The sequence below is a fragment of the Primulina eburnea genome, chromosome 16 (assembly GCF_022965805.1).
Source record: "Primulina eburnea isolate SZY01 chromosome 16, ASM2296580v1, whole genome shotgun sequence".
Taxonomy (NCBI): domain Eukaryota; kingdom Viridiplantae; phylum Streptophyta; class Magnoliopsida; order Lamiales; family Gesneriaceae; genus Primulina; species Primulina eburnea.
This window is the reverse complement of record NC_133116.1, coordinates 25,476,759-25,548,847: the sequence shown is the minus strand read 5'-3', so window position 1 is coordinate 25,548,847 and position 72,089 is coordinate 25,476,759.

The window sequence follows — 72,089 nt, the reverse complement described above, 5'->3', positions numbered from 1 at the left end:
ACTCTCGTCCTTCCTCTTCCAGCAAGCCTCGCTCGGGCGGTCAAAAACATCCGCCCGGGCGAGTGACTTTCGGCCCTCTTCTCCGAGGCACTCTCGCTCGGGCGGTCAAAAACGTCCGCCCGGGCGAGTCACTTTCGCCCAACACTATTATATCTCAATTTAATCTCACAATGATCTGGTTGCAACTCAACATCGATAATCTCAAACTAACGTGTTATAAAATTTCGGGCATTACATTTCTCCCCCTCTAAGAAATGATTTCGTCCTCGAAATCGCACCTTATTCTATCTATGGAAGTATAAACAATATTAACATTAAAGTTAAATCAATACTTACATCATCGAAATAGTTCGGGGTGTTTCTGTCTCATTTTTGCTTCGGTCTCCCATGTCGCTTCTTCGATGCCATGACGACTCCACTGAACTTTCACAAGTGGAATAATCTTCGTTCTGAGCTTCTTTTCTTTCCGATCAAGAATCTGTATCGGTTGTTCCACATAGCTCAACGTCTGATCAAGTTCAGCTTCGTCAGGTTGAATAACATGAGAAACATCTAGCATATATTTTCGTAACATTGATACATGAAACACGTCATGTATTCCGGATAGAGAAGGAGGAAGGGCAAGTCGATAAGCTCGATCGCCAATCTTTTCAAGAATTTCGTAAGGACCAATGTATCGAGGAGATAGTTTCCCGCGTTTGCCAAATCTAACAACGCCTCTGAATGGAGAAATCTTCAAGAATACTCTATCTCCTGCCTCAAATACTAACGGTCTACGTCGAATATTGGCGTACTTTGCTGTCGATCTTGTGCTGTCTTCATTCTCTTCTGAATGAGTTTCACCTTCTCTGTCATGTCACGAATCATATCTGGCCCAAGTTCTGGCACTTCTGAGATATCATCCCAATATAGCGGAGATCTGCACTTCTGGCCATATAACGCTTCAAACGGTGCCATCTCAATGCTCGTCTGATAGCTGTTATTATAGGAGAATTCACAAAGAGGTAGGGATTCTTGCCAACTAGTACCAAAGTCTAGTACTACGGCTCTCAACATATCCTCTAATGTCTGGATAGTCCGCTCTGACTGTCCGTCTGTCTGAGGATGATAAGCAGTACTCAGGTGTAAAGTCGTACCTAAGGCCTGCTGTAAACTGTGCCAAAAGTGTGAAGTGAATCGTGGATCACGATCTGATACGATAGACTTCGGCACACCATGTAATTTGACTACCTCTCGAACATATATCTCCGCCATTTGATCATGTCTGTAAGTCATTCTATACGGAATAAAACAAGCTGATTTGGTCAGTCGGTCGATAACGACCCAAATCGCATCGCAGCCTCGAGAAGATCGGGGGTAACTTCGTCACAAAATCCATGGAGATGTGGTCCCATTTCCATTCAGGAATAGACAAACTCTGAAGTAACCCTCCGGGCTTCTTCCTCTCGGCCTTCACTTGTTGGCAATTCAAGCATTTAGATACAAATTCCGCAATGTCTGACTTCATCTGCTTCCACCAGAACTGTGTCTTCAGATCATTGTACATCTTTCGGCCACCAGGATGAATACTAAACCGACTACAATGTGCTTCAGACATAATCTGATGTCTCAACTCGGAAACATCCGGCACAACCAGACGGTTATTTACGTACAACACATTCTCACGCACCCGATATTCTGATACGTGTCCTGTTCTGACCATCTGAATCGATCTCTGCACATTCTGATCTGTTCTTTGTGCTTCTTTTATTCTTCTGATCAAGTTTGGCTCGACTTGAATAGTAGCAAGTCGTAGTGGCTTCCTATCTGTATCAAATTCTAATCCAGAAAAACAGCAATTTTCAACGAGTTTCGTAACACCTATCGTCGACAAGGATAAGGCACATACCTTTCGACTTAAGGCATCAGCTGCTGCATTCGACTTTCCTGGATAATATTTGATTTCACAATCAAAATCTTTTAACAGATCAAGCCATCTACGCTGTCGCATATTCAACTCCGACTGAGAAAACAAGTACTTTAAGCTTTTGTGGTCTGAATAGATCTCGAATTTCTCGCCATAAAGATAATGGCGCCAGATCTTCAGCGCAAATACAATAGCCGCCAATTCAAGATCATGAATGGGGTATCGCGTCTCGTGAGTCTTCAATTGTCTCGAGGCATATGCAACCACATGCCCTCGCTGCATAAGAATACATCCCAAACCTCTGTGAGAAGCATCACAATATACAACAAAATTACCCGTACCTGAAGGAATCATCAGGACAGGTGCGCTGGTCAGCCTCTTCTTCAATTCCAAAAAGCTAGACTCACACTCCTCAGACCATAAGAACGGCACATTCTTCTGTGTCAATTGTGTGATGGGCTTGGCAATACGGGAGAAGTCTTGGATGAATCGTCTATAGTATCCCGCTAGACCCATGAAACTGCGTATTTCGGGTACAGAAGTCGGTCTCGGCCAACTGATTACAGCTTCCACTTTACTCGGATCTACAGAAATACCATCTCCCGATATGATATGTCCCAAAAAGACAACACGATTCAACCAGAATTCACACTTTGACAATTTGGCATACAATCTCTCATTTCTCAGTGTCTGCAACACAATTCTGAGATGTTCTGTATGCTCATTTCTGTTCTTAGAATACACCAGAATATCATCGATAAAGACAATAACAAAATCATCCAAATACCTCTGAAAGATTTGATTCATCAAGCCCATGAATACCGCCGGAGCATTTGTCAAACCAAAAGGCATAACAATGAATTCGTAATGCCCATACCTGGTTCGAAATGCTGTCTTCGGTATGTCTACATCTCGAACTCGAAGCTGATGATATCCGGATCGTAAATCAATCTTGGAATATACAGACGATCCTTGTAATTGATCAAATAAATCATCGATCCTAGGCAATGGATATTTATTCTTTATCGTGGCCTTATTCAGTTGCCTATAATCGATACACAGCCGCATTGTAGTGACCCGTTCCAGAATCACCTACTAGGCAAGAACTAAGCATGCAATTAACCTAATTAACAATAATCAGAGATAACAGCGGAAATAGTCAACAACAATAGTTATACAACCCAATCGAAATCGAAGTCTAGACTAACTCAAAATGAAATATCCAGTACAACCATATCGAATCAAAACAATACCGATAAACTAAACCAACCAGCTACTCAACGTCCTCCTCCTGCTCCTCCTGAGCTGTCCAACCTGAGGCCTGCCCCGTGGGAATGGGGTGTCCAAGAATAAACAAAACCGAGGACGTGAGCGATAAGAACGCCCAGTACAAAAGTATGAGTATACAGACCTATATGAAATGCACATGCTATGATCATGATACCGGGGTAGTCAAGAAACAGGAGTCCACAAAAGGATCTCAACAATGCTCAGTCTAGAGGCGCCAAGTGGATAGTGCCGCGCGGTACACCTCTGGGTCACTGCATCCACTACAAGACAGACGTGGACCTAAAAATGTCCCGGACCACCGAAGCCCTCCCGACCCGTCGGCCACTGTGTACTCTCGGTGGTCCATGCGTCCACAAGACAGGGCTGAGCGGCCCCAAGATATAGCTATCTCGAAAGAGATACAGCTCAACAGCAAAGGCTATCTCGAAGGAGGTACGGCTCAACATGAAATGCAACGTGCAGTAATAAACGTGACATAATAGCATGCATCATATGACATATAACAATGCAGCAAATACTCATGCAACACATATATGAATGTATACTCAACCAGGATATCTCGGATAGTACTTTCGTACCTCTATCACAGCAAGCCTAGCCTTACGCAACACCGCTAATCAGGTCTAGCACAAGCCTACGCATCAAAAGCATACTCAATCAATACTACCATGCTCGACTAGCAAAACCAGTACTCCCTAGTACTACCAAAGGTTTAGGGTTTACCTTCGTCCGTCGACAGCCCTTTGATGTCGATTGCCTCGTAACTCAGGCGCCGCTACGCTACTACTCCTGGCAGCTCTTGGCTATTGCTCGACCAAACACTAACCCTAGAAACCTTCCAAACTCTCCAAAATGAGAGAAAACTCAAGAAATTGGCAAGTCAAAAATGAGAAATCCGAGCACTATTTATAGGCCATGTTCGGATCCTCCGAACAACACTTCGGACGTCCGAACGCTACGTGTCCATTGGCTCTTGACAGCTCATGATCGGATCCTCCGATCATACACTTCGGACCTGTCGAACATGCATGGAAAATGACGTGTCGATCAACACTTGACACCTATGATCGGATTCACCGAACTATACTTCGGATCGTCCGAACTCTTCGGTGCTTCCGAACCCTCTTCGGTCCGTCCGATCATGACCATAGCCAAATTACACCTTAAACCTTCTTAATCATCATTACTCCGTTAATTACCCAATTTGGAATGCGGCTACTACATTCTCCCCCTTAAAAAGATTTCGTCCTCGAAATCTAGGCAAGAGAATAAAACACCATTGTAATACACTGCAAATATTCTCATTACAACTGTTAACAATTACAATCCCAGGCTGATCCTGGTTCAGCGCAAAAACTGACCTTGGGCACGAGGTCGAAGATCGAACTACCCACTGCCTGACCCTGTCTCTCTGCTGAACAGTCGTCTGGGATCCAGAACCAGATCCTGCTCCACTCGCAGCTGAGGACAATTCTTCTTGAGATGACCCATCTCTCCGCACTGAAAACAAGCTCCTGCTGCTAATCGGCATTGCTCCGATGGATGGTTCTTCCCACAATGTGCACAAGAATCCTTCTTCTCACCAAAGCGAACAACACCGCTAGACCTTGATCCAGATCCAGAAGAAGAAGAACCAGATTTCTTGAAAGACTGAGGTCGAGGGCTCAAAACACTCGGAGGTCTAGAAGAAAGAATAGCCCTACCACGCTGGAGACTGATCTCTGCTTGACGACACCGGTTCACCAACCCATCGTACGAAGTAGGATTATCACAGACAGTGACTCGATCAAAGATCTCTGGTTAAGGCCCTGAAGGAAATGATCGTACTTGGCTTCAGAACTGCCACTGATATGAGGAGCGAAGGGTAACAACTCGAAGAATTTCTGCTGATACTCATCAAAGACATACTCCCCTGCTTAAGGTTCAGGAGCTCAATCTCTTGGCCTGGCGAAGGGCTGGAGGAAAGTACAGCTGCATGAACGCTGCAGGAAATCGACCAAGTCGCTCTACCCTGGGACTGGACTATCGGCGCAGAAGTCGATCGCCACCACCTGCGAGCACGGCCCTCGGAGAAGAAAACTAAGGGTCTCCATCTTCTGCTCATCGGTGCACTGGAATGGCGGAGGAAACAACTCTCCATGCGCTCTAACCAATCCTCCGCATCATCGGGAGTCTCACCGCCAACTAAAGGCTTAGGCCCCATCTGCATGAAACGATGCATATCGAAACGCCTAGGACCATCCCGACGATGACGATGCTCACGATGACGTCTATGATCGTCCTGATCACCCCATCGACCTACACCCCTGACTTTCCCGTCACCAAAGTGGTCAGCCATCGCTACAAAATAGAATGAGGAACTAGTAAATTGGTCAACGGAAATCCCAAAACAGAATCTATATCCCAAAATCATACGCATGCTCTGATACCATAAATGTAGTGACCGTTCCAGAATCACCTACTAGGCAAGAACTAAGCATGCAATTAACCTAATTAACAATAATCAGAGATAACAGCGGAAATAGTCAACAACAATAGTTATACAACCCAATCGAAATCGAAGTCTAGACTAACTCAAAATGAAATATCCAGTACAACCATATCGAATCAAAACAATACCGATAAACTAAACCAACAGCTACTCAACGTCCTCCTCTGCTCTCCTGAGCTGTCCAACCTGAGGCCTGCCCCGTGGGTGGGGTGTCCAAGAATAAACAAAACCGAGGACGTGAGCGATAAGAACGCCCAGTACAAAAGTATGAGGATACAGACCTATATGAAATGCACATGCTATGATCATGATACCGGGGTAGGTCAAGAACAGGAGTCACAAAGGATCTCAACAATGCTCAGTCTAGAGCGCGCAAGTGGATAGTGCCGCGCGGTACACTCTGGGTCACTGCATCCACTACAAGACAGACGTGGACCTAAAATGTTCCCGGACCAAGCACGAAGCCCTCCCGACCCGTCGGCCACTGTGTACTCTCGTGTCCATGCGTCCACAAGAACAGGGCTGAGCGGACCCAAGATATAGCTTATCTCGAAAGAGATACAGCTCAACAGCAAAGGCTCTCGAAGGAGGTACGGCTCAACATGAAATGCACGTGCAGTAATAACGTGACATAATAGCATGCATCATATACATATAACAATGCAGCAAATACTCATGCAACACATATTTGAATGTATACTCAACCAGGATATCTCGGATAGTACTTTCGTACCTCTATCACAGCAAGCCTAGCCTTACGCAACACCGCTAATCAGGTCTAGCACAAAGCCTACGCACTCAAAAGCATACTCATCATACTACCATGCCGACTAGCAAAACCAGTACTCCTAGTACTACCAAAGGTTTAGGGTTACCTTCGTCCGTCGACAGCCCTTTGATGTCGATTGCCTCGTAACTCAGGCGCCGCTACGCTACTACTCCTGGCAGCTCTTGGCATTGCTCGACCAACAAATAACCCTAGAAACCTTCCAAACTCTCCAAAATGAGGAAAACTCAAGAAATTGGCAAGTCAAAAATGAGAAATCCGAGCACTATTATAGGCCATGTTCGGATCCTCCGAACAACACTTCGGAACGTCCGAAGCTACGTGTCCATTGGCTCTTGACAGCTCATGATCGGATCCTCCGATCATACACTTCGGACCGTCAACATGCATGGAAAATGACGTGTCGATCAACACTTGCACCTATGATCGGATTCACCGAACTATACTTCGGATCGTCCGAACTCTTCGGTGCTTCCGAACCCTCTTCGGTCCGTCCGATCAGACCATAGCCAAAATTACACCTTAAACCTTCTTAATCATCATTACTCCGTTAATTACCCATTTGGAATTCGGGCTACTACACGCATGGATCCATCTTTCTTTCGCACGAATAGCACCGGAGCACCCCAAGGAGATACACTAGGTCTGTATACCCTTGGCTAGCAGATCTTCCAACTGTGCCTTTAATTCTTTCAACTCTATCGGTGCCATCCTATACGGAGCTCTCGAAATAGGAGTGGTACCTGGAATCAAATCAATACTAAAATCTACTTCTCGCACGGAGGTAATCCTGGGATCTCATCTGGAAAGATATCTGCAAATTCTCGTACTACTGGTATATCTGCCAATGTCGGGCTAGATTTCTGAACATCTACAGCATACACAAGGAACCCATCTGCTCCTTTCTGCACAGCAACTTATTCATAGACAAAGCCGAAATCAAGGGAATCCGAGATCTGGAACCCTTCCCGTAGAATTTCCACTCATCTGTCATCTCGGGTCTGAATCTGACAATCTTGTGGAAAAATCCACGGTGGTCTGTACTTTGTTAGCATGTCAATACCAACAATGCAATCAAAATCATCTAACCCGAGTACTATGCAATCTAGATCAATTTCATGACCCTCAAACTTAGAATGCAATGTCTAACCGTAGTTACAGATATCAATCCACTTCCTTGAAAGCGGACCGGTTACGGAGGCGGAACGCAACGGAAGCGAAAACAAACAAAAATTTTTGAGACAAATTTCGGCCCCCCCATTGGTTTTGTGCAATATTTACAAAAACAAAACCATCATAGGATGTTTGGATTTTTACCTATCAACTTCAAGAAGTTGATGATGGCTCCAACTTAGTTGCAGCAACTAAGCTCTTCTTGGCAAGATAAGTCACAAGCTTCCCTCCTCCTCCAAAATAGCCCACCACATTGAAAATCCCCTCAAGTTTTGCACTAGAAAATTGAAGATTTTCAAAGAGAAGAATTTTTCTCAAGAAAATGAAGAACAAAAAAGAAAAAGAAAAATTGAGAGAAGAAACCTGAATTCGGCCAAGTGAGGTGGAAGAGTGAGGAGTGAAGCTAGTCTTGGGGTGAAAGTTGGAAAAGTTGCATGCCTTTGGAATTTTTAATAAAAAGTATCCAACACCCTCTTCACCTCCCAACATGCAAACCCTAGCATGTCTCACATATATTATATGGTTTTAACACATTAAAAACCATAGACTAAATTTTATTATCTCAAAACATTTGAGATTAATTAAATATACTTGATTTTACTCAAGTCCCACTAGTTAAATAATTATTTAAATTGAGCTCTACAAGACTCAATATTATTTAATTAATTCAACACTTGAATTAATTTAATTATTTAGACTCTACTAGGTCCACTAGTGTTTAATTAATTCAACACTTGAATTAATTTAATTTAGTCCACAACAATGTTTATGAAAATCACAATTTTCAACTACATTATTTACTTGGCCAAATTTTAATCTTAGGAACACTTCCATAAATTAAAATTTATTTCTCCATAGAAGTCATACTTCTAATTTTCTTACACGTTATAAACACTTATAAGCGTTCAACACATTGAACTATTTTACTTCTCTTCGGGATTTACTAAGCAAGTATTGTGTGGCCCTCAATGGTTCATTGATACAACTAGCCGTGGGTTCACATCTCATGTGATTCGGACTAAACATGTCCTTATTCGAGCATACCCCAATGCTCCATTCTTACTTATCAACTCCTTGATAGTAAGAACGTCAGAACTCAAGTCGATAGTACCCAACCAATCACGTTAAACGCCTAGCAGCATCGCTTACGGTGATTCCCTAGGTATCACATGATAGTGCCTGCAAGAACCATTCAATTATGGTTGCGTACAGTACGGTCCCTTCAGCTCATATATCCCGACGATTCGACAACTATTGGTATATCGAGAGTTGTCAATGAATCGATACTATGTGTCTATGTCGTGGTTGCATCGATGGTGTAATCTATGAAACCCCTTTCATAATTACCACCATACTCTGATCAGAGATTTCAACCCACACATACATGAAAAACACATAGGATATCCATACCCGTAGGTAAGCGGTGAATCCCCGACTACAATGCATCGACTCCATATGTTTCGCCGTAACACCCAATCTTGCCACCTAATGACCCCAAAAGGTCGGTAAACAAGTCAAAGTGAAACGCTAGCACATAGAGTCTCAATGTTGTCCCGGGTCATAAGGACTATGGTGTACAACCAAACAGGACTTTCCACTCGATAAGTGAGAACCATTGGAAAGTCCTTTATAGGAGGGTTGTTCAGTGCACTCTACAAGAGCACCTATCGCATGCTCGGACATCAATGTCCCCTACCATGAAACATGGCACTCAAATCGCAGATACTAGTCTCTAACTCGAGCGGCCTTTATCCTTCTTAGTGGCGGCTGAATCGACTAGGAACGTTTAGAATATAACAGTATTCAAATATGAGTTTCATGATACTCATCATATGAGCATCTCATATTCTTTCTACTATTTGTATATTCAAGGCTTTATCTATGCAACTAGCATGGTATAAAGATAAAGATGCGCCAAATTAATAAATTCAAATATTATTAAAATAAAGATGTTTATACAAAGAGTTTCATCGTGAACAGTCGGCCAACACTTGGCTCGACGTGCACCTACTCTAAAATCTCCCACCTGCACAGAGCCAACTACCCATGTACTTTAGACCCATTGATTCGCGATGCTTCTCGAATGATGGTCCTGGTAAAGGCTTGGTTAGTGGATCAGCAACATTATCTGCGGAGCCGACTTTGTCGATCGACACTTCTCTCGTTCCACGATCTCTCTGAGGATGTTGGTACTTCTAATACATGTTTGGACTTCTGATGAGACCTTGGCTCCTTCGCCTGAGCTATGGCTCCCGTGTTGTCGCACATCACCGGGATAGGAGCAACTCCATTTGGAATGACGCCCAACTCTTGGACGAAATTCCTAATCCAAACAGCCTCCTTGCTGCAGCCGATGCAGCAATGTATTCTGCCTCAGTGGTGGAATCCGCAGTACTGTCTTGCTTGGAACTCTTCCCAAGAGACAGCACCACCATTGAGCATGAATATGGAATCCGGAGGTTGACTTCGAGTCATCAAACACGCTTGGAAGCTAGAGTCGGTATAGCCTTCCAATTTTAAGTTCTCCCACCCCCTAGACCAAGAACAACTTATTGGTCCTTCTCAAATACTTGAGGATGTCTTTCACAAGCTTTCCAGTGTGGAAAGACCAGGGTTGGATTGATATCTACTCAACTACACCTTAGTGCAAATGCCACGTCAGGACGTGTAGATATCATCCCATACATGATACTACCAATAGCCGAAGCATACGGAATCGTGTCATCGCCGCTATCTCTGCATCAGTCTTGGGAGACATAGACCTTGGATAGGGACACGCCATGACACATGGTAGATGTCCTCTCTTGGACTCATCCATCGAGAACCGCTCACGATGGTATCAAGTTATGTGGACTGGGTGAGACCAAGCAATCTTTTTGATCTATCTCTATAGATCTGTATTCCCCCAATACAAAGATGCTTCACCCAAGTCTGCATTGAGAACTACTGCTAACCATATCTTTGTTGATTGCAACATTCCTACATCATTCCCAATGAGTAGAATGTCATCAACATAAAGAACAAGAATGTCACAGCACTCCCACTGATTCTTATTACACACAGGGTTCCTCAGGATTCTTGTAAAAACCAAACTCTTTGATTGTACTATCGAATCTGAGGTTCCAGCTCCTAGATGCCTGCTTAAGACCATAAATAGATCTTTGAAGTTGCATACCATATGCTCACTTCCGATAGATGTAAACCCTTCAGGTTGAGACATGTAAATCTCTTCCTTAATATCCCCATTAAGGAAGGCAGTCTTGACATCCATCTGCCATATCTCATAGTCATACCATGCAGCTATGGCTAGCAAAAATCCTAATGGACTTGAACATCGCAACTGGAGAAAAGGTTCCTCTAGTCAACACCTTGCCTTGAGTATACCCTTTTGCTACCAGTCGCGCCTTGAAGGTCAATACTTCCATCCGCCCCAAGTTTCCTCTTGTAAATCCATTTACACCCTATGGGAACAATTCCCTCAGGTGGATCCACGAGATTCCCACACTTGGTTCGAATGCATGGAATTCATCTCAGATTCCATTGCTTCAAGCATTTGGATGAATCGGCATCAGATAACGCTTCCTTGAAGTCCTTGGATCACATCCAAGATTAGGCTCATCATGGCCCTCTTCAAGAAGCAGACATACCTCACAGGTTGGTCTCGAGACTCTTCGGGTTTTCTAGGAGCTTGTATCTACTCACTTGGATTCTCGGGTGTGGGTTCTACAACTGTGGGTGTCTCTCGAACCTCTTCGAGTTCTATCATCTCGCCTTTTCTATCCAATAGAAATTCCTTTCCAAAAAGGTTGCGTTCCTAGAAACAAACACCTTTGTTTCTTGGGGATGATAGAAGTAATATCCAATTGAATTCTTTGGATCCCACAAAGTAGCAAAAATGGTCGACTATCCAATTTATTCTCCACTGTCTGCTTCACATAAGCAGGACACCCCCATATTCTAGATAAGAATATTGGGAGGCTTACCCATCCATATCTCATTGGAGTCTTGTTCAACTGCCTTTGTATGGACATTGTTCAACAAAGTGCCGCTGTTCAAGCGCATATCCCCAAAGGATGGCGGCAACTCCGTGACCCCATCATAGACCGAACCAGTCCATAAAGTCCGGTTACGACGCTCCGAAACACCATTTAACTGTGGTGTAGCGGCGGCGGAGTCCACTGCGAGGAATCCCATTCTCTCTAAGATACTCTTGGAACTCGGCACTCAAGTATCACCACCTGATCGATCGAAGTGTCTTGATGCTTCGTCCCAATTGCTTCTCTACTTCACTTCTGAATTCTTTGAACCTTTCAAAGGCTTCAGACTTGTATTTCATCAAAAATACACATACCCATAACTCGAATGGTCACGGTAAAGGTGATGAGAGTGAAGTAGCATGTCCAGTGCTTAGTGGTGATGCTAAGCGGACCGCACACATCGGTATGGATACAATCAAAACCCTTTGGCTCGCTCCGCAGGCCCTTAAAGGGAATTTGGGTCATCTTTCCTTTCAGACAGGATTCACAAGTGTGAGGGTTAATATCAGACTATCAAACATGCCAACTCCCACTAGCTTGTTCATCCTTATTGGGATATTGACCTAATCGAGCATGCCATAATTGTGCCGAATTAAGAGTATCTTTGTTTGCGCTTATTTGTTGTTGTTATCGTTTGGACATTGTTAAGTGGAATATCTTTTAATTTTAAGGTGTAGAGATTGTTTTCAAGGCACCGGTACCAACTAAACATTCATTCTTGTAAATATTGCAAACACCTTTGCCAAATAAACAAGAATATCCCACATATCAGCATAGGAATGGAAAATAATGTTTTTAATCAAGTGGTACAAATAAAACATCTCTTAATACAAACTTAAAATCATTGTTCAAATTAAACAAACATCTCCTATGGCCTTGGCAGCAAACTTTGCTCCATTGCCCATCCTAAGAAGGTCTCACCCTCTCGGAGCCTTCACTTCTTCCCATCACCTGCAAATCGTTACAGAGATGTGGCCACAGCCGGTATCCAATACCCAAGAAGTAGAGTTAATCGAGATATTTACTTCAATAAAAGAACATACCTTGGCAGAACCCTTCTGCGCAAGATATTCCCTGCAATTACGCCTCCAATGTCAGGCTTCTTGCAGTGGTGACAGATGTCAACGTCTTTTCAGCCTCACATGGCGCGGTTGCCACGACGGGACTTGAAGTCTGCCTCTTCAAGGGCTCGCTCTTCTTGGTACGCTGGAAAGAACGCTTCTTTCCCTTCCCAGGTGGACCGGTCTTCGTGCCAGATGAAGAGCCCACAAAAAAGAACCTGCTTCTCCTCTTGATCGTGGAATCAAAGGTCAAAGCATGTTCACCAAATCTTCAAGGGCTGGGCTCAAGCTTGTCATATTGAAGTTCACGACAAAAGGATCGAAAGAGCTGGGCAGTGACAACAGCAAAACACATCCGTGGTCAAACGATGGCAAGATCAAATCATGCCTACGAGCTTGTCCACGAGCCCAATCAACTTGAGGCCATGCTCATGGACCGAAGTCCCATCTCGCATGCGTAAAGTGATGAGCTCCTTCACTGTGGCATGCCTAAAGGCGAGTTGCTCAACGAAGAGCTCCTTGGGTGCATATGAATGTCAGCAGCATTCTTAGCATCCTCGAATCGCCTTTGCAGCTCATCGTTATCGAAGCCTGCATATAACACTTCGCCTTCAATCATGGTCGCACCAATCCTTGTAGGTCTGCAATTCCTCAGGAGTGCAGCCTATAGGAGCCTCAGCAGGGGGCGCCTCAGTAAGTGTATATGCGATCTTCTCCGAGTTTAGGACAATCTTTAAATTTCTTAGCCAAGTGATATAGTTTGGTCCGGTTAGAATGTGTTTTTCGAGAATGACCGAAAACGGGTTGCGAATTGATGACATGTCAAAGATTGTTCTGAAAAGTAAAACAGTAAATGTTAATGACTATTTTAAAGATATTTAATAAGATAAAAGTTTGGACTTTTACTTTATAAATAATCGCTCCCACTGTTTTGACATTTTCAACTACCCTCTAGTGGAACAACGGGAAACACTTTTCACTCAGAAGGACGAGGTCCAAATTAGCGATTGTGATCCCGATAAAGATCGGCCATCACAATTCCTAAAAGGTAGTTTCCAATTGCATCGCCATGAACCCTTACGTATACTTTTGTCGTCACGTTTGATAGGACCCAATAATATGAGTCGTTCATCTGTACGTGTCAAGGCCTAACCCATCGATATGAACCTTAATGGACGGTCGCCATGAGTTCCTCCAATATATGAGCGAAATCATGGGAGTTCCACGTAGTTCACATCACACATGTCAATGGAGTCAAGCTTTCCGGCACCCAAGGTTCCCCAATAATATGAGCCGAGCCCCGAGTACGGGTTAGCGTTCATCATGCATCCATTGTCGATGGAAGACAAGGAAATTATAAAACAAATTTATAATTCCCCTTTTCGGACTTGATATTAATTTGAAATCTTATTTCAAAAGAGGGTTTTTAATTGAAAAGGTCTCATCATTAAGTTTTATTTAAAAGCTCGCCATTGTTGATCGTATGTTTGCCGGATTCATGCAACTTTGTTGTTATAATAATAATAACGCACATAACTCATTATTTATAACAATCATGCATATATTATAAATAGAAAAACAGTACAAGGATGATCAATCGCCCCAAAACTAAAGGCCGTGTGAGCCAAACACGGGGCCTAGGTCCAATCTAGGGTAAATGCAGGGATTGCAATGCAACTAAATTATACATTGCATCCAATATTACATGTCTTCGATCTCTTCAATCACCAAGGCCACCATCTCCAATCTTGATCTTCCCCTATTCAATATTACAATTAAATATCCATGGACATAGGGATACATCTCATGGGGTGGAACGGGCCCTAAACCAAGCAGCACTTTATAAATTGATAATATTACAATCATACAACACAAATATCCTAGCATACACCTAGTCAAATTGGGCTTGGGCTTTTGATCATCCTTCATGCAAATATCAACATATCATACACCATCAATCAATTATCACTATAATTCGATTGATCCAATATTATATATCTTGATCCAATCACTAACCGCCCCAATTATAAAGCTTAATCAACAAAGTAAGGATAACAACACCTTTGTGTACTTTCAAATTAATTTATTATTAATCACAATTTTTGGCGTAAATCACAATTTACTATAATGATTAAAGTCCTTCTTCAAGTTATTTATTTATGAGAAAAATATGTGCAAACAATTGTAAATTTAAAACTTAAGGCCCAAAAACCTTTTCAACCAAAAATATATTTAGGCCCATTTTAAATTTCACAAATTATGTTGGCACATCCAATGGCCCACATCTCAAGGCCCATGCACTAAGATGTACAAACACTTTTGGAAACCCTAGCCGTATCGCAGTCGCCGGAGCTCTCCGTCGCCGGATTCGGCAACAACAAAAAAATTTTTTTATTTGAAAGCGTAGGACTTATTCGGGCAGCCCCTCGGGCTTGTGCCCTTTGACTGCCCGACATTTCAGGGCAGCTCGAAGCAGCCCTCGGGCAGCAACATGCTGCCCGGAAAATCATTTTTTTTTTTTTTGTTTCTTCAAAATTTTGGCCCTTGAGGTTTTCTTGCACAAAAAAATCTCAAACGGTTAGAAATCGATCTCAACATAATATTATGCAAATATTACACAACAAAACCGTAACATAGCTCGGATACCACTTAGAAAGCGGACGGTTACGGGGCCGGAAACACAACGGAAGCAAAAATTTTCGAAAAAAAACAAATTTCGGCCCCTTGGTTTTTTGCAATATTTACAAAAACAAAACATGCAAGGATGTTTAGGATTTTTACCTATCAACTTCAAAGAAGTTGATGATGGCTCCAACTTAGTTGCAAGCAACTAAGCTCTTCTTGGCAAGATAAGTCTACAAGCTTCCCCTCCTCCTCCAAATCAGCCACCACTTACAAGAAAATCCCCTCAAAGTTGCACTAAGAAATATTGGAAGATTTTCAAAGAGAAGATTTTTCTCCAAGAAAATGAAGAACAAAGGAAAGAAAAATGAGAGAGAAATGCCAAAAGTTCGGCCAAGTGAGGAGGGAGAGGAGAGGGAGGAAGTCTAGCTTTGGTGTTGGAAAGTTGAAAAGTTGCATGCTTTTGAATTTTTTAATAAAAAATATTCACACCTCTTCACCTCCCAACATGCAACCCTAGCATGTCTCACATATATTATATGGTTTTAACACATTAAAAACCATAGACTAAATTTTATAATCTCAAACATTTTGAGATTAATTAAATATTACTTGATTTTACTCAAGTCCCACTATTAAATAATTATTTAAATTGAGCTCTACAAGACTCAATATTATTTAATTAATTCAACACTTGAATTAATTTAATTATTTAGACTCTACTAGGTCCACTAGTGTTTAATTAATTCAACACTTGAATTAATTAATTTAGTCCACAACAAGTTTATGAGAAATCACAATTTTCAACTACATTATTACTTGGCCAAATTTAATCTTAGGAACACTTCCATAAATTAAAATTTATATCTATCTCATAGAAGTCATACTTCTAATTTTCTTTACGCTTATAAACATTTATAAGCCGTTCAACACATTGAACTATTTTACTTCTCTTCGGGATTTACTAAGCAAGTATTGTGTGGCCCTCATGGTTCATTGATACAACTAGCCGTGGGTTCACATCTCTATGTGGTTCGGACTAAAATGTCCTTATACGAGCATACCCCATTGCTCCATTCTTACTATCAAACTCATTGATAGTAAGAACGTCAGAACTCAAGTCTGATAGTACCCAACCAATCACGTTAAACTCCTAGCAGCATCGCTTACGTGATTCCCTAGGTATCACATGATAGTGCCTGCAAGAACCATTCAATTATGGTTAGCGTACAGTACGGTCCCTTCAGACTCATATATCCCGACCGATTCGACAACTATTGGTTATCGAGAGTTGTCAATGAATCGATACTATGTGTCATGTCGTGGTTGCATCGATGGTGTAATCTATGAAACCCCTTTATAATTACCACCATACTCTGATCAGAGATTTCAACCCACACATACATGAAAAACACATAGATATCCATACCCGTAGGTAAGCGGTGAATCCCCGACTACAATGCATCGACTCCTATATGTTTCGCCGTACACACAATCTTGCCACCTAATGACCCCATAAGAGTCGGTAACAAGTCAAAGTGAAACGCTGAGCAATAGAGTCTCAATGTTGGTCCCGGGTCATAAGGACTAATGGGTACAACCATAAACCAGGACTTTCCACTCGATAGTGAGAACCACTTGGAAAGTCTTTTAGGGGTTGTTGTCAGTGCACTCTACAGGAGCACCTATCTGCATGCTGGATATCACATGTCCCCTACATGAAACATGGCACTCACATCGCAGTACTAGTTCTCTAACTACAGCGGCCTTTATCCTTCTTAGTGGCGGCTGAATCGACTAGGAACGGTTTAGAATATACAGTATTCAAATATGAGTTCTCATGATACTCATCATAGAGCATCTCAGATTCTTTCTACTATTGTATATTCAAGGGCTTTATCTATGCACTAGCATGGGTATAAAGATAAGATGCGCCAAATTAATAAATTCAAATATTATAAAATAAAGATCGTTTTATACAAAGAGTTTCATCGTGAACAGTCGGCCAACACTTGGCTCGACGTGCACCTACTCTACACTCCCAACGGATGAATTAATAGGACAAACCATCTAGCAAATACTCAACAGGCAAAGAATGAAAAGCGGGACCGGTTACGTGGCCGGAAACACAACGGAAGCAAAATAATTTTAACAAAAATTTCGGCCCCTTTCATTTGGTAATATTTACAAAAACAAAACATACATAGGATGTTTTAGATTTACCTATCAACTTCAAGAAGTTGATGATGGCTCCAACTAAGTGGAAACAACTCTTTCTTGGATGAAAGTCTACACCGCTTCTTCCTCCACAAATAAAGCCCACCACTTAGGAAGAAATCCCCTAGTTTTGCACTAGAAAACTTGAGGATTTTTCAAAGAGAATGATTTTTCTCTCTAAAAATGAAGAACAAAGAAAGAAAAAGAGAGAACCACCCCAAAATTCGGCCAAGAAGTGTGAAGATGAGTGTGGGAGACTAGCCTGGTTGTTGTGAAAGTTGTCTCTCAAAAGTTGCATGCTGGAATTAATAAAAGTAATCAACAACCTTTCACCTCCCAAACATGCAAACCCTAGCATGTCTCACATATATTATATGGTTTTAACACATTAAAAAACCATAGACTAAATTTTATTATCTCAAAACATTTGAGATTAATTAAATATTACTTGATTTACTCAAGTCCCACTAGTTAAATAATTATTTAAATTGAGCTCTACAAGACTCAATATTATTAATTAATTCAACACTTGAATTAATTTATTATTTAGACTCTACTAGGTCCACTAGTGTTTAATTAATTCAACACTTGAATTAATTTAATTTAGTCCACAATAATGTTTATGAAAATCACAATTTTCAACTACATTATTTACTTGGCCAAATTTTAATCTTAGGAACACTTCCATAAATTAAAATTTATATCTCTCATAGAAGTCATACTTCTAATTTTCTTTACGCTTATAAACACTTTATAAGCCGTTCAACACATTGAACTATTTTACTTCTCTTCGGGATTTACTAAGCAAGTATTGTGTGGCCCTCAATGGTTCATTGATACAACTAGCCGTGGGTTCACATCTCTATGTGATTCGGACTAAACATGTCCTTATTCGAGCATACCCCAATTGCTCCATTCTTACTTATCAACTCATTGATAGTAAGAACGTCAGAACTCAAGTCTGATAGTACCCAACCAATCACGTGTAAACGCCTAGCAGCATCGCTTACGTGATTCCCTAGGTATCACATGATAGTGCCTGCAAGAACCATTCAATTATGGTTAGCGTACAGTACGGTCCCTTCAACTCATATATCCCGACCGATTCGACAACTATTGGTCTTATCGAGAGTTGTCAATGAATCGATACTATGTGTCATGTCGTGGTTGCATCGATGGTGTAATCTATGAAACCCCTTTCATAATTACCACCATACTCTGATCAGAGATTTCAACCCCACACATACATGAAAAAACACATAGGATATCCATACCGTAGGTAAGCGGTGAATCCCCGACTACAATGCATCGACTCCTATATGTTTCGCGCCGTAACACCCAATCTTGCCACCTAATGACCCCATAAGAGTCGGTAAACAAGTCAAAGTGAAACGCTAGCATATAGAGTCTCAATGTTGTCCCGGGTCATAAGGACTAATGGTGTACAACCATAAACCAGGACTTTCCACTCGATAAGTGAGAACCACTTGGAAAGTCCTTTTATGGAGGGTTGTTCAGTGCACTCTACCAGGAGCACCTATCTGCATGCTCGGACATCACAATGTCCCCTACCATTGAAACATGGCACTCACATCGCAGATACTAGTCTCTAACTCGAGCGGCCTTTATCCTTCTTAGTGGCGGCTGAATCGACTAGGAACGGTTTAGAATATACAGTATTACAAATATGAGTTTCATGATACTCATCATATGAGCATCTCATATTCTTTCTACTATTTGTATATTCAAGGGCTTTATCTATGCAGCTAGCATGGGTATAAAGATAAAGATGCGCCAAATTAATAAATTCAAATATTATTAAAATAAAGATCGTTTATACAAAGAGTTTCATCGTGAACAGTCGGCCAACACTTGGCTCGACGTGCACCTACTCCAATCTCCCACTCGCATAGAGCCCAACTACCTATAAACTTAGACCCATTGATTCGCGATGCTTTCGGAACGATGGTCCTGGTAAAGCTTAGTTTAGTGGTAAGCAACATTATCTGCGGAGCCGACTTGTCGACTCGACTACTTCTCCTCGTTCCACGATCTTCTCGAGGATGTAGGTACTTTCTCAGAATTCGTTTGATGGACATCGTCCTCGCATGAGACGCTCCGTGTGTCGTCCTTCAGGATGGGACCTTTTTTTTTTATCTTTTTTTGCTTCGTTTTGTGCATCGGATAGGAGGCAACTCCCTTTGGACATGACGCCCAATCTTGGACGAAATTCCTAATCAAACAGCCTCCCTTGCTGAGCCGACTTTGCAGAGCAATGTTTCTGCTCAGTGGTTGGAATCCGCAAGTACTGTTTGCTTGCGAACTCTCCAAGACGAGAGCCCCATTGGCATGAATTATGAATCCGGAGTGACTTAGAGTCATCACATCGCTTTGCGGAAGCTAGATCTGTTTCTAGCCTTCAATTTAGTTCTCCACCCCCATAGAACCAAGAACAACTTATTGTCCTATCAAACTACTGACGGATGTCTTTCACAGCTTTCCATGTGGACAGACCAGGGTTGGATTGCTATCCTACCTCACTACACTTAGTGCAACTGCACGTCAGGACGAGTAGAGATATCATCCTCTTACCGACTTCTCTAAAGAACTAATCCGCAATGTTTGAAACATCATCGATTTTATGGCAAGCTATAAAATGTGCCATCTTAGAGAATCTATCCACAACAACGAAAATAGAATCCATCCCCTTCTTAGTCCTAGGCACCCCAAAATAAAGTCCATAGAAATGTCAATCTAAGTTCTTTTTAAGAATAGCACGCAAAAGTGTTCCCAAAATTCTATTGACAACTTCAGTTTCTCCATCCGTTTGAGAATGACAAGTAGTAGAAAACAACAATTTCGTGCCAAGTTTAGACCATAAAGTATTCCAAAAGTAACTCAAGAATTTAACATCGCGACCAGAATCAATAGTCCTAGGCATGCCATGCAACCTCACGACTTCTCTAATGAACAAATCCGCAATGTTTGAAGCATAATCGGTTTTATGACAAGCTATAAAATGTGCCATCTTAGAAAATCTATCCACAACAACGAAAATAGAATCCCTCCCCTTCTTAGTCCTAGGCAACCCCAAAATAAAGTCCATAGAAATGTCAATCCAAGTTCTTTTTAAGAATAGCACGCAAAAGTGTTCCCAAAGTTCTATTGACAACTTCAGTTTGTCCATCCGTTTGAGGATGACAAGTAGTAGAAAACAACAATTTTGTGCCAAGTTTAAACCATAAAGTATTCCAAAAGTAACTCAAGAATTTAACATCGCGACCAGAAACAATAGTCCTAGGCATGCCATGCAACCTACCGACTTCTCTATAGAACTAATCCGCAATGTTTGAAACATCATCGATTTTATGGCAAGCTATAAAATGTGCCATCTTAGAGAATCTATCCACAACAACGAAAATAGAATCCATCCCCTTCTTAGTCCTAGGCACCCCAAAATAAAGTCCATAGAAATGTCAATCCAAGTTCTTTTTGAGAATAGCACGCAAAAGTGTTCCCAAAGTTCTATTGACAACTTCAGTTTGTCCATGTGGGGACCCGGGCTCTAACTTTTTTCTTTGGGATTTAAATGGATCATTAATATAAAAAGTGGGTCAAATTTTTGCTTTTACAACATCAAATCTAATGTATATAAACAACATACATGCCTTATTTAAATTACCAACATAAGGTACAATATGTCTTGTTTCAACTACTCTGAACAACTAGTAATAAAATACAGTACATGTCAAAGTACAACTACTAGCCATCTGCTATGCCCGTGATCACCACGCTATGTCATATCTGTCTCTCATCCTCTGCGTGACCCAGATCCTGCCCCACCTGTTGTTATGCACACATACAGACATAACAACAGCCGGAAAACCGGTGAGAACAAATCCCAGTATAAACATGTATACATGTATATAATAAATTGAACATGAACATGCTATCATGAATGACCTCATATGCACATGCAATGCAATGCGAACCAAACCATGTCTGGACTCGACTCGACTAGAACTCTAGGGATCCCGGGGTGAATAAGACGTCACTACCTACCCTCCACTCGGGGTAATGAACGTCTCATTCCTAGACTTCGGTCTGAGCTGTATCAACGACGGCAATAAGAGTAATGCCTACTCCTATGCTGAGATACACCGAAACGTCTAGATATTTGACAATGCCTGTCAAAGACTCTCCTATCTCAAATGCAATGAATATCAATATGTAAACAACGTATAATCATATTCATGGCTGAATATCACACTGATCATACATGCTTGAATACAATTCTGAAATCAAAGCATAAACATGTTAAAAGATTGAATATAATACTATACACAATTCATAAACATGTTACAATATATCTAATAATACTCGTATGTGATTTTGGTTGGGAAACTCAAATAATATCTTATTTGAGTTACATCTCCCCAAACAAAACATGACTTATACCTTTCGTTGCTAAACCTTTAACGATGTCGAGGTCTCGATGTCGAAGTGACGTAGGATCAATCTGAAATGGTAATGTATAGGAGTAGCATATCAACATTCTACCCCAAGATAACTCTTACACAAATCAATAATCATTCTCGGTACAATTTAACGGCATAACGACGTGATTTCTCGATACCGATTAATCCAATTCTCAACAATCAATAACCTCAACTCATAATCATTTATAATTCATCACAATATCAATCTAGAACACTATACTACTGCCCCATCTATCATAACACATGCTGAAAAATCGTAATAATAGCATACGATGTCCGTTCTTCGATCAGATTGCGTTTCTACGATAACAATTCTCTCAAGAACACATATATATAAGCATATCAGCATTTCCCCAATATGTAATTCTCAAAACATGCTAGACTTGAACAATACTTACATTACTTTGTAGCTAACAATGAGAGGAGCTCAAAACCGCAATCGGATTAAAGTTTGGAGGTATAAATCTTACAAAATCTCAATTTGAAGTGAAAGAGAACTTTGAAGCTTCTCTCTGAATTCTCTCGGTGGTTTGCTGATAAAATGGCAAGGAATTCGTACAATTGTATATATACATTGCATGATCCGAGACACATGGCAAATCCTTGGATGTACACGGCTCTCGCTCGGGCGGACATAAATTTCCGCCCGGGCGAGAAACTCTCGGCCCTGGACAAATTTACACGCTCGCTCGGGCGAGCAAAAACGTCCGCCCGGGCGAACAACTCTCGTCCTTCCTCTTCCAGCAGCCTCGCTCGGGCGGTCAAAAACATCCGCCCGGGCGAGTGACTTTCGGCCCTCTTCTCCGAGGCACTCTCGCTCGGGCGGTCAAAAACGTCCGCCCGGGCGAGTCACTTTCGCCCAACACTATTATATCTCAATTTAATCTCACAATGATCTGGTTGCAACTCAACATCGATAATCTCAAACTAACGTGTTATAAAATTTCGGGCATTACATTTCTCCCCCTCTAAGAAATGATTTCGTCCTCGAAATCGCACCTTATTCTATCTATGGAAGTATAAACAATATTAACATTAAAGTTAAATCAATACTTACATCATCGAAATAGTTCGGGGTGTTTCTGTCTCATTTTTGCTTCGGTCTCCCATGTCGCTTCTTCGATGCCATGACGACTCCACTGAACTTTCACAAGTGGAATAATCTTCGTTCTGAGCTTCTTTTCTTTCCGATCAAGAATCTGTATCGGTTGTTCCACATAGCTCAACGTCTGATCAAGTTCAGCTTCGTCAGGTTGAATAACATGAGAAACATCTAGCATATATTTTCGTAACATTGATACATGAAACACGTCATGTATTCCGGATAGAGAAGGAGGAAGGGCAAGTCGATAAGCTCGATCGCCAATCTTTTCAAGAATTTCGTAAGGACCAATGTATCGAGGAGATAGTTTCCCGCGTTTGCCAAATCTAACAACGCCTCTGAATGGAGAAATCTTCAAGAATACTCTATCTCCTGCCTCAAATACTAACGGTCTACGTCGAATATTGGCGTACTTTGCTTGTCGATCTTGTGCTGTCTTCATTCTCTTCTGAATGAGTTTCACCTTCTCTGTCATGTCACGAATCATATCTGGCCCAAGTTCTGGCACTTCTGAGATATCATCCCAATATAGCGGAGATCTGCACTTCTTGCCATATAACGCTTCAAACGGTGCCATCTCAATGCTCGTCTGATAGCTGTTATTATAGGAGAATTCACAAAGAGGTAGGGATTCTTGCCAACTAGTACCAAAGTCTAGTACTACGGCTCTCAACATATCCTCTAATGTCTGGATAGTCCGCTCTGACTGTCCGTCTGTCTGAGGATGATAAGCAGTACTCAGGTGTAAAGTCGTACCTAAGGCCTGCTGTAAACTGTGCCAAAAGTGTGAAGTGAATCGTGGATCACGATCTGATACGATAGACTTCGGCACACCATGTAATTTGACTACCTCTCGAACATATATCTCCGCCATTTGATCATGTCTGTAAGTCATTCTATACGGAATAAAACAAGCTGATTTGGTCAGTCGGTCGATAACGACCCAAATCGCATCGCAGCCTCGAGAAGATCGGGGTAACTTCGTCACAAAATCCATGGAGATGTGGTCCCATTTCCATTCAGGAATAGACAAACTCTGAAGTAACCCTCCGGGCTTCTTCCTCTCGGCCTTCACTTGTTGGCAATTCAAGCATTTAGATACAAATTCCGCAATGTCTGACTTCATCTGCTTCCACCAGAACTGTGTCTTCAGATCATTGTACATCTTTCGGCCACCAGGATGAATACTAAACCGACTACAATGTGCTTCAGACATAATCTGATGTCTCAACTCGGAAACATCCGGCACAACCAGACGGTTATTTACGTACAACACATTCTCACGCACCCGATATTCTGATACGTGTCCTGTTCTGACCATCTGAATCGATCTCTGCACATTCTGATCTGTTCTTTGTGCTTCTTTTATTCTTCTGATCAAGTTTGGCTCGACTTGAATAGTAGCAAGTCGTAGTGGCTTCCTATCTGTATCAAATTCTAATCCAGAAAAACAGCAATTTTCAACGAGTTTCGTAACACCTATCGTCGACAAGGATAAGGCACATACCTTTCGACTTAAGGCATCAGCTGCTGCATTCGACTTTCCTGGATAATATTTGATTTCACAATCAAAATCTTTTAACAGATCAAGCCATCTACGCTGTCGCATATTCAACTCCGACTGAGAAAACAAGTACTTTAAGCTTTTGTGGTCTGAATAGATCTCGAATTTCTCGCCATAAAGATAATGGCGCCAGATCTTCAGCGCAAATACAATAGCCGCCAATTCAAGATCATGAATGGGGTATCGCGTCTCGTGAGTCTTCAATTGTCTCGAGGCATATGCAACCACATGCCCTCGCTGCATAAGAATACATCCCAAACCTCTGTGAGAAGCATCACAATATACAACAAAATTACCCGTACCTGAAGGAATCATCAGGACAGGTGCGCTGGTCAGCCTCTTCTTCAATTCCAAAAAGCTAGACTCACACTCCTCAGACCATAAGAACGGCACATTCTTCTGTGTCAATTGTGTGATGGGCTTGGCAATACGGGAGAAGTCTTGGATGAATCGTCTATAGTATCCCGCTAGACCCATGAAACTGCGTATTTCGGGTACAGAAGTCGGTCTCGGCCAACTGATTACAGCTTCCACTTTACTCGGATCTACAGAAATACCATCTCCCGATATGATATGTCCCAAAAAGACAACACGATTCAACCAGAATTCACACTTTGACAATTTGGCATACAATCTCTCATTTCTCAGTGTCTGCAACACAATTCTGAGATGTTCTGTATGCTCATTTCTGTTCTTAGAATACACCAGAATATCATCGATAAAGACAATAACAAAATCATCCAAATACCTCTGAAAGATTTGATTCATCAAGCCCATGAATACCGCCGGAGCATTTGTCAAACCAAAAGGCATAACAATGAATTCGTAATGCCCATACCTGGTTCGAAATGCTGTCTTCGGTATGTCTACATCTCGAACTCGAAGCTGATGATATCCGGATCGTAAATCAATCTTGGAATATACAGACGATCCTTGTAATTGATCAAATAAATCATCGATCCTAGGCAATGGATATTTATTCTTTATCGTGGCCTTATTCAGTTGCCTATAATCGATACACAGCCGCATTGTAGTGACCCGTTCCAGAATCACCTACTAGGCAAGAACTAAGCATGCAATTAACCTAATTAACAATAATCAGAGATAACAGCGGAAATAGTCAACAACAATAGTTATACAACCCAATCGAAATCGAAGTCTAGACTAACTCAAAATGAAATATCCAGTACAACCATATCGAATCAAAACAATACCGATAAACTAAACCAACCAGCTACTCAACGTCCTCCTCCTGCTCCTCCTGAGCTGTCCAACCTGAGGCCTGCCCCGTGGGAATGGGGTGTCCAAGAATAAACAAAACCGAGGACGTGAGCGATAAGAACGCCCAGTACAAAAGTATGAGTATACAGACCTATATGAAATGCACATGCTATGATCATGATACCGGGGTAGTCAAGAAACAGGAGTCACAAAAGGATCTCAACAATGCTCAGTCTAGAGGCGCCAAGTGGATAGTGCCGCGCGGTACACCTCTGGGTCACTGCATCCACTACAAGACAGACGTGGACCTAAAAATGTCCCGGACCACCGAAGCCCTCCCGACCCGTCGGCCACTGTGTACTCTCGGTGTCCATGCGTCCACAAGACAGGGCTGAGCGGCCCCAAGATATAGCTTATCTCGAAAGAGATACAGCTCAACAGCAAAGGCTATCTCGAAGGAGGTACGGCTCAACATGAAATGCAACGTGCAGTAATAAACGTGACATAATAGCATGCATCATATGACATATAACAATGCAGCAAATACTCATGCAACACATATATGAATGTATACTCAACCAGGATATCTCGGATAGTACTTTCGTACCTCTATCACAGCAAGCCTAGCCTTACGCAACACCGCTAATCAGGTCTAGCACAAGCCTACGCATCAAAAGCATACTCAATCAATACTACCATGCTCGACTAGCAAAACCAGTACTCCCTAGTACTACCAAAGGTTTAGGGTTTACCTTCGTCCGTCGACAGCCCTTTGATGTCGATTGCCTCGTAACTCAGGCGCCGCTACGCTACTACTCCTGGCAGCTCTTGGCTATTGCTCGACCAACAACTAACCCTAGAAACCTTCCAAACTCTCCAAAATGAGAGAAAACTCAAGAAATTGGCAAGTCAAAAATGAGAAATCCGAGCACTATTTATAGGCCATGTTCGGATCCTCCGAACAACACTTCGGAACGTCCGAACGCTACGTGTCCATTGGCTCTTGACAGCTCATGATCGGATCCTCCGATCATACACTTCGGACCGTCCGAACATGCATGGAAAATGACGTGTCGATCAACACTTGACACCTATGATCGGATTCACCGAACTATACTTCGGATCGTCCGAACTCTTCGGTGCTTCCGAACCCTCTTCGGTCCGTCCGATCATGACCATAGCCAAAATTACACCTTAAACCTTCTTAATCATCATTACTCCGTTAATTACCCAATTTGGAATTCGGGCTACTACATTCTCCCCCCCTTAAAAAGATTTCGTCCTCGAAATCTAGGCAAGAGAATAAAACACCATTGTAATACACTGCAAATATTCTTCATTACAACTGTATAACAATTACATCCCAGGCTGATCCTGGTTCAGCGCAAAAACCTGACCTTGGGCACGAGGTCGAAGATTCGAACTACCCACTGCCTGACCCTGTCTCCTCTGCTGAACAGTCGTCTGGGATCCAGAACCAGATCCTGCTCCACCTCGCAGCTGAGGACAATTCTTCTTGAGATGACCCATCTCTCCGCACTGAAAACAAGCTCCTGCTGCTAATCGGCATTGCTCCGATGGATGGTTCTTCCCACAATGTGCACAAGAATCCTTCTTCTCACCAAAGCGAACAACACCGCTAGACCTTGATCCAGATCCAGAAGAAGAAGAACCAGATTTCTTGAAAGACTGAGGTCGAGGGCTCAAAACACTCGGAGGTCTAGAAGAAAGAATAGCCCTACCACGCTGGAGACTGATCTCTGCTTGACGACACCGGTTCACCAACCCATCGTACGAAGTAGGATTATCACAGACAGTGACTCGATCAAAGATCTCCTGGTTAAGGCCCTGAAGGAAATGATCGTACTTGGCTTCAGAACTGCCACTGATATGAGGAGCGAAGGGTAACAACTCGAAGAATTTCTGCTGATACTCATCAACAGACATACTCCCCTGCTTAAGGTTCAGGAGCTCAATCTTCTTGGCCTGGCGAAGGGCTGGAGGAAAGTACAGCTGCATGAACGCTGCACGGAAATCGACCCAAGTCGCTCTACCCTGGGACTGGACTATCGGCGCAGAAGTCGATCGCCACCACCTGCGAGCACGGCCCTCGAGAAGAAAACTAAGGGTCTCCATCTTCTGCTCATCGGTGCACTGGAATGCGCGGAAACAACTCTCCATGCGCTCTAACCAATCCTCCGCATCATCGGGAGTCTCACCGCCAACTAAAGGCTTAGGCCCCATCTGCATGAAACGATGCATATCGAAACGCCTAGGACCATCCCGACGATGACGATGCTCACGATGACGTCTATGATCGTCCTGATCACCCCATCGACCTACACTCCCCTGACTTCTCCCGTCACCAAAGTGGTCAGCCATCGCTACAACATAGAATGAGGAACTAGTAAATTGGTCAACGGAAATCCCAAAACAGAATCTATATCCCAAAATCATACGCATGCTCTGATACCATAAATGTAGTGACCCGTTCCAGAATCACCTACTAGGCAAGAACTAAGCATGCAATTAACCTAATTAACAATAATCAGAGATAACAGCGGAAATAGTCAACAACAATAGTTATACAACCCAATCGAAATCGAAGTCTAGACTAACTCAAAATGAAATATCCAGTACAACCATATCGAATCAAAACAATACCGATAAACTAAACCAACCAGCTACTCAACGTCCTCCTCCTGCTCCTCCTGAGCTGTCCAACCTGAGGCCTGCCCCGTGGGAATGGGGTGTCCAAGAATAAACAAAACCGAGGACGTGAGCGATAAGAACGCCCAGTACAAAAGTATGAGTATACAGACCTATATGAAATGCACATGCTATGATCATGATACCGGGGTAGTCAAGAAACAGGAGTCACAAAAGGATCTCAACAATGCTCAGTCTAGAGGCGCCAAGTGGATAGTGCCGCGCGGTACACCTCTGGGTCACTGCATCCACTACAAGACAGACGTGGACCTAAAAATGTCCCGGACCACCGAAGCCCTCCCGACCCGTCGGCCACTGTGTACTCTCGGTGTCCATGCGTCCACAAGACAGGGCTGAGCGGCCCCAAGATATAGCTTATCTCGAAAGAGATACAGCTCAACAGCAAAGGCTATCTCGAAGGAGGTACGGCTCAACATGAAATGCAACGTGCAGTAATAAACGTGACATAATAGCATGCATCATATGACATATAACAATGCAGCAAATACTCATGCAACACATATATGAATGTATACTCAACCAGGATATCTCGGATAGTACTTTCGTACCTCTATCACAGCAAGCCTAGCCTTACGCAACACCGCTAATCAGGTCTAGCACAAGCCTACGCATCAAAAGCATACTCAATCAATACTACCATGCTCGACTAGCAAAACCAGTACTCCCTAGTACTACCAAAGGTTTAGGGTTTACCTTCGTCCGTCGACAGCCCTTTGATGTCGATTGCCTCGTAACTCAGGCGCCGCTACGCTACTACTCCTGGCAGCTCTTGGCTATTGCTCGACCAACAACTAACCCTAGAAACCTTCCAAACTCTCCAAAATGAGAGAAAACTCAAGAAATTGGCAAGTCAAAAATGAGAAATCCGAGCACTATTTATAGGCCATGTTCGGATCCTCCGAACAACACTTCGGAACGTCCGAACGCTACGTGTCCATTGGCTCTTGACAGCTCATGATCGGATCCTCCGATCATACACTTCGGACCGTCCGAACATGCATGGAAAATGACGTGTCGATCAACACTTGACACCTATGATCGGATTCACCGAACTATACTTCGGATCGTCCGAACTCTTCGGTGCTTCCGAACCCTCTTCGGTCCGTCCGATCATGACCATAGCCAAAATTACACCTTAAACCTTCTTAATCATCATTACTCCGTTAATTACCCAATTTGGAATTCGGGCTACTACACGCATGGATCCATCTTTCTTTCGCACGAATAGCACCGGAGCACCCCAAGGAGATACACTAGGTCTGATATATCCCTTGGCTAGCAGATCTTCCAACTGTGCCTTTAATTCTTTCAACTCTATCGGTGCCATCCTATACGGAGCTCTCGAAATAGGAGTGGTACCTGGAATCAAATCAATACTAAAATCTACTTCTCGCACCGGAGGTAATCCTGGGATCTCATCTGGAAAGATATCTGCAAATTCTCGTACTACTGGTATATCTGCCAATGTCGGGCTAGATTTCTGAACATCTACAGCATACACAAGGAACCCATCTGCTCCTTTCTGCAGCAACTTATTCATAGACAAAGCCGAAATCAAGGGAATCCGAGATCTGGAACCCTTCCCGTAGAATTTCCACTCATCTGTCATCTCGGGTCTGAATCTGACAATCTTGTGGAAACAATCCACGGTAGCTCTGTACTTTGTTAGCATGTCAATACCAACAATGCAATCAAAATCATCTAACCCGAGTACTATGCAATCTAGATCAATTTCATGACCCTCAAACCTTAGAATGCAATGTCTAACCGTAGTTACAGATATCAATCCACTTCCTGAAAGCGGACCGGTTACGGAGGCCGGAAACGCAACGGAAGCGAAAAACAAAAATTTTTGAGACAAATTTTCGGCCCCCCCATTGTTTTTGTGCAATATTTACAAATAAACTAAAACCATGCATAGGATGATTTAGGATTTTTACCTATCAACTTCAAGAAGTTGATGATGGCTCCAACTTAGTTGCTAGCAACTAAGCTCTTCTTGGCAAGATAAGTCTACAAGCTTCCACCTCCAATCCTCCAAGAATTAGGCCCACCACTTAGCTTTGTAAACCCCTTCAAATATTGCACTAGAAATATTTGAAGATTTATCAAAGAGAAGAATTTTTCTCCAAGAAAATGAAGAACAAAGGAAAGAAAAATTTGAGAGAGAAATGCCTTGAAGTTTCGGCCAAGTGAGGAGGGAAGAGTGAGGAGTGAAGTCTAGTCTTGGGTGTGGGAAAAGTTGGGAGAAAAGTTGCATGCCTTTGCAATTTTTTAATCAAAAATATTCCACACCTCTTCACCTCCCAAGCATGCAAACCCTAGCATGTCTCACATATATTATATGGTTTTTAACACATTAAAAACCATAGACTAAATTTTAATTATCTCAAACATTTTTGAGATTAATTAAATACTACTTGATTTTACTCAAGTCCCACTAGTTAAATAATTATTTAAATTGAGCTCTACAAGACTCAATATTATTTAATTAATTCAACACTTGAATTAATTTAATTATTTAGACTCTACTAGGTCCACTAGTGTTTAATTAATTCAACACTTGAATTAATTTAATTTAGTCCACAACAATGTTTATGAAAATCACAATTTTCAACTACATTATTTACTTGGCCAAATTTTAATCTTAGGAACACTTCCATAAATTAAAATTTATATTTCTCTCATAGAAGTCATACTTCTAATTTTCTTTACGCTTATAAACACATTTATAAGCCGTTCAACACATTGAACTATTTTACTTCTCTTCGGGATTTACTAAGCAAGTACTTGTGTGGCCCTCAATGGTTCATTGATACAACTAGCCGTGGGTTCACATCTCAATGTGATTCGGACTAAACATGTCCTTATACGAGCATACCCCAATTGCTCCATTCTTACTTATCAACTCCTTGATAGTAAGAACGTCAGAACTCAAGTCTGATAGTACCCAACCAATCACGTTAAACGCCTAGCAGCATCGCTTACGTGATTCCCTAGGTATCACATGATAGTGCCTGCAAGAACCATTCAATTATGGTTAGCGTACAGTACGGTCCCTTCAGCTCATATATCCCGACCGATTCGACAACTATTGGTATATCGAGAGTTGTCAATGAATCGATACTATGTGTCATGTCGTGGTTGCATCGATGGTGTAATCTATGAAACCCCTTTCATAATTACCACCATACTCTGATCAGAGATTTCAACCCACACATACATGAAAAACACATAGGATATCCATACCCGTAGGTAAGCGGTGAATCCCCGACTACAGTGCATCGACTCCTATATGTTTCGCCGTAACACCCAATCTTGCCACCTAATGACCCCAAAAGAGTCGGTAAACAAGTCAAAGTGGAACGCTAGCACATAGAGTCTCAATGTTGTCCCGGGTCATAAGGACTAATGGTGTACAACCATAAACTAGGACGTTTCCACTCGATAAGTGAGAACCACTTGGAAAGTCCTTTATAGAGGGTTGTTCAGTGCACTCTACAAGGAGCACCTATCTGCATGCTCGGACATCACAATGTCCCCTACCAATGAAACATGGTACTCACATCGCAGATACTAGTCTCTAACTCGAGCGGCCTTTATCCTTCTTAGTGGCGGCTGAATCGACTAGGAACAGTTTAGAATATACAGTATTCCAAATATGAGTTTCATGATACTCATCATATGAGCATCTCATATTCTTTCTACTATTTGTATATTCAAGGACTTTATCTATGCAACTAGCATGGGTATAAAGATAAAGATGCGCCAAATTAATAAATTCAAATATTATTAAAATAAAGATTGTTTATACAAAGAGTTTCATCGTGAACAGTCGGCCAACACTTGGCTCGACGTGCACCTACTCTAACAATCTCCCACCTGCACTAGAGCCAACTACCCATGTACTTTAGACCCATTGATTCGCGATGCTTCTCGAATGATGGTCCTGGTAAAGGCTTGGTTAGTGGATCAGCAACATTATCTGCGGAGCCGACTTTGTCGATCGACACTTCTCCTCGTTCCACGATCTCTCTGAGGATGTGGTACTTTCTCAATACATGTTTGGACTTCTGATGAGACCTTGGCTCCTTCGCCTGAGCTATGGCTCCCGTGTTGTCGCACATCACCGGGATAGGAGCAACTCCATTTGGAATGACGCCCAACTCTTGGACGAAATTCCTAATCCAAACAGCCTCCTTTGCTGCAGCCGATGCAGCAATGTATTCTGCCTCAGTGGTGGAATCCGCAGTACTGTCTTGCTTGGAACTCTTCCAAGAGACAGCACCACCATTGAGCATGAATATGAATCCGGAGGTTGACTTCGAGTCATCAACATCGCTTTGGAAGCTAGAGTCGGTATAGCCTTCCAATTTTAGTTCTCCACCCCCATAGACCAAGAACAACTTATTGGTCCTTCTCAAATACTTGAGGATGTCTTTCACAGCTTTCCAGTGTGGAAGACCAGGGTTGGATTGATATCTACTCACTACACTTAGTGCAAATGCCACGTCAGGACGTGTAGATATCATCCCATACATGATACTACCAATAGCCGAAGCATACGGAATTCGTGTCATCGCCGCTATCTCTGCATCAGTCTTGGGAGACATAGACTTGGATAGGGACACGCCATGACACATTGGTAGATGTCCTCTCTTGGACTCATCCATCGAGAACCGCTTCACGATGGTATCAATGTATGTGGACTGGGTGAGACCAAGCAATCTTTTTGATCTATCTCTATAGATCTGTATTCCCAATACAAAAGATGCTTCACCCAAGTCCTGCATTGAGAACTTACTTGCTAACCATATCTTTGTTGATTGCAACATTCCTACATCATTCCCAATGAGTAGAATGTCATCAACATAAAGAACAAAGAATGTCACAGCACTCCCACTGACCTTCTTATACACACAGGGTTCCTCAGGATTCTTAGTAAAACCAAACTCTTTGATTGTACTATCGAATCTGAGGTTCCAGCTCCTAGATGCCTGCTTAAGACCATAAATAGATCTTTGAAGTTTGCATACCATATGCTCACTTCCGATAGATGTAAACCCTTCAGGTTGAGACATGTAAATCTCTTCCTTAATATCCCCATTAAGGAAGGCAGTCTTGACATCCATCTGCCATATCTCATAGTCATACCATGCAGCTATGGCTAGCAAAATCCTAATGGACTTGAACATCGCAACTGGAGAAAAGGTTTCCTCATAGTCAACACCTTGCCTTTGAGTATACCCTTTTGCTACCAGTCGCGCCTTGAAGGTCAATACCTTCCCATCCGCCCCAAGTTTCCTCTTGTAAATCCATTTACACCCTATGGGAACAATTCCCTCAGGTGGATCCACGAGATTCCACACTTGGTTCGAATGCATGGAATTCATCTCAGATTCCATTGCTTCAAGCCATTTGGATGAATCGGCATCAGATAACGCTTCCTTGAAGGTCCTTGGATCACATCCAAGATTAGGCTCATCATGGCCCTCTTCAAGAAGCAGACCATACCTCACAGGTGGTCTCGAGACTCTCTCGGTTCTTCTAGGAGCTTGTATCTCCTCACTTGGCTTCTCGGGTGTGGGTTCTACAACTGTGGGTGTCTCTCGAACCTCTTCGAGTTCTATCATCTCGCCTTTTCTATCCAATAGAAATTCCTTTTCCAAAAAGGTTGCGTTCCTAGAAACAAACACCTTTGTTTCTTGGGGATGATAGAAGTAATATCCAATTGAATTCTTTGGATATCCCACAAAGTAGCATAAAATGGATCGACTATCCAATTTATCTCCCACTGTCTGCTTCACATAAGCAGGACACCCCCATATTCTTAGATAAGAATACTTGGGAGGCTTACCCATCCATATCTCATATGGAGTCTTGTCAACTGCCTTTGTATGGACATTGTTCAACAACAGTGCCGCTGTTTCAAGCGCATATCCCCAAAAGGATGGCGGCAACTCCGTGAACCCCATCATAGACCGAACCATGTCCATCAAAGTCCGGTTACGACGCTCCGAAACACCATTTAACTGTGGTGTAGCGGGCGGAGTCCACTGCGAGAGAATCCCATTCTCTCTAAGATACTCTTGGAACTCGGCACTCAAGTACTCACCACCTCGATCCGATCGAAGTGTCTTGATGCTTCGTCCCAATTGCTTCTCTACTTCACTTCTGAATTCTTTGAACCTTTCAAAGGCTTCAGACTTGTATTTCATCAAATACACATACCCATACCTCGAATGGTCATCGGTAAAGGTGATGAAGTAGGCATGTCCATGCTTAGTGGTGATGCTAAGCGGACCGCACACATCGGTATGGATCAAATCCAATAACCCTTTGGCTCGCTCCGCATGGCCCTTAAAGGGAATTTTGGTCATCTTTCCTTTCAGACAGGATTCACAAGTCGTGAGAGCGTTAATATCAGACATATCAAACATGCCAACTCCCACTAGCTTGTTCATCCTTCTTAGGGATATATGACCTAATCGAGCATGCCATAATTGTGCCGAATTAAGAGTATCTTGTTTGCGCTTATTTGTTGTTGTTATCGTTTGGACATTGTTAAGTGGAATATCTTTTAATTTTAAGGTGTAGAGATTGTTTTCAAGTTCACCGGTACCAACTAAACATTCATTCTTGTAAATATTGCAAACACCTTTGCCAAATAAACAAGAATATCCATCAATATCAAGCATAGGAATGGAAATAATGTTTTTAATCAAGTCTGGTACAAATAAAACATCTCTTAATACAAACTTAAAATCATTGTTCAAAATTAAACAAACATCTCCTATGGCCTTGGCAGCAACTCTTGCTCCATTGCCCATCCTTAAGAAGGTCTCACCCTCTCGGAGCCTTCTACTTCTTCCCATCACCTGCAAATCGTTACAGAGATGTGAGCCACAGCCGGTATCCAATACCCAAGAAGTAGAGTTAATCGAGATATTTACTTCAATAAAGAACATACCTTTGGCAGAACCCTTCTGCGCAAGATATTCCCTGCAATTACGCCTCCAATGTCCAGGCTTCTTGCAGTGGTGACAGATGTCAACAGTCTTTTCAGCCTTCACTGGCGCGGCTGCCACTACGGGACTTGAAGTCTGCCTCTTCAAGGGCTCGCTCTTCTTGGTACGCTGGAAAGAACGCTTCTTTCCCTTCCCAGGTGGACCGGTCTTCGTGCCAGATGAAGAGCCCACAAAAAGAACCTGCTTCTCCTTCTTGATCGTGGACTCAAAGGTCACAAGCATGTTCACCAACTCTTCAAGGCTGGGCTCAAGCTTGTTCATATTGAAGTTCACGACAAAAGGATCGAAAGAGCTGGGCAGTGACAACAGCAACACATCCGTGGTCAACTCCGATGGCAAGATCAAATCCATGCCTACGAGCTTGTCCACGAGCCCAATCAACTTTAGGCCATGCTCATGGACCGAAGTCCCATCTCGCATGCGTAAAGTGATGAGCTCCTTCACTGTGGCATGCCTCAAAGGCCGAGTCTGCTCACCGAAGAGCTCCTTGAGGTGCATATGAATGTCAGCAGCATTCTTAGCATCCTCGAATCGCCTTTGCAGCTCATCGTTCATCGAAGCCTGCATATAACACTTCGCCTTCAAGTCATGGTCGCACCAATCCTTGTAGGTCTGCAATTCCTCAGGAGTGCAGCCTATAGGAGCCTCAGCAGGGGGCGCCTCAGTAAGTGTATATGCGATCTTCTCCGAGTTTAGGACAATCTTTAAATTTCTTAGCCAAGTGATATAGTTTGGTCCGGTTAGAATGTGTTTTTCGAGAATGACCGAAAACGGGTTGCGAATTGATGACATGTCAAAGATTGTACTGAAAAGTAAAACAGATAAATGTTAATGACTATTTTAAAATATTTAATAAGATATAAAGTTTGGACTTTTACTTTATAAATAATCGCTCCCACTGTTTTGACATTTTCACTACCCTCTAGTGAAAACGGGAAACACTTTCCTCAGAAGGTACGTAAGGTCCAATTAGCGAATTGTGATCCCGAATAATATCGGCCATCACAATTCCTAAAAGGTAGTTTCCAATTGCATCGCCATGCAACCCTCTACGTATACTTTTGTCTCACGTTTGATTAGGACCCAATAATATGACGTCGTTCATCTTTACGTGTCAAGCCTAACCCATCGATATTGAACCTTAATGGACGGTCGCCATGAGTTCCCTCAATAATATGAGCCGAAATCATGGGAGTTCCACGTAGTTCACATCACAATGTCAATGGATGTCACAGCTTTCCGGCACCCAAGGTTCCCCAATAATATGAGCCGAGCCCCGAGTACGGGTAGCGTTCATCATGCATCCATTGTCGATGGAAGACAAGGAAATTATAAACAAATTTATAATTCCCCTTTTCGGACTTGATATTAATTTTGAATCTTATTCAAAATGAGGGTTTTTAATTTTGAAAGGTCTCATCATTAATTTTATTTTAAAAGCTCGCCATGTTTGATCGTATGTTTGCCGGATTCATGCAACTTTGTTGTTATAATAATAATAACGCACATACTCATTATTTATAACATATCATGCATATATTATAAATAGAAAACAGTACAAGGATGATCAATCGCCCCAAAACTAATGGCCCGTGTGAGCCAAACACGGGCCTAGGTCCAATCCTAGGGTAAATGCAGGGATGCAATGCAACTAAATTATTACATTAGCATCCAATATTACATGTCTTCGATCTTCATAATCACCAAGGCCACCATCTTCCAATCTTGATCTTCCCCTATTCTAATATTTACAATTAAATATCCATGGCACATAGGGATACATCTCATGGGGTGGGAACGGGCCATAAACCAAGCCCACTTTATAAATTGATAATTATTACAATCATACAACACAAATATCCTAGCATACACCTAGCAAATTGGGCTTGGGCTTTTGATCATCCTTCATGCATAATATCACATATCATACACCATCAATCAATTATCACTATAATTCATTGATCCAATATTATATATCTTGATCCAATCACTAACCGCCACAATTATAAATTAAATCAACAAAGTATACAAACACCTTTGTGTACTTTCAAATTAATTTATTTATAATCGAATTTCTTGTAAATCACAATTTACTATAAATAATTAAAGTCCTACTTCAATTATTTATTTTATGAGAAAATATGTGCAACAATTGTAAATTTAAACTTAAGGGCCCAAAAACCATTTTTCACCAAAAATATTTAGGCCCATTTAAATTTCACAAATTATGTTGGCCATCCAATGGCCCAACATCTCAAGGCCCATGACACTAAGATTGTCCAAAACACTTTTGGAAACCCTAGCCGTCATCGCCGTCGCCGGAGCTCCGTCGCCGGATTCCGGCAACAACAAAAAAATTTTTTATTTTGAAAGCTGGACTTATTCGGGCAGCCCCTCGGGCTGCCCTTTGCTGCCCGAAATTTCAGGGCAGCTCGAGCAGCCCTCGGGCAGCAACAAGCTGCCCGAAAATAATTTGTTTTTTTGTTTTCCTTCAAAATTTTCGCCATGCTCATATTACTTGCACATAAAAATTTCAAGCGGTTAGAAATCGAATCTCAACATAATATTAGTGTAAATATAGCACAAAATCCGTAACCTTAGCTCGGATACCACTTGAAGCGGACCGGTTACGGAGGCCGGAAACGCAACGGAAGCGAAAAATATAAATTTTTGAACAAAATTTTCGGCCCCCTTAATAAATTTGTGCAATATTACAAAATCAAATTAAAACCATTCATAGGATGATTTAGGATTACCTATCAACCCCTTAGAGTTGATGAATGGCACCAACCAAGTGTAAAACACTTTGGCTCTTGTATGGATGAAAGAAATCTACAAGCTCCTTCTTTTCCCTTCAAGAATAAGGCCCACCACTTGGCTATGTAAATCCCTTCTTACTTTGCACTAGAAAAGCAAGAAGATTTTTCAAAAGAGAATGATTTTTGCTCTCCAAATGAGGAACAAAACTTGAAAAATATTTGAGAGAGAAATTAGAAGAAGATTTCGGCCAAGTGAGGTTCCAAGTGAGGAGTGGAGATCTAGCCTAGGGTAGTTGGGAAAGTTGTCTCTCAAAAGTTGCATGTCTTTGGCAATTTTTTATTAAAAAGTAATCAACAACCTCTTCACCTCCCAAGCATGCAAACCCTAGCATGTCTCACATATATTATATGGTTTTTAACACATTAAAAACCATAGACTAAATTTTATTATCTCAAACACATTTTGAGATTAATTAAATACTACTTGATTTTACTCAAGTCCCACTAGTTAAATAATTATTTAAATTAAGCTCTACTAGACTTAATATTATTTAATTAATCCAACACTTGAATTAATTTAATTATTTAGACTCTACTAGGTCCACTAGTGTTTAATTAATTCAACACTTGAATTAATTTAATTTAGTCCCAATAATGTTTATGAAAATCACAATTTTCAACTACATTATTTACTCTGGCCAAATTTTAATCTTAGGAACACTTCCATAAATTAAAATTTATATTTCTCTCATAGAAGTCATACTTCTAATTTTCTTTACGCTTATAAACACATTTATAAGCCGTTCAACACATTGAACTATTTTACTTCTCTTCGGGATTTACTAAGCAAGTACTTGTGTGGCCCTCAATGGTTCATTGATACAACTAGCCGTGGGTTCACATCTCAATGTGATTCGGACTAAACATGTCCTTATACGAGCATACCCCAATTGCTCCATTCTTACTTATCAACTCCTTGATAGTAAGAACGTCAGAACTCAAGTCTGATAGTACCCAACCAATCACGTTAAACTCCTAGCAGCATCGCTTACGTGATTCCCTAGGTATCACATGATAGTGCCTGCAAGAACCATTCAATTATGGTTAGCGTACAGTACGGTCCCTTCAGCTCATATATCCCGACCGATTCGACAACTATTGGTATATCGAGAGTTGTCAATGAATCGATACTATGTGTCATGTCGTGGTTGCATCGATGGTGTAATCTATGAAACCCCTTTCATAATTACCACCATACTCTGATCAGAGATTTCAACCCACACATACATGAAAAACACATAGGATATCCATACTCGTAGGTAAGCGGTGAATCCCCGACTACAATGCATCGACTCCTATATGTTTCGCCGTAACACCCAATCTTGCCACCTAATGACCCCAAAAGAGTCGGTAAACAAGTCAAAGTGGAACGCTAGCACATAGAGTCTCAATGTTGTCCCGGGTCATAAGGACTAATGGTGTACAACCATAAACTAGGACGTTTCCACTCGATAAGTGAGAACCACTTGGAAAGTCCTTTATAGAGGGTTGTTCAGTGCACTCTACAAGGAGCACCTATCTGCATGCTCGGACATCACAATGTCCCCTACCAATGAAACATGGTACTCACATCGCAGATACTAGTCTCTAACTCGAGCGGCCTTTATCCTTCTTAGTGGCGGCTGAATCGACTAGGAACAGTTTAGAATATACAGTATTCCAAATATGAGTTTCATGATACTCATCATATGAGCATCTCATATTCTTTCTACTATCTGTATATTCAAGGACTTTATCTATGCAACTAGCATGGGTATAAAGATAAAGATGCGCCAAATTAATAAATTCAAATATTATTAAAATAAAGATTGTTTATACAAAGAGTTTCATCGTGAACAGTCGGCCAACACTTGGCTCGACGTGCACCTACTCTAACACTTCCCAACGGAGAATTAATAGACACAACATCTAGCAAAGACTCAACAGGCAAAGAATGAAAGCGGACCGGTTACGGAGGCCGGAAACGCAACGGAAGCGAAAAATATAATTTTTAGAGCAAAAATTTCGGCCCCCTTAAAAGTTTTGTGTAATATTTGCAAAATCAACAAAACATTCATAGGATGTTTTAAAGAGGTTTACCTATCAACCCCTTAGAGTTGATGAATGGCACCAACCAAAGTGTAAACACTTTGGCTCTTGTATGGATGAAAGAAATCTACAAGCTCCTTCTTTTCCCCTTCAAGAATAAGGCCCACCACTTGGCTATGTAAATCCCCTTAAGTTTTGCACTAGAAAAACTTAAGGATTTATCAAAGAGAAGAATTTTTTCTCCAAGAAAATGAAGAACAAAGGAAAGAAAAATTTTTGAGAGAATTAGTCTCAAATTTTCGGCCAAGGTGTGATAGTGAGGAGTGTGGGAGACTAGCCTAGGTATTGACAAAAGTTGTCTCTCAAAAGTTGCAAAAAGTTGCATGCCTAGTCTCCAACCCTCCACCTCCCCAAAGCATGCAAACCCTAGAATTACATGCATATAATATGGTTTTTAATCACATTAAAAACCATGGACTAAATTTTTAATTATCTCAAACACATTTGAGATAAATTAAATATTACTTGAATTTACTCAAGTCCTACTAGTTTAAATAATTATTTTAATTGAGCTCTACAAGACTCAATATTATTTAATTAATTCAACACTTGAATTAATTTAATTATTTTAGACTCTACTAGGTCCACTAGTGTTTAATTAATTCAACATTTGAATTAATTTAATTTAGTCCCCAATAAAGTTTATGAAAATCACAATTTTCAACTACATTATTTACTTGGCCAAATTTTAATCTTAGGAACACTTCCATAAATTAAAATTTATATTTCTCTCTTAGAAGTCATACTTCTATTTTTCTTTACGCTTATAAACACATTTATAAGCCGTTCAACACATTGAACTATTTTACTTCTCTTCGGGATTTACAAAGCAAGTACTTGTGTGGCCCTCAATGGTTCATTGATACAACTAGCCGTGGGTTCACATCTCAATGTGATTCGGACTAAACATGTCCTTATTCGAGCATACCCCAATTGCTCCATTCTTACTTATCAACTCCTTGATAGTAAGAACGTCAGAACTCAAGTCTGATAGTACCCAACCAATCACGTTAAACGCCTAGCAGCATCGCTTACGTGATTCCCTAGGTATCACATGATAGTGCCTGCAAGAACCATTCAATTATGGTTAGCGTACAGTACGGTCCCTTCAGCTCATATATCCCGACCGATTCGACAACTATTGGTTTATCGAGAGTTGTCAATGAATCGATACTATGTGTCATGTCGTGGTTGCATCGATGGTGTAATCTATGAAACCCCTTTCATAATTACCACCATACTCTGATCAGAGATTTCAACCCACACATACATGATAAACACATAGGATATCCATACCCGTAGGTAAGCGGTGAATCCCCGACTACAATGCATCGACTCCTATATGTTTCGCCGTAACACCCAACCTTGCCACCTAATGACCCCATAAGAGTCGGTAAACAAGTCAAAGTGAAACGCTAGCACATAGAGTCTCAATGTTGTCCCGGGTCATAAGGACTAATTCTGTACAACCATAAACCAGGACTTTTCCACTCGATAAGTGAGAACCACTTGGAAAGTCCTTTTATGGAGGGTTGTTCAGTGCACTCTACAAGGAGCACCTATCTGCATGCTCGGACATCACAATGTCCCCTACCAATGAAACATGGTACTCACATCGCAGATACTAGTCTCTAACTCGAGCGGCCTTTATCCTTCTTAGTGGCGGCTGAATCGACTAGGAACAGTTTAGAATATACAGTATTCCAAATATGAGTTTCATGATACTCATCATATGAGCATCTCATATTCTTTCTACTATTTGTATATTCAAGGACTTTATCTATGCAACTAGCATGGGTATAAAGATAAAGATGCGCCAAATTAATAAATTCAAATATTATTAAAATAAAGATCGTTTATACAAAGAGTTTCATCGTGAACAGTCGGCCAACACTTGGCTCGACGTGCACCTACTCTAACAATCTCCCACTTGCACTAGAGCCAACTACCTATATACTTTAGACCCATTGATTCGCGATGCTTCTCGAACGATGGTCCTGGTAAAGGCTTAGTTAGTGGATCAGCAACATTATCTGCGGAGCCGACTTTGTCGATCGACACTTCTCCTCGTTCCACGATCTCTCTGAGGATGTGGTACTTTCTCAATACATGTTTGGACTTCTGATGAGACCTCGGCTCCTTCGCCTGAGCTATGGCTCCCGTGTTGTCGCACATCACCGGGATAGGAGCAACTCCATTTGGAATGACGCCCAACTCTTGGACGAAATTCCTAATCCAAACAGCCTCCTTTGCTGCAGCCGATGCAGCAATGTATTCTGCCTCAGTGGTGGAATCCGCAGTACTGTCTTGCTTGGAACTCTTCCAAGAGACAGCACCACCATTGAGCATGAATATGAATCCGGAGGTTGACTTCGAGTCATCAACATCGCTTTGGAAGCTAGAGTCGGTATAGCCTTCCAATTTTAGTTCTCCACCCCCATAGACCAAGAACAACTTATTGGTCCTTCTCAAATACTTGAGGATGTCTTTCACAGCTTTCCAGTGTGGAAGACCAGGGTTGGATTGATATCTACTCACTACACTTAGTGCAAATGCCACGTCAGGACGTGTAGATATCATCCCATACATGATACTACCAATAGCCGAAGCATACGGAATTCGTGTCATCGCCGCTATCTCTGCATCAGTCTTGGGAGACATAGACTTGGATAGGGACACGCCATGACACATTGGTAGATGTCCTCTCTTGGACTCATCCATCGAGAACCGCTTCACGATGGTATCAATGTATGTGGACTGGGTGAGACCAAGCAATCTTTTTGATCTATCTCTATAGATCTGTATTCCCAATACAAAAGATGCTTCACCCAAGTCCTGCATTGAGAACTTACTTGCTAACCATATCTTTGTTGATTGCAACATTCCTACATCATTCCCAATGAGTAGAATGTCATCAACATAAAGAACAAGGAATGTCACAGCACTCCCACTGACCTTCTTATACACACAGGGTTCCTCAGGATTCTTAGTAAAACCAAACTCTTTGATTGTACTATCGAATCTGAGGTTCCAGCTCCTCGATGCCTGCTTAAGACCATAAATAGATCTTTGAAGTTTGCATACCATATGCTCACTTCCGATGGATGTAAACCCTTCAGGTTGAGACATGTAAATCTCTTCCTTAATATCCCCATTAAGGAAGGCTGTCTTAACATCCATCTGCCATATCTCATAGTCATACCATGCAGCTATGGCTAGCAATATCCTAATGGACTTGAACATCGCAACTGGAGAAAAGGTTTCCTCATAGTCAACACCTTGCCTTTGAGTATACCCTTTTGCTACCAATCGCGCCTTGAAGGTCAATACCTTCCCATCCGCCCCAAGTTTCCTCTTGTAAATCCATTTACATCCTATGGGAACAATTCCCTCAGGTGGATCCACGAGATTCCACACTTGGTTCGAATGCATGGAATTCATCTCAGATTCCATTGCTTCAAGCCACTTGGATGAATCGGCATCCGATAACGCTTCCTTGAAAGTCCTTGGATCACATCCAAGGTTAGGCTCATCATGGCCCTCTTCAAGAAGCAGACCATACCTCACAGGTGGTCTCGAGACTCTCTCGGTTCTTCTAGGAGCTTGTATCTCCTCACTTGGCTTCTCGGGTGTGGGTTCTACAACTGTGGGTGTCTCTCGAACCTCTTCGAGTTCTATCATCTCGCCTTTTCTATCTAATAGAAATTCCTTTTCCAAAAAGGTTGCGTTCCTAGAAACAAACACCTTTGCTTCTTGGGGATGATAGAAGTAATATCCAATTGAATTCCTTGGATATCCCACAAAGTAGCATAAAATGGATCGACTATCCAATTTATCTCCCACTGTCTGCTTCACATAAGCAGGACACCCCCATATTCTAAGATAAGAATACTTGGGAGGCTTACCCATCCATATCTCATATGGAGTCTTGTCAACTGCCTTTGTATGGACATTGTTCAACAACATTGCCGCTGTTTCAAGCGCATATCCCCAAAAGGATGGCGGCAACTCCGTGAACCCCATCATAGACCGAACCATGTCCATCAAAGTCCGGTTACGACGCTCCGAAACACCATTCAACTGTGGTGTAGCGGGCGGAGTCCACTGCGAGAGAATCCCATTCTCTCTAAGATACTCTTGGAACTCGGCACTCAAGTACTCACCACCTCGATCCGATCGAAGTGTCTTGATGCTTCGTCCCAATTGCTTCTCTACTTCACTTCTGAATTCTTTGAACCTTTCAAAGGCTTCAGACTTGTATTTCATCAAATACACATACCCATACCTCGAATGGTCATCGGTAAAGGTGATGAAGTAGGCATGTCCATGCTTAGTGGTGATGCTAAGCGGACCGCACACATCGGTATGGATCAAATCCAATAACCCTTTGGCTCGCTCCGCATGGCCCTTAAAGGGAATTTTGGTCATCTTTCCTTTTAGACAGGATTCACAAGTCGTGAGAGCATTAATATCGGACATATCAAACATGCCAACTCCCACTAACTTGTTCATCCTTCTTAGGGATATATGACCTAATCGAGCATGCCATAATTGTGCCGAATTAAGAGTATCTTGTTTGCGCTTATTTGTTGTTGTTATCGTTTGGACATTGTTAAGTGGAATATCTTTTAATTTTAAGGTGTAGAGATTGTTTTCAAGTTCACCGGTACCAACTAAACATTCATTCTTGTAAATATTGCAAACACCTTTGCCAAATAAACAAGAATATCCATCAATATCAAGCATAGGAATGGAAATAATGTTTTTAATCAAGTCTGGTACAAATAAAACATCTCTTAATACAAACTTAAAATCATTGTTCAAAATTAAACAAACATCTCCTATGGCCTTGGCAGCAACTCTTGCTCCATTGCCCATCCTTAAGAAGGTCTCACCCTCTCGGAGCCTTCTACTTCTTCCCATCACCTGCAAATCGTTACAGAGATGTGAGCCACAGCCGGTATCCAATACCCAAGAAGTAGAGTTAATCGAGATATTTACTTCAATAAAGAACATACCTTTGGCAGAACCCTTCTGCGCAAGATATTCCCTGCAGTTACGCCTCCAATGTCCAGGCTTCTTGCAGTGGTGACAGATGTCAACAGTCTTTTCAGCCTTCACTGGCGCGGCTGCCACTACGGGACTCGAAGTCTGCCTCTTCAAGGGCTCGCTCTTCTTGGTACGCTGGAAAGAACGCTTCTTTCCCTTCCCAGGTGGACCGGTCTTCGTGCCAGATGAAGAGCCCACAAAAAGAACCTGCTTCTCCTTCTTGATCGTGGACTCAAAGGTCACAAGCATGTTCACCAACTCTTCAAGGCTGGGCTCAAGCTTGTTCATGTTGAAGTTCACGACAAAAGGATCGAAAGAGCTGGGCAGTGACAACAGCAACACATCCGTGGTCAACTCCGATGGCAAGATCAAATCCATGCCTACGAGCTTGTCCACGAGCCCAATCAACTTTAGGCCATGCTCATGGACCGAAGTCCCATCTCGCATGCGTAAAGTGATGAGCTCCTTCACTGTGGCATGCCTCAAAGGCCGAGTCTGCTCACCGAAGAGCTCCTTGAGGTGCATATGAATGTCAGCAGCATTCTTAGCATCCTCGAATTGCCTTTGCAGCTCATCGTTCATCGAAGCCTGCATATAACACTTCGCCTTCAAGTCATGGTCGCACCAATCCTTGTAGGTCTGCAATTCCTCAGGAGTGCAGCCTATAGGAGCCTCAGCAGGGGGCGCCTCAGTAAGTGTATATGCGATCTTCTCCGAGTTTAGGACAATCTTTAAATTTCTTAGCCAAGTGATATAGTTTGGTCCGGTTAGAATGTGTTTTTCGAGAATGACCGAAAACGGGTTGCGAATTGATGACATGTCAAAGATTGTACTGAAAAGTAAAACAGATAAATGTTAATGACTATTTTAAAATATTTAATAAGATATAAAGTTTGGACTTTTACTTTATAAATAATCGCTCCCACTGTTTTGACATTTTCACTACCCTCTAGTGAAAACGGGAAACACTTTCCTCAGAAGGTACGTAAGGTCCAATTAGCGAATTGTGATCCCGAATAATATCGGCCATCACAACTCCTAAAAGGTAGTTTCCAATTGCATCGCTATGCAACCCTCTACGTATTCTTTTGTCTCACGTTTGATTAGGACCCAATAATATGACGTCGTTCATCTTTACGTGTCAAGCCTAACCCATCGATATTGAACCTTAATGGACGGTCGCCATGAGTTCCCTCAATAATATGAGCCGAAATCATGGGAGTTCCACGTAGTTCACATCACCATGTCAATGGATGTCACAGCTTTCCGGCACCCAGGGCCCCCTCAATAATATGAGCCGAGCCCCGAGTACGGGTAGCGTTCATCATGCATCCATTGTCGATGGAAGACAAGGAAATTATAAACAAATTTATAATTCCCCTTTTCGGACTTGATATTAATTTTGAATCTTATTCAAAATGAGGGTTTTTAATTTTGAAAGGTCTCATCATTAATTTTATTTTAAAAGCTCGCCATGTTTGATCGTATGTTTGCCGGATTCATGCAACTTTGTTATTATAATAATAATAACGCACATACTCATTATTTATAACATATCATGCATATATTATAAATAGAAAACAGTACAAGGATGATCAATCGCCCCAAAACTAATGGCCCGTGTGAGCCAAACACGGGCCTAGGTCCAATCCTAGGGTAAATGCAGGGATGCAATGCAACTAAATTATTACATTAGCATCCAATATTACATGTCTTCGATCTTCATAATCACCAAGGCCACCATCTTCCAATCTTGATCTTCCCCTATTCTAATATTTACAATTAAATATCCATGGCACATAGGGATACATCTCATGGGGTGGGAACGGGCCATAAACCAAGCCCACTTTATAAATTGATAATTATTACAATCATACAACACAAATATCCTAGCATACACCTAGCAAATTGGGCTTGGGCTTTTGATCATCCTTCATGCATAATATCACATATCATACACCATCAATTAATTATCACTATAATTAATTGATCCAATATTATATATCTTGATCCAATCACTAACCGCCACAATTATAAATTAAATTAACAAAGTATACAAACACCTTTGTCTACTTTCAAATTAATTTATTTATAATCGAATTTCTTGTAAATCACAATTTACTATAAATAATTAAAGTCCTACTTCAATTATTTATTTTATGAGAAAATATGTGCAACAATTGTAAATTTAAACTTAAGGGCCCAAAACTCATTTTTCACAAAAATACTTAGGCCCATTTAAATTTCACAAAATATGTTGACCATCTAATGGCCCAACAACTCAAGGCCCATGACACTAAGATTATCCAAAACACTTTTGGAAACCCTAGCCGTCATCGCCGTCGCCGGAGCTCCGTCGCCGGATTCCGGCCACAACAAAAAATTTTTTTTTTTTTATTAAAAACTGGAAGTTTCGGGCAGCCCCTTGGGCTGCCCCTCGGCTGCCCGAAATTTTCGGGCAGCCCCTTCGGGCAGCCCCGAAAACTTTATTTTTTTTATTTTTTATTTTTGTAAAAATTTCGGCCTTGATGTTTATTGTTGCACAAAAATCTCAAACGGTTAGAAATCGATCTCAACATAATATTACGCAAATATTACACAAAAACCGTAACCTTAGCTCGGATACCACTTGAAAGCGGACCGATTACGGAGGCCGGAAACGCAACGGAAGCGAAAAATATAATTTTTAGAGCAAAAATTTCGGCCCCCTTAAAAGTTTTGTGTAATATTTGCAAAATCAACAAAACATTCATAGGATGTTTTAAAGAGATTTACCTATCAACCCCTTAGAGTTGATGAATGGCACCAACCAAAGTGTAAACACTTTGGCTCTTGTATGGATGAAAGAAATCTACAAGCTCCTTCTTTTCCCCTTCAAGAATAAGGCCCACCACTTGGCTATGTAAATCCCCTTAAGTTTTGCACTAGAAAAACTTAAGGATTTATCAAAGAGAAGAATTTTTTCTCCAAGAAAATGAAGAACAAAGGAAAGAAAAATTTTTGAGAGAATTAGTCTCAAATTTTCGGCCAAGGTGTGATAGTGAGGAGTGTGGGAGACTAGCCTAGGTATTGACAAAAGTTGTCTCTCAAAAGTTGCAAAAAGTTGCATGCCTAGTCTCCAACCCTCCACCTCCCCAAAGCATGCAAACCCTAGAATTACATGCATATAATATGGTTTTTAATCACATTAAAAACCATGGACTAAATTTTTAATTATCTCAAACACATTTGAGATAAATTAAATATTACTTGAATTTACTCAAGTCCTACTAGTTTAAATAATTATTTTAATTGAGCTCTACAAGACTCAATATTATTTAATTAATTCAACACTTGAATTAATTTAATTATTTTAGACTCTACTAGGTCCACTAGTGTTTAATTAATTCAACATTTGAATTAATTTAATTTAGTCCCCAATAAAGTTTATGAAAATCACAATTTTCAACTACATTATTTACTTGGCCAAATTTTAATCTTAGGAACACTTCCATAAATTAAAATTTATATTTCTCTCTTAGAAGTCATACTTCTATTTTTCTTTACGCTTATAAACACATTTATAAGCCGTTCAACACATTGAACTATTTTACTTCTCTTCGGGATTTACAAAGCAAGTACTTGTGTGGCCCTCAATGGTTCATTGATACAACTAGCCGTGGGTTCACATCTCAATGTGATTCGGACTAAACATGTCCTTATTCGAGCATACCCCAATTGCTCCATTCTTACTTATCAACTCCTTGATAGTAAGAACGTCAGAACTCAAGTCTGATAGTACCCAACCAATCACGTTAAACGCCTAGCAGCATCGCTTACGTGATTCCCTAGGTATCACATGATAGTGCCTGCAAGAACCATTCAATTATGGTTAGCGTACAGTACGGTCCCTTCAGCTCATATATCCCGACCGATTCGACAACTATTGGTTTATCGAGAGTTGTCAATGAATCGATACTATGTGTCATGTCGTGGTTGCATCGATGGTGTAATCTATGAAACCCCTTTCATAATTACCACCATACTCTGATCAGAGATTTCAACCCACACATACATGATAAACACATAGGATATCCATACCCGTAGGTAAGCGGTGAATCCCCGACTACAATGCATCGACTCCTATATGTTTCGCCGTAACACCCAACCTTGCCACCTAATGACCCCATAAGAGTCGGTAAACAAGTCAAAGTGAAACGCTAGCACATAGAGTCTCAATGTTGTCCCGGGTCATAAGGACTAATTCTGTACAACCATAAACCAGGACTTTTCCACTCGATAAGTGAGAACCACTTGGAAAGTCCTTTTATGGAGGGTTGTTCAGTGCACTCTACAAGGAGCACCTATCTGCATGCTCGGACATCACAATGTCCCCTACCAATGAAACATGGTACTCACATCGCAGATACTAGTCTCTAACTCGAGCGGCCTTTATCCTTCTTAGTGGCGGCTGAATCGACTAGGAACAGTTTAGAATATACAGTATTCCAAATATGAGTTTCATGATACTCATCATATGAGCATCTCATATTCTTTCTACTATTTGTATATTCAAGGACTTTATCTATGCAACTAGCATGGGTATAAAGATAAAGATGCGCCAAATTAATAAATTCAAATATTATTAAAATAAAGATCGTTTATACAAAGAGTTTCATCGTGAACAGTCGGCCAACACTTGGCTCGACGTGCACCTACTCTAACAAAGAATGCAACAATGCAAATCGCTCTGAAATGAATGTATGCGATGCACCCGTATCTATCAATATATAAGCAGGATAACCGCAAAAGAAACAGTTACCTGCAATGACATCATCTGGGGCATCCTGTGCTTGCTCTTCAGTCAAGGCAAACACCTGAGCCTGTTGTCTCTGAGGCTGACTCCCTGGCTGGCCACCTCTGGCTCGAGGCTGGGTCTGTGCTGGTGGCGGCTGAAATGAGTGAACAGATGAAGCTTGCCTCTCAGGCTGAGTCACAGAGGCAGACGATCCTGCAGCCTGGAATCTCGATGCACCACTCCTCTGAGGACAGACCTTGGCATAATGCCCCTGTTGTTTGCATACATTACACCTGCCCACTACACCTTGACATTGTTCTGTGGCATGCTTACCTCCACAAGTACTGCAATATCCACTTGCCACCTCTAGACTCTGGCCAAAACCTCTTTGTCTTGACCCGCTGGAGCTCGAAGAACTGCTCCCTGCCCTCTTAAACTGTTTACCCTTTGCTTTCAATTGATCTTTGCGTCCGCTGCTGCTACCACCACTTTCGAATCGAGGAGGAGGAACTTGGGATGGAGGTAGTGGCGGTCTCGGACTCGGAGCCACATACGGCACACTCCGTTGCCTAAGCAATCCTGCTTCCGCTCCTTTGGCACGGTTCAACGCTTCCGAGAAGTTATCAGGTCTCCCAGTATTGACCAACGTAAAGATATCTGGATTTAGGCCATTTATAAACTGATCCGCCATGGCCTCATCATTACCGGAAACGTGAGGTGCAAAACGAAGCAAAGAAGAAAATTTAGCAACGTACTCTTCGATATTCAGTTGCCCTTGCCTCAGGTTTGCAAATTCAGCGCCTTTATCTTTCCGGTAGGATACAGGGAAGAATCGCTGATAGAACTCAGTCTTGAACACTTTCCATGTAATCTCAGTGCCACGCTGTTCTAGTGCTCTTCTCATATTCACCCACCAATACTTAGCCACGTCTTGCAGTTGATGGCCAATGAGCTTCACTCTCTTCTCATCACTGTACCCTAGAGACTCGAACAACATCTCGATATCCTCCAACCAGCTTTCGCATTCAATTGCATTTTCTGTACCCTTTAAGGTCGGTGGTCGGAATGACTGGAATCGCTTTAATAGAGTCTCCATGGGCGTAGCAGTGACATCCATCGTATCTCCGGATGTGCTACCCTGCTCTGGCGCTGGTGGTCGTACTGGCACAACTGCTCTTCTAGGAGGCATGTATCTAATAATCCAACTGATTAGACTACAAGATATACAACTATCTCAGCCCTCCTCTAGTCAGTTACCTCTGATCTAGAATCGGTTCTGATTCAGTTTATTACATGCTGTAATCACATCAGATACAATACAACACATAATAGGGAAAGCAATAATCATGCTAGCACACAAAAGCAAGGAAGATGACTCGATCTACCCCGCTCATTCTACTCTATTTCAGTCTACAGAACCTAAGGCTCTGATACCACCTGTTGTGGGGACCCGGGCTCTAACTTTTTTCTTTGGGATTTAAATGGATCATTAATATAAAAAGTGGGTCAAATTTTTGCTTTTACAACATCAAATCTAATGTATATAAACAACATACATGCCTTATTTAAATTACCAACATAAGGTACAATATGTCTTGTTTCAACTACTCTGAACAACTAGTAATAAAATACAGTACATGTCAAAGTACAACTACTAGCCATCTGCTATGCCCGTGATCACCACGCTATGTCATATCTGTCTCTCATCCTCTGCGTGACCCAGATCCTGCCCCACCTGTTGTTATGCACACATACAGACATAACAACAGCCGGAAAACCGGTGAGAACAAATCCCAGTATAAACATGTATACATGTATATAATAAATTGAACATGAACATGCTATCATGAATGACCTCATATGCACATGCAATGCAATGCGAACCAAACCATGTCTGGACTCGACTCGACTAGAACTCTAGGGATCCCGGGGTGAATAAGACGTCACTACCTACCCTTCACTCGGGGTAATGAACGTCTCATTCCTAGACTTCGGTCTGAGCTGTATCAACGGCGGCAATAAGAGTAATGCCTACTCCTATGCTGAGATACACCGAAACGTCTAGATATTTGACAATGCCTGTCAAAGACTCTCCTATCTCAAATGCAATGAATATCAATATGTATACAACGTATAATCATATTCATGGCTGAATATCACACTGATCATACATGCTTGAATACAATTCTGAAATCAAAGCATAAACATGTTAAAAGATTGAATATAATACTATACACAATTCATAAACATGTTACAATATATCTAATAATACTCGTATGTGATTTTGGTTGGGAAACTCAAATAATATCTTATTTGAGTTACATCTCCCCAAACAAAACATGACTTATACCTTTCGTTGCTAAACCTTTAACGATGTCGAGGTCTCGATGTCGAAGTGACGTAGGATCAATCTGAAATGGTAATGTATAGGAGTAGCATATCAACATTCTACCCCAAGATAACTCTTACACAAATCAATAATCATTCTCGGTACAATTTAACGGCATAACGACGTGATTTCTCGATACCGATTAATCCAATTCTCAACAATCAATAACCTCAACTCATAATCATTTATAATTCATCACAATATCAATCTAGAACACTATACTACTGCCCCATCTATCATAACACATGCTGAAAAATCGTAATAATAGCATACGATGTCCGTTCTTCGATCAGATTGCGTTTCTACGATAACAATTCTCTCAAGAACACATATATATAAGCATATCAGCATTTCCCCAATATGTAATTCTCAAAACATGCTAGACTTGAACAATACTTACATTACTTTGTAGCTAACAATGAGAGGAGCTCAAAACCGCAATCGGATTAAAGTTTGGAGGTATAAATCTTACAAAATCTCAATTTGAAGTGAAAGAGAACTTTGAAGCTTCTCTCTGAATTCTCTCGGTGGTTTGCTGATAAAATGGCAAGGAATTCGTACAATTGTATATATACATTGCATGATCCGAGACACATGGCAAATCCTTGGATGTACACGGCTCTCGCTCGGGCGGACATAAATTTCCGCCCGGGCGAGAAACTCTCGGCCCTGGACAAATTTACACGCTCGCTCGGGCGAGCAAAAACGTCCGCCCGGGCGAACAACTCTCGTCCTTCCTCTTCCAGCAGCCTCGCTCGGGCGGTCAAAAACATCCGCCCGGGCGAGTGACTTTCGGCCCTCTTCTCCGAGGCACTCTCGCTCGGGCGGTCAAAAACGTCCGCCCGGGCGAGTCACTTTCGCCCAACACTATTATATCTCAATTTAATCTCACAATGATCTGGTTGCAACTCAACATCGATAATCTCAAACTAACGTGTTATAAAATTTCGGGCATTACAGTCCATCCGTTTGAGGATGACAAGTAGTAGAAAACAACAATTTCGTGCCAAGTTTAGACCATAAAGTATTCCAAAAGTAACTCAAGAATTTAACATCGCGACCAGAATCAATAGTCCTAGGCATGCCATGCCACCTAACGACTTTTCTAATGAACAAATTCGCAATGTTTGAAGCATAATCGGTTTTATGACCAGCTATAAAATGTGCCATCTTAGAAAATCTATCCACAACAACGAAAATAGAATCCCTCCCCTTCTTAGTCCTAGGCAACTCCAAATTAAAGTCCATAGAAATGTCAATCCAAGTTCTTTTTAAGAATAGCACGCAAAAGTGTTCCCAAAGTTCTATTGACAACTTCAGTTTGTCCATCCGTTTGAGGATGACAAGTAGTAGAAAACAACAATTTTGTGCCAAGTTTAGACCACAAAGTATTTCAAAAGTAACTCAAGAATTTAACATCGCGACCAGAAACAATAGTCCTAGGCATGCCATGCAACCTACCGATTTCTCTAAAGAACTAATCTGCAATGTTTGAAACATCATCGATTTTATGGCAAGCTATAAAATGTGCCATCTTAGAGAATCTATCCACAACAACGAAAATAGAATCCATCCCCTTCTTAGTCCTAGGCACCCCAAAATAAAGTCCATAGAAATGTAAATCCAAGTTCTTTTTAAGAATAGCACGCAAAAGTGTTCCCAAAGTTCTATTGACAACTTCAGTTTCTCCATCCGTTTGAGGATGACAAGTAGTAGAAAACAACAATTTCGTGCCAAGTTTAGACCATAAAGTATACCAAAAGTAACTCAAGAATTTAACATCGCGACCAGAATCAATAGTCCTAGGCATGCCAAGCAACCTAACGACTTCTCTAATGAACAAATCCGCAATGTTTGAAGCATAATCGGTTTTATGACAAGCTATAAAATGTGCCATCTTAGAAAATCTATCCACAACAACGAAAATAGAATCCCTCCCCTTCTTAGTCCTAGGCAACCCCAAAATAAAGTCCATAGAAATGTCAATCCAAGTTCTTTTTAAGAATAGCACGCAAAAGTGTTCCCAAAGTTCTATTGACAACTTCAGTTTCTCCATCCGTTTGAGGATGACAAGTAGTAGAAAACAACAATTTCGTGCCAAGTTTAGACCATAAAGTATACCAAAAGTAACTCAAGAATTTAACATCGCGACCAGAATCAATAGTCCTAGTAGGCATGCCAAGCAACCTAACGACTTCTCTAATGAACAAATCCGCAATGTTTGAAGCATAATCGGTTTTATGACCAGCTATAAAATGTGCCATCTTAGAAAATCTATCCACAACAACGAAAATAGAATCCCTCCCCTTCTTAGTCCTAGGCAACTTCAAATTAAAGACCATAGAAATGTCAATCCAAGTTCTTTTTAAAAATAGCACGCAAAAGTGTTCCCAAAGTTCTATTGACAACTTTAGTTTGTCCATCCGTTTGAGGATGACAAGTAGTAGAAAACAACAATTTTGTGCCAAGTTTAGACCATAAAGTATTCCAAAAGTAACTCAAGAATTTAACATCGCGACCAGAAACAATAGTCCTAGGCATGCCATGCAACCTACCGACTTCTCTAAAGAACTAATCCGCAATGTTTGAAACATCATCGATTTTATGGCAAGCTATAAAATGTGCCATCTTAGAAAATCTATCCACAACAACGAAAATAGAATCCATCCCCTTCTTAGTCCTAGGCACCCCAAAATAAAGTCCATAGAAATGTCAATCCAAGTTCTTTTTAAGAATAGCACGCAAAAGTCTTCCCAAAGTTCTATTGACAACTTCAGTTTCTCTATCCGTTTGAGGATGACAAGTAGTAGAAAACAACAATTTCGTGCCAAGTTTAGACCATAAAGTATTCCAAAAGTAACTCAAGAATTTAACATCGCGACCAGAATCAATAGTCCTAGGCATGCCATGCAACCTAACGACTTCTCTAATGAACAAATCCGCAATGTTTGAAGCATAATCGGTTTTATGACAAGCTATAAAATGTGCCATCTTAGAAAATCTATCCACAACAATGAAAATAGAATCCCTCCCCTTCTTAGTCCTAGGCAACCCCAAAATAAAGTCCATAGAAATGTCAATCCAAGTTCTTTTTAAGAATAGCACGCAAAAGTGTTCCCAAAGTTCTGTTGACAACTTCAGTTTGTCCATCCGTTTGAGGATGACAAGTAATAGAAAACAACAATTTTGTGCCAAGTTTAGACCATAAAGTATTCCAAAAGTAACTCAAGAATTTAACATCGCGACCAGAAACAATAGTCCTAGGCATGCCATGCAACCTACCGACTTCTCTAAAGAACTAATCCGCAATGTTTGAAACATCATCGATTTTATGGCAAGCTATAAAATGTGCCATCTTAGAGAATCTATCCACAACAACAAAAATAGAATCAATCCCCTTCTTAGTCGCAGGAAACCCCAAAATAAAGTCCATAGAAATGTCAATCCAAGTTCTTTTTAAGAATAGCACGCAAAAGTGTTCCCAAAGTTCTATTGACAACTTCAGTTTGTCCATCCGTTTGAGGATGACAAGTAGTAGAAAACAACAATTTTGTGCCAAGTTTAGACCATAAAGTATTCCAAAAGTAACTCAAGAATTTAACATCGCGACCAGAAACAATAGTCCTAGGCATGCCATGCAACCTACCGACTTCTCTAAAGAACAAATCCGCAATGTTTGAAGCATCATCGATTTTATGACAAGCTATAAAATGTGCCTTCTTAGAGAATCTATCCACAACAACAAAAATAGAATCAATCCCCTTCTTAGTCGCAGGAAACCCCAAAATAAAGTTCATAGAAATGTCAATCCAAGTTCTTTTTAAGAATAGCACGCAAAAGTGTTCCCAAAGTGCTATTGACAACTTCAGTTTGTCCATCCGTTTGAGGATGACAAGTAGTAGAAAACAACAATTTTGTGCCAAGTTTAGCCCATAAAGTCTTCCAAAAGAAACTCAAGAATTTAACATCGCGACCAAAAACAATAGTCCTAGGCATGCCATGCAACCTTCCGACTTCTCTAAAGAACAAATCCGCAATGTTTGAAGCATCATCGATTTTATGACAAGCTATAAAATGTGCCATCTTAGAGAATCTATCCACAACAACGAAAATAGAATCCCTCCCCTTCTCAGTCCTAGACAACCCCAAAATAAAGTCCCTAGAAATGTCAATCCAAGTTCTTTTTAAGAATAGCGCGCAAAAGTGTTCCCAAAGTGCTATTGACAACTTCAGTTTGTCCATCCGTTTGAGGATGACAAGTAGTAGAAAACAACAATTTTGTGCCAAGTTTATCCGATAAAGTCTTCCAAAAGTAACTCGAGAATTTAACATCGCGACCAGAAACAATAGTCCTAGGCATTCTATGCAACCTAACGACTTCTCTAAAGAACAAATCCGCAATGTTTGAAGCATCATCGGTTTTATGACAAGCTATAAAATGTGCTATCTTAGAGAATCTATCCACAACAACGAAAATAGAATCCATCCCCTTCTTAGTCCTTGGCACCCCAAAATAAAGTCCATAGAAATGTCAATCCAAGTTCTTTTTAAGAATAGCACGCAAAAGTGTTCCCAAAGTGCTATTGACAACTTCAGTTTGTCCATCAGTTTTAGGATGACAAGTAGTAGAAAACAACAATTTTGTGCCAAGTTTAGACCATAAAGTATTCCAAAAGTAACTCAAGAATTTAACATCGTGACCAGAAACAATAGTCCTAGGCATGCCATGCAACCTACCAACTTCTCTAAAGAACAAATCCGCAATGTTTGAAGCATCATCGATTTTATGACGAGCTATAAAATGTGCCATCTTAGAGAATCTATCCACAACAACGAAAATAGAATCCCTCCCCTTCTTAGTCCTAGGCAACCTCAAAATAAAGTCCATAGAAATGTCAATCCAAGTTCTTTTTAAGAATAGCATGCAAAAGTGTTCCCAAAGTGCTATTGACAACTTCAGTTTGTCCATCCGTTTGAGGATGACAAGTAGTAGAAAACAACAATTTTGTGCCAAGTTTAGCCCATAAAGTCTTCCAAAAGAAACTCAAGAATTTAACATCGCGACCAGAAACAATAGTCCTACGCATGCCATGCAACCTTCCGACTTTTCTAAAGAACAAATACGCAATGTTTGAAGCATCATCGGTTTTATGACAAGCTATAAAATGCGCCATCTTAGAGAATCTATCCACAACAACGAAAATAGAATCCCTCCCCTTCTTAGTCCTAGGAAACCCCAAAATAAAGTCCATAGAAATGTCAATACAGGTTCTTTTTTAGAATAGCACGAAAAAGTGTTCCCAAAGTTCTTTGACAACTTCAGTTTGTCCATCCGTTTGAGGATGACAAGTAGTAGAAAACAACAATTTTGTGCCAAGTTTAGCCCATTAAATCTTCCAAAAGTAACTCAAGAATTTAACATCGCGACCAGAAACAATAGTCCTAGGCATGCCATGCAACCTAACGACTTCTCTAAAGAACAAATCCGCAATGTTTGAAGCATCATCGGTTTTATGACAAGCTAAAAAATGTGCTATCTTATAGAATCTATCCACAACATCGAAAATAGAATCCCTCCCCTTCTTAGTCCTAGGCACCCCAAAATAAAGTCCATAGAAATGTCAATCCAAGTTCTTTTTAAGAATAGAACGCAAAAGTGTTCCCAAAGTGCTATTGACAACTTCAGTTTGTCCATCAGTTTGAGGATGAGAAGTAGTAGAAAACAACAATTTCGTGCCAAGTTTAGACCATAAAGTATTCAAAAAGTAACTCAAAAATTTAACATCGCGACCAGAATCAATAGTCTTAGGCATGCCATGCAACCTAACGACTTCTCTAATGAACAAATCCTCAATGTTTGAAGCATAATCGGTTTTATAACAAGCTATAAAATGTGCCATCTTAGAAAATCTATCCACAACAACGAAAATAGAATCCCTCCCCTTCTTAGTCCTAGGCAACCCCAAAATAAAGTCCATAGAAATGTCAATCCAAGTTCTTTTTAAGAATAGCACGCAAAAGTGTTCCCAAAATTCTATTGACAACTTCAGTTTGTCCATCCGTTTGAGGATGAAAAGTAGTAGAAAACAACAATTTTTTGCCAAGGTTAGCCCATAAAGTATTCCAAAAGTGACTCAAGAATTTAACATCGCGACCAGAAACAATAGTCCTAGGCATGCCATGCAACCTACCGACTTCTCTAAAGAACTAATCCGCAATGTTTGAAGCATCATCGGTTTTATGACAAGCTATAAAATGTGCTATCTTAGAGAATCTATCCACAACAAAGAAAATAGAATCCATCCCCTTCTTAGTCCTAGGCACCCCAAAATAAAGTCCATAGAAATGTCAATCCAAGTTCTTTTTAAGAATAGCACGCAAAAGTGTTCCCAAAGTGCTATTGACAACTTCAGTATGTCCATCAGTTTGAGGATGAGAAGTTGTAATAGCCGAGCCCGGTGTACGGTACGGTTTAAGCTTTATTGTGTTAATTGGGTTTTGTGATTAGATGATTATAGTTGTGTTTTGGGCTATAGTATTATTGGTTATTATTTATTTGAGGTGTTAGTTGGTGTTGATTGTTCGTTTCAGCGTTTCGAATCGATTTTAGTTGTTTTGTTACTGTTCATTGCCGTGAGTAAAGTGCACCCGCGCTCTTAGATGAGTGCCCCCGCGGTGTACTATTCATGATTTTGGATTTGGAGGGCCGTGGCATCACCGCACCCGCGGCAGTGCAAGGACCGCACCCGCGGTGAGACCGCACCCGCGGTAATTGTAGCACCGCACCCGCGGTGTTCGTGCATGGGATTTATTTTGGTTGCTGTGAGCTTAGCGCACCCGCGGTGCTTGTGTGACCGCACCCGCGGTGTAAGTATGGGCGAGATATTTAGTACCCTTTTGATTGAGTTGACTTCATTCCATACCTTATCTTATCTTCTTTTCGAGATTTTCTCTCTTTTGGCAAGGGTTTTCATCCATTTCTTTAGCTTCCTACCTTTGATTCTTGGATCTAGTTTGATTTCCGACTTGAGATCAACGTTCTCCGTGGTATAAGGAAGCTTAGGTAAGTTTTTGGTGCGATTCTAATGAGGTTTCGAGTTAAGGGTTATTTTGGATTTGATGTTTTGATGGTTCTATGGATTATTTAGCATGGACTCTTGGATTTAGTCTTGATATTGGTGTTATTTATGGATTATTGTTGTAGGTGGTGTACCAAGAGTATAGTTGGAGGTGTTCTATTGGTTTGTAAGTGGAATTTCATCCTTTTTGCTCACATGATATTATATGTATTGTGTTTTAAAGGTTTCAAAGTGTTATTCCCTTCCATTGATCCATTGTTATGTATTGATTTCATTGATTATCTATTGGAGGCATTGATGTCTCACTATTGTTAAAAAGGGAATACAAGAGATATTATGAGATTGTGAAACGACGGCCTTAAATGCTATTGAGAATTCAAATGTTTTATTGGATTGATTAATCATAGCCATAGCATTGCATGCAATTAGATGATCATCGACCATAGGCTTTTATCCCCTCACAGTTATTGATTTATATCGATGGGATATTGGCAACCACAGTCACAGATACTATTGATATCAATCCAACCATAGAAAAGAGAAATACCATCGTTTTGCTATCTATTGCCATTGCTATTGCTACAGTTATTGCTACGTTATTCATGTTTCAGAGTCGATGGTATTTATGATTTAAAAGCCATGTTTTACAGAGTATACTATGTATCATTGCTATGTAAGAGTTCCACTTGCTGAGATTTATTCTCATTTCAGTTATTTTCATGTGATGCAGATAAGAGCGATGGACTGGGACGTTGACTGTGGATGGGGGTCATATGCATACGAAGATTGGAAGGATGATTATTTTGTACCATTTTGTAACATGATCAAACTAATGATATTTTGTATTTTGTTATGTCATTGGAATGATCATGTTGTTATTTTGTAAACACTTTTATAAAATGTATTTTGAAACTCCTTCCGTTTGAAAGAAAATTTTTAAATTCCGCTGTATTTTAATTGTATCGGGTCAGGGTGTCACATTTAGTGGTATCAGAGCGGTGTTCTTCGGACCAATGCATATGACTTCGTCTACTTTCAACTGTCCGGGTATGTTTTCTTGCATCTATCCATTGTTATATATATTGATTGGTGTCTTGTGAGCAATTGTAGAGTATGCCTCCTAAGCGTAAGGCGGCAGAGGGTGAGGATAGTTCTTCCTCGAGAGTTGTCGACGAGTTCGGCAAGTTGCTTAAGGAGCAGGCTAAGGTGCATAGCGATCAGATTCAACAGTTGCTCCGATTGCAAGGAGCAGGACAGGGTCGAGGCCAAGTGAGAGGTCAAGTTGCTCAGGCTGTTGGCACTGATGCCGTCTTTTCTTCTTTTAAGAGAATGGATCCACCGGAATTCGCAGGTAGCACCGATCCTCTAGTTGCTGTCGAGTGGGTCAAGGCGCTTGAAGCTATCTTCGATCATCTCCAGTATGAGGACAAAGACAGGATTAGCTGTGCAGTGTTTTTGCTGGTTAAAGCTGCACGTATTTGGTGGAATGCTACGAAAGTTGGAGTTGATGTTGCGACACTGAAGTGGTCAGAGTTCACTGACTTGTTCTACGACAAGTATTTCCCCGACGCACTTCGAGCGAGGAAGGTTACGGAGTTCTTGGAACTTCGACAGGGGAGCTTGGATGTTGGCCAGTATATCCTGAAGTTTGAGGAGGGTTGCCTATTTGCTCCGTATATTGCTTCGAACGACAAGGACAAGGGCGCTCATTTCATTCGAGGCCTTAGAGCTGAGATTCGTCGTGATATCAACATGTCTAAAGCTGTTACTTTCAAGGAGATTGTGTCCAAAGCATTGTTGGCCGAGCAAGACGAGAAGGTGATATGAATCTTGATACGAATAAATAGCAAACACGATTAAAAATAAATCGCACCCTCTATTCAATTACGATATTAAGATTCGTGTGTTTTTCCCGATCTTTTGAATCAAGTAATATGTGATATTCGCCTCTAAACTAGCAAGAGTTTAGCAACAAATAAACACGAGGATAAACAATCGAAAACTATACGAACCTTCGAAGAACTTTGCCTACGACAATCCGCACAAGCAACGATCGACAAACGCCACAAAGTTAAAAACTTTGATAAGTTTGATTTGATTTGACAAAGCTTGGCTTTGAAAAGTTGAGAGAAAATTCTCAAAAGTTTTGATAAACTCAAAATAAAATATGTATTGTGTGTAATTTTTCGTCCAACATAGTCAATATATCAAAAGATACCATGCAATCTAGTCTCCCAAAATAATAAAACTCTAGAAAAGGAAACAAATCCGCGCAGAAAACAGAGGACACGGACCCCGTGCAGACGTCCGTAGACGGGTCCGTGTACATACTGTAAAACTCTTCAATCGGGATCAAGCGACACGGACCCCGTGCTCACCTCCGTGTACGGGTCCGTGTAGGCACTGTATTTGCCAACTTCAAAGGGCACGGACCCCGTGCCTGGGTCCGTATCCAGGTCCGTGGAGCCACTGTAAAAACCCTCCCCAGCTTGTGAAGGACACGGACCCCGTGTGCAGGTCCGTGTACTGGTCCGTCCAGACTCGGTAAGCAACACCAATGTTTGAACGACTTTCCGTTGGCCTCCAAACGTACTCCCATGCATCGCGACCTCTTCAGGCTTACTCATGACTCCTTGTAGCGCCTCCTTGAATCTCTTTAGTCGACCCCTCGTGATTGGTCCCTCCGGCAACTGCAAAGGATCCCATGTTTTCCTTGGGACGTCCACGTTCGCATCAGAAGGACATCGCCAGGGAGAGGCAGGAGAGACACCAGGCCATTGCTCAGAGAGGCCAGGGTTCGAATCAGAGGGGCAGGGATCGTTTCAAGGGCAAGGGCAAGATGGAGCCGAGTTCTAGACCACCGCCAGTTCCATTTGATCCCGAGAAGCCACTGTGTCCAAAGTGTGGTAAGCATCATCGAGGAGAGTGCAGATTGGGCACTCATACTTGTTTTCGTTGTGGCGCGGCGGGCCACGTTGCCAGGAATTGCCCGAGGGGAGATAGCCAAGGGAAGGTGCAGGGTCGTATCTTTGCGATGACCAAGGAAGATGATGGCCAGGGAGGAGCGCTCGCCAGCACAGGTACTTCGCTGGTCCTTCCTTTTATTTCTTGCTTTGAGGCTGAGAGATTGTTGTGTAGAGGTTGCGATGGGTTTCTTGCTTCTATTGTGGATGTTGATAGATTGATTAAGTTGAATGTAGATGATATTGATGTGGTGAGGGAGTTTGCTGATGTGTTTGAGGATGATGTTCCGGGTTTGCCGCCGGATAGAGATGTTGAGTTTGTGATTGATTTAGCTCCATGTACGGTTCCTATTTCTAAGGCTCCGTACCGGATGGCCCCTACCAAGATGAAGGAGTTGAAGACTCAGTTGCAGGATCTTTTAGACAAGGGCTTTATTCGTCCGAGTTCTTCGCCTTGGGGAGCTCCGGTTCTATTTGTCAAGAAGAAGGATGGTTCTCTGCGACTGTGTATCGACTACAGGGAGCTTAACAAAGTAACTGTCAAGAACAAGTATCCGTTGCCTCGGATAGATGATTTGTTTGATCAGCTCCATGGTGCTACTATGTTCTCGAAGATTGATCTTCGGTCTGGCTACTATCAGTTGAAGGTTAGGGAGTCTGATATCCCTAAGACAGCTTTCCGGACCAGGTACGGTCACTATGAGTTTCTTGTCATGTCTTTTGGGTTGACCAATGCCCCTTCAGTCTTCATGGATCTGATGAACCGTGTGTTCAAGCCTTATCTGGATAGCTTCGTCATTGTTTTCATCGACGATATCCTGATCTATTCCAAATCCAGAGAGCTTCATGCAGAGCATCTCAGAGTGGTGCTTCAGTTGTTGCGAGAGAAGAGGTTGTTTGCCAAGTTGAAGAAGTGTGAGTTTTGGCTGGATCAGATTTCTTTTCTAGGCCATGTGGTTTCGAGAGATGGCATTGCTGTTGATCCGTTGAAGATAGAGGCGATTCGGAGTTGGCCTATTCCTACCACTGTTTCTGAGGTACGCAGTTTCCTCGGTTTGGCGGGTTACTATCGTCGTTTCATTTCAGGTTTCTCCAAGATTGCCCTGCCATTGTCCAATCTGACGAGGAAGACTGTGAAGTTCGAGTGGTCTATCGATTGCCAGAGTGCATTTCAGGAGTTGAAGGACAGATTGACGACAGCTCCTGTTCTTTCTTTGCCCAGTGGTTCAGAGGATTTTGTGGTCTATACCGATGCGTCGAAGAGAGGCCTTGGTGCAGTGTTGATGCAGCGAGGTAAGGTCATTGCCTATGCGTCTCGCCAGTTGAAGGATTATGAGAAGAATTATCCGACGCACGATTTGGAGCTTGCAGCTGTGGTTTTCGCCCTTAAGATTTGGAGACATTATCTGTATGGCGAAAAGTGTGAGATCTTCACAGACCACAAGAGTTTGAAGTATCTGTTCTCGCAGAAAGAGCTCAATATGCGACAGAGGAGGTGGTTAGAGCTTGTCAAGGATTACGATGTGACGATCAGTTATCACCCAGGGAAGGCGAATGTTGTGGCTGATGCTTTGAGCCGCAAGTCGAGTGCTTCATTGAGTTCTTTGATTCAGAGACCATTGTTGATGGATTTGCAGAGAGAGGAGATTGATCTGGTGATTCCAGGGACCATTGCTCGCTTTTCAGCGTTGGTCATTCGATCTACATTGACGGACAGGATCCGTAGAGAGCAGTCGACTGATGTTCAGTTGGCAGAGTTGAGAGCTAGAGCCGAGGCTAGAGGTAATTCAGAGTTTAGTCTGAATGGTGATGATTTGGTAACTTTCAGAGGCCGCATTTGTGTTCCTTCTGGCGACGATATTCGTAGAGATGTCTTGACAGAGGCTCATACCGCACCTTATTCGATTCATCCAGGCAGTACGAAGATGTATCAGGATCTTCGTCGACTCTACTGGTGGCCAGGTATGAAGAGAGATATTGCTTTGTTCATTTCTCAGTGCCTTACTTGTCAGCAGGTAAAGATTGAGCACCAGAGACCTGCTGGGACATTGCTTTCTTTGCCGATTCCTCAGTGGAAGTGGGAGCATATCACTATGGATTTCGTGACTAGTTTACCCAGGACGCAGAAGGGTTTCAATTCCATTTGGGTTATTGTTGATAGATTGACCAAGTCAGCGCACTTTCTCCCAGTCAAGATGACGTATTCGATGTCTCAGTATGCCGAGGATTACATTGCAGAGATTGTTAGACTTCATGGAGTTCCTGTGTCGATCGTGTCTGATCGTGACCCCAGATTTACCTCAGAGTTCTGGAAGAGTTTGCACAGAGCTATGGGTTCTCGATTAGCTTTCAGTACAGCTTATCATCCTCAGAGCGACGGTCAGTCAGAGAGAGTCATTCAGATTCTGGAGGATATGCTCAGAGCTTGTACTATTGATTATTCTGGTAGCTGGGATTCCAAGTTGCCTCTTGTGGAGTTCACGTACAACAATAGCTACCAGGCGACGATTGGCATGGCACCGTATGAGGCACTTTATGGCAGGAAGTGCAGATCCCCTTTGTTTTGGGATGAGGTTGGTGAGAGGAAGATGTTGGGTCCCGAGTTGGTCCAACAGACTGCCGATGTTGTTGCAGTTATCAGAGAGAGGATGAAGACTGCTCAGTCCAGACAGAAGAGCTATGCAGACGTTCGTCGTAGACCTTTGCAGTTCGAGGTTGGCGATCATGTTTTTCTGAAGATAGCACCTCTCAAGGGTGTGATGCGATTTGGCAAGAAGGGCAAGTTGAGCCCTAGATTCATTGGTCCATTCGAGATATTGGACAGAGTGGGTGACCGAGCCTACAGATTAGCCCTACCGCCCGATCTTGACAGAGTCCATAATGTGTTTCACGTATCGATGCTCAGGAAGTATATTGCAGATCCTTCCCATGTTCTTCGCCATGAGCCATTGGACTTGACGCCGAGTCTGACTTACCATGAGATTCCGATTCAGATTCTGGATCGCACAGTTAGAGTTCTGAGGAACAAAGAGATCGGCATCGTTAAAGTCCTTTGGAGGAACCATTTGATTGAGGAGGCTACGTGGGAACCAGAGACTGAGATGAGAGAGAGGTATCCTGAGTTGTTCGTGCCGTGACGTCAATTTCGAGGACGAAATTCCTCTAAGGAGGGGAGATTGTAATAGCCGAGCCCGGTGTACGGTACGGTTTAAGCTTTATTGTGTTAATTGGGTTTTGTGATTAGATGATTATAGTTGTGTTTTGGGCTATAGTATTATTGGTTATTATTTATTTGAGGTGTTAGTTGGTGTTGATTTTTCGTTTCAGCGTTTCGAATCGATTTTAGTTGTTTTGTTACTGTTCATTGCCGTGAGTAGAGTGCACCCGCGCTCTTAGATGAGTGCCCCCGCGGTGTACTATTCATGATTTTGGATTTGGAGGGCCGTGGCATCACCGCACCCGCGGCAGTGCAAGGACCGCACCCGCGGTGTTCGTGCATGGGATTTATTTTGGTTGCCGTGAGCTTAGCGCACCCGCGGTGCTTGTGTGACCGCACCCGCGGTGTAAGTATGGGCGAGATATTTACTACCTTTTTGATTGAGTTGACTTCATTCCATACCTTATCTTATCTTCTTTTCGAGATTTTCTCTCTTTTGGCAAGGGTTTTCATCCATTTCTTTAGCTTCCTACCTTTGATTCTTGGATCTAGTTCGATTTCCGACTTGAGATCAACGTTCTCCGTGGTATAAGGAAGCTTAGGTAAGTTTTTGGTGCGATTCTAATGAGGTTTCGAGTTAAGGGTTATTTTGGATTTGATGTTTTGATGGTTCTATGGATTATTTAGCATGGACTCTTGGATTTAGTCTTGATATTGGTGTTATTTATGGATTATTGTTGTAGGTGGTGTACCAAGAGTATAGTTGGAGGTGTTCTATTGGTTTGTAAGTGGAATTTCATCCTTTTTGCTCACATGATATTATATGTATTGTGTTTTAAAGGTTTCAAAGTGTTATTCCCTTCCATTGATCCATTGTTATGTATTGATTTCATTGATTATCTATTGGAGGCATTGATGTCTCACTATTGTTAAAAAGGGAATACAAGAGATATTATGAGATTGCGAAACGACGGCCTTAAATGCTATTGAGAATTCAAATGTTTTATTGGATTGATTAATCATAGCCATAGCATTGCATGCAATTAGATGATCATCGACCATAGGCTTTTATCCCCTCACAGTTATCGATTTATATCGATGGGATATTGGCAACCACAGTCACAGATACTATTGATATCAATCCAACCATAGAAAAGAGAAATACCATCGTTTTGCTATCTATTGCCATTGCTATTGCTACAGTTATTGCTACGTTATTCATGTTTCAGAGTCGATGGTATTTATGATTTAAAAGCCATGTTTTACAGAGTATACTATGTATCATTGCTATGTAAGTGTTCCACTTGCTGAGATTTATTCTCATTTCAGTTATTTTCATGTGATGCAGATAAGAGCGACGGACTGGGACGTTGACTGTGGATGGGGGTCATATGCATACGAAGATTGGAAGGATGATTATTTTGTACCATTTTGTAACATGATCACACTAATGATATTTTGTATTTTGTTATGTCATTGGAATGATCATGTTGTTATTTTGTAAACACTTTTATAAAATGTATTTTGAAACTCCTTCCGTTTGAAAGAAAATTTTTAAATTCCGCTGTATTTTAATTGTATCGGGTCAGGGTGTCACATTTAGTGGTATCAGAGCGGTGTTCTTCGGACCAATGCATATGACTTCGTCTACTTTCAACTGTCCGGGTATGTTTTCTTGCATCTATCCATTGTTATATATATTGATTGGTGTCTTGTGAGCAATTGTAGAGTATGCCTCCTAAGCGTAAGGCGGCAGAGGGTGAGGATAGTTCTTCCTCGAGAGTTGTCGACGAGTTCGGCAAGTTTGAAACATCATCGATTTTATGGCAAGCTATAAAATGTGCCATCTTAGAGAATCTATCCACAACAACGAAAATAGAATCCATCCCCTTCTTAGTCCTAGGCAACCCCTAAATAAAGTCCATAGAAATGTCAATCCAAGTTCTTTTTAAGAATAGCACGCAAAAGTTTTCCCAAAGTTCTATTGACAACTTCAGTTTGTCCATCCGTTTGAGGATGACAAGTAGTAGAAAACAACAATTTTGTGCCAAGTTTAGACCATAAAGTATTCCAAAAGTAACTCAAGAATTTAATATCGCGACCAGAAACAATAGTCCTAGGCATGCCATGCAACCTACCGACTTCTTTAAAGAACAAATCCGCAATGTTTGAAGCATCATCGATTTTATGACAAGCTATAAAATGTGCCATCTTAGAGAATTTATCCACAACAACGAAAATAGAATCCTTCCCCTTCTTAGTCCTAGGCAACCTCAAAATAAAGTCCATAGAAATGTCAATCCAAGTTCTTTTTAAGAATAGCACGCAAAAGTCTTCCCAAAGTGCTATTGACAACTTCAGTTTGTCCATCCGTTTGAGGATGACAAGCAGTAGAAAACAACAATTTTGTGCCAAGTTTAGCCCATAAAGTCTTCCAAAAGAAACTCAAGAATTTAACATCGCGACCAGAAACAATTGTCCTAGGCATGCCATGCAACCTTCCGACTTCTCTAAAGGACTAATCCGCAATGTTTGAAGCATCATCGGTTTTATGACAAGCTATAAAATGTGCCATCTTAGAGAATCTATCCACAACAACAAAAATAGAATCAATCCCCTTCTTAGTCGCAGGAAACCCCAAAATAAAGTCCATAGAAATGTCAATCCATGTTCTTTTTAAGAATAGCACGCAAAAGTGTTCCCAAAGTTCTATTGACAACTTCAGTTTGTCCATCCATTTGAGGATGACAAGTAGTAGAAAACAACAATTTTGTGCCAAGTTTAGCCCATAAAGTATTCGAAAAGTGACTCAAGAATTTAACATCGCGACCAGAAACAATAGTCCTAGGCATGCCATGCAACCTACCTCCTTCTCTAAAGAACAAATCCGTAATGTTTGAAGCATCATCGGTTTTATGACAAGCTATAAAATGCGCTATCTTAGAGAATCTATCCACAACAACGAAAATAGAATCCCTCCCCTTCTTAGTCCTAGGAAACCCCAAAATAAAGTCCATAGAAATGTCAATACAAGTTCTTTTTTAAAATAGCACGAAAAAGTGTTCCCAAAGTTCTTTGACAACTTCAGTTTGTCCATCCGTTTGAGGATGACAAGTAGTAGAAAACAACAATTTTGTGCCAAGTTTAGCCCATAAAATCTTCCAAAAGTAACTCAAAAATTTAACATCGCGACCAGAAACAATAATTCTAGGCATGCCATGCATCTTAGCGACCTCTCTAAAGAACAAATCCGCAATGTTTGAAGCATAATCGGTTTTATGACAAGCTATAAAATGTGCCATCTTAGAGAATCTATCCACAACAACGAAAATAGAATCCCTCCCTTCTCAGTCCTAGGCAACCCCAAAATAAAGTCCCTAGAAATGTCAATCCAAGTTGTTTTTAAGAATAGCGCGCAAAAGTGTTCCCAAAGTGCTATTGACAACTTCAGTTTGTCCATCCGTTTGAGGATGACAAGTAGTAGAAAACAACAATTTTGTGCCAAGTTTATCCGATAAAGTCTTCCAAAAGTAACTCAAGAATTTAACATCGCGACCAGAAACAATAGTCCTAGGCATGCCATGCAACCTAACGACTTCTCTAAAGAAAAAATCCGCAATGTTTGAAGCATCATCGGTTTTATGACAAGCTATAAAATGTGCTATCTTAGAGAATCTATCCACAACAACGAAAATAGAATCCATCCCCTTCTTAGTCCTAGGCACCCCAAAATAAAGTCCATAGAAATGTCAATCCAAGTTCTTTTTAAGAATAGCACGCAAAAGTGTTCCCAAAGTGCTATTGACAACTTCAGTTTGTCCATCCGTTTGAAGATGACAAGTAGTAGAAAACAACAATTTCGTGCCAAGTTTAGACCATAAAGTATTCCAAAAGTAACTCAAAAATTTAACATCGCGACCAGAATCAATAGTCTTAGGCATGCCATGCAACCTAACGACTTCTCTAATGAACAAATCCGCAATGTTTGAAGCATAATCGGTTTTATGACAAGCTATAAAATGTGCCATCTTAGAAAATCTATCCACAACAACGAAAATAGAATCCCTCCCCTTCTTAGTCCTAGGCAACCCCAAAATAAAGTCCATAGAAATGTCAATCCAAGTTCTTTTTAAGAATAGCACGCAAAAGTGTTCCCAAAGTTCTATTGACAACTTCAGTTTGTCCATCCGTTTGAGGATGACAAGTAGTAGAAAACAACAATTTGTGCCAAGTTTAGCCCATAAAGTATTCCAAAAGTGACTCAAGAATTTAACATCGCGACCAGAAACAATAGTCTTAGGCATGCCATGCAACCTACCGACTTCTCTAAAGAACTAATCCGCAATGTTTGAAACATCATCGATTTTATGGCAAGCTATAAAATGTGCCATCTTAGAGAATCTATCCACAACAACGAAAATAGAATCAATCCCCTTCTTAGTGCTAGGAAACCCCAAAATAAAGTCCATAGAAATGTCAATCCAAGTTCTTTTTAAAATAGCATGCAAAAGTGTTCCCAAAGTTCTATTGACAACTTCAGTTTGTCCATCCGTTTGAGGATGACAAGTAGTAGAAAAAAACAATTTTGTGCCAAGTTTAGACCATAAAGTATTCCAAAAGTAACTCAAGAATTTAACATCGCGACCAGAAACAATAGTCCTAGGCATGCCATGCAACCTACCAACTTCTCTAAAGAACAAATCCGCAATGTTTGAAGCATCATCGATTTTATGACAAGCTATAAAATGTGCCATCTTAGAACATCTATCCACAACAACGAAAATAGAATCCCTCCCATTCTTAGTCCTAGGCAACCTCAAAATAAAGTCCATAGAAATGTCAATCCAAGTTCTTTTTAAGAATAGCACGCAAAAGTGTTCCCAAAGTGCTATTGACAACTTCAGTTTGTCCATCCGTTTCAGGATGACAAGTAGTAGAAAACAACAATTTTGTGCCAAGTTTAGCCCATAAAGTCTTCCAAAAGAAACTCAAGAATTTAACATCGCGACCAGAAACAATAGTCCAAGGCATGCCATGCAACCTTCCGACTTCTCTAAAGAACAAATACGCAATGTTTGAAGCATCATCAGTTTTATGACAAGCTAGAAAATGCGCCATCTTAGAGAATCTATCCACAACAACGAAAATAGAATCCCTCCCCTTCTTAGTCCTAGGAAACCCCAAAATAAAGTCCATAGAAATGTCAATACAAGTTCTTTTTAGAATAGCACGAAAAAGTGTTCCCAAAGTTCTTTGACAACTTCAGTTTGTCCATCCGTTTGAGGATGACAAGTAGTAGAAAACAACAATTTTGTGCCAAGTTTAGCCCATAAAAGTCTTCCAAAAGTAACTCAAAATTTAACATCGCGACCAGAAACAATAGTCCTAGGCATGCCATGCATCTTACCGACTTCTCTAAAGAACAAATCCGCAATGTTTGAAGCATAATCGGTTTTATGACAAGCTATAAAATGTGCCATCTTAGAGAATCTATCCACTACAACGAAAATAGAATCCCTCCCCTTCTCAGTCCTAGGCAACCCCAAAATAAAGTCCCTAGAAATGTCAATCCAAGTTCTTTTTAAGAATAGCACGCAAAAGTGTTCCCAAAGTGCTATTGACAACTTCAGTTTGTCCATCCGTTTGAGGATGACAAGTAGTAGAAAACAACAATTTTGTGCCAAGTTTAGCCCATAAAGTATTCCAAAAGTAACTCAAGAATTTAACATCGCGACCAGAAACAATAGTCCTAGGCATGCCATGCAACCTACCGACTTCTCTAAAGAACTAATCCGCAATGTTTGAAAGCATCATCGATTTTATGGCAAGCTATAAAATGTGCCATCTTAGAGAATCTATCCACAACAACGAAAATAGAATCCCTCCCCTTCTTAGTCCTAGGCACCCCAAAATAAAGTCCATAGAAATGTCAATCCAAGTTCTTTTTAAGAATAGCACGCAAAAGTGTTCCCAAAGTTCTATTGACAACTTCAGTTTGTCCATCCGTTTGAGGATGACAAGTAGTAGAAAACAACAATTT